The sequence below is a fragment of the Elgaria multicarinata genome, chromosome 11, assembly GCF_023053635.1.
Source record: "Elgaria multicarinata webbii isolate HBS135686 ecotype San Diego chromosome 11, rElgMul1.1.pri, whole genome shotgun sequence".
Lineage (NCBI taxonomy): Eukaryota > Metazoa > Chordata > Lepidosauria > Squamata > Anguidae > Elgaria > Elgaria multicarinata.
The window spans coordinates 38,573,373-38,636,882 of NC_086181.1; the positions used below are offsets into that span (position 1 = coordinate 38,573,373).

Below are 63,510 nucleotides of genomic sequence, written 5' to 3' on the forward strand. Positions count from 1 at the left end.
TTTTGCTTCGGATTTGGTTCTGAAGTGGTTCAGGGGAGGTCCGAACTGGCCTGAACTGAATTGGGCCCAGTTTGGAAGGTCTGAACTGCGGTCCAAACTGAATTGGGGGGTCCGTGCACAGGCCTAGTAGAAAGGATCCTTATAAAACAGATTTGATAGACATGGCAAGCCTGGCAAAAAGCAGGACGGCATTAAAGGAAGGATATGAGCAATGGGATAGGTGTCTGCTTTAGAAAGCAGAATTCTGGATTGAGGTGAGGGGCACAAGGTGAGAAAATGGAAAACCAGTGAAAATTAAAAGATGGGAAGGTTGCTACAAGACCATGAATCACTTTCTGTCACCATGAAGAGTACATACGTCTTGTGTAGAGACAGATTCAGCTATCAATTTTGGTGTCTTTTACCAAGGGGCTGTTGCAGTGTCACATATTTTTATAAGAGTGATAAATGAATGGTTGGTTCTCTGCCTAGTATATAACCATATAACAATGATTATGTCTACTCCTTCTCATAGATTATTTTTCATTGGAGTTCCAGTGGCTACTTTAAAAAAAAAAATCTAAGCCAGCAAGACTAATATAAGAATGTTCAGAGGGGCATGCTGTCAGTCTGTTGTAGAAAACAACAACAAAGAGACTGATGGTACATTAAGTGGACCATTCCATCTGAGTGGGTCCAAAGGCAGAGAGGTCATTACTAGGGCTGTGCATGGACCCCCCCAAACAGCTCCTCGGCCCGATCTGGAACTTCCAGATCAGGTTAGAACCGCTTTGGGTTGATCTGCCCATCCCCCACTCTGCGGAGCGGAGCAAGATCTGGAGGGGCGGATCGAGATTCCCCCCCTTCCCTACTTACTTGCCTCCATGGCGGATGGCGGAGGCAGGTAAGTGGGGAAGGGGGGACAAAATGGGGGCCGATAAACCAAACTCCCCCCTGCGCCCCTTACGTGTGTCTGTCACGGTCTGTTGCGGGCTTCAATTGAGGCCCCAGCTTGAAGTCAGAAGAGGAGGCCATGCCCTCTTCTGGCTTGAAGCTGGGGCCTCAATTGAAGCCCGTGATGGACCACGATGGACAGAGGTAATCTCCCCCACCCCCTTACCTTGCTCTGCCGCCATCACCTCACGGACTGCAGTGGCGGCAGAGCCAGGTAAGCAAAACTCCCCCCACCCCCTTACCTGTGTCCATTGCAGGCTTCAATAGAGGCTCCAGCTTCAAGCTGGAAAAGGAGGTCACGGCCTCTTCTGGCTTGAAGCCAGGACCTAAATTGAAGCCTGTGACAGACACAGGTAAGCCCCTTCCCCCCTGCCCCCTTACCTGGCTCCATCACCGTCACCAGGTGAGTCCCCCTCCCCCTCCCTTACCTGCATCCAGAGCTCCAGATCGAGGCGAACTGATTCGCCTTGATCCAAAGCTCCCCCAACCCGATCCGTCTCCACCTTTGTTGGAGGCGGATCAGGCCACTCCACTATTGCTTCTACAAACCGAAGCGAAGCGGAGCACAGCCCTAGTCATTACAGCCTTTTGTATACTGCAGAGTATCATAGAAACCCTTGTGCAGATGTGCTAGAAGTGTTTATTTCTGTAATGCTGCACACAACATCTAACTCCGAGTAGGCAATAATCTTCCCTCTAATTATCAAATTAACCATGATTATTACTTCTACTTGCAGTAGGTGTCTCAGTAGCCAAAAGCAAACCATGAATCAAGGTGGTAGGGTGTTATGAATATCCCCTGGACTATTCAGAGCTGAAGCTTGTTATAAACAGATTTCCATTATTCTCATCACTGATGCTTCATCCTGCTGACAGATTACCTTAACTTTTGGTGAGCTACTCAGGGACACTTGAATGACAACGCTGGAACAGGTGCACCCTTCAAATACGAATATTATTTTGCATGATGATGACATACACAGTGTTGGGATTGCTTGTACTACCTCAGACAGTGTGCAAGATTCCTACAGTTGTTGAGCCTGATCCTATTCTTCACAAGTATTATCAGTCAGGAGATCTCACCATTGCTGGCATAATTTCTCAGATCTATATTATTTATGACCTGATAACCTTCAGAAGACATCCCTATCAGAATCTGATTGATGACTTCATGTAAGGAATTTGTTATCTTAATTATAGCATACATCTTTTGGACTGTGCCCAGATCATATTCTTGGGTAGAAAAATCCTATGACTGTAGCAGAAGTAATGAATAAATAGTACTGATACAGCTGTCTGAAATCTGTATACATACTATATGTTTATTCTCTTGCAATGGGAGAGGGAAGTTCCAGAAATAAAAACACAGACACCAGAGCTTGGGGTAAAATAGGGCCTCTTTATTTATTCATGGAGATTGGCCCCTGTAAGTGAACATGCGGGAATCAAGTTCATTTAGCTACAAGCTCTGGCCTGTCCCTCAGGACAAGCCACTCAGCTGAAACAGGGGTCAGGTGTCCCAGCACCCCCTTCAAACTTCACTTGCGTGTTTGGTGAGACCAATCCGCATCATCCCCACTCTGGTTGCATAGCCAAGTAGATGAGGCAAGAAGGTCCCCAAAAGTCCCCTGATGTGAAAGCTGCAAATCCCCCGAGGAGCAGGACCAATCACCATAAAGGTGCCAGAGTGCTCACCGTCCCTATTCTGCCTTCCCAAAATTCTCACACAACCCTGCCATTTATAATTAACCTATTTATCTTCAATTTCTAAGATTAAATCCAGTATGGAGTAGGCAAAAACCTGAACATCACTAGTTGACAGGGAAAATTTCTACTCAGCCCCCCTACAAAGGGGGTGATTGGATATTCACATACTGGTTTATAGGGAGGGAGGGTGGGGCCAAAATTGAAAGAGGACAGATCCTCACAGGGGCGAGCCTTTTATAGCTGGGCTCTACCCCCTACCTCACGAGGTAGCATGTGTGCCTAACACACGTGCATGTATTTTCTTTATTTCCAGCTCCCGTCCCCTTGGAAAAGCCATCCCTCACCCAAGCTGTACTGGCTGGGCAGGGATCGAGCTTGTATGAATAGGCAGTAAAATATCCACAGCAAAATTTTGAAAACCAATCATAGTTTTGCTTATTAAGTACTGAAGAAATTATTCTTCCTGAATGGAAAAAAAAGAACATGTTGTGTTTCATACTCCTGTGAGTCTGTCATTATAGTTTGATGATAGTTTTGAACACTGCACTTATGTGCATCCATGTGCTTTGAGCTTCCAAATAGAGATGAACAAATCTGTCGATTTCAGTTCGTTTGTTTGTCATTCTTCCAATCTAAAGGTCAGTTTGTCTCAAACATTGAAAATTTCGCCAGTCTTAACGTCTTGAATTTTGAGGATTTTTAATCAAAAGTTGGGATTGAAATTCATAAGCGTTTTGTCGGCTTTTCTCCTTATACCTGTATTTTAGTAGGTGGTTTTTCCTAATATTCATGTCTGCAAACTCATTTCCAAACATAATCCTTATTTGAACAATTAGTTGCTCTCATATACGTATTTTGAACACTTTAAAAAAAATTGTAGAAGTGAGAATTCAAAGGATAACTAAGTTTTGGTTCCCATAGTACTTCAAAAGTACACAGTTAGGTAAATTTGCATTGAAATGTGAATTAAATGAATATCCCATACCCATCCCTACTTCCAAATCAATTCTTCTTTTGGTTTGTTCTTTCGAGAAGGGAAATGTCTAGATGTCCAGATAGATGACTCTTCCCCTGGACTCACATAATAGAATATAGTTAACAAACATATGTTGCACAGATATGTAGTTAATGCTGTATTTCAAAGTAGAGATATCATGATGCAAAATATAACCCACATTGCAGGTTGCTAACACAGAACTACCAGCACATCCTGGCCTTGGCATTTGCAGTGAAGGAAATCAATGAAATCCCTCAAATCTTGCCAAACATCACCTTGGGTTTTGACAGTTCTAACAACTGTTTTATTCCACGATTCACATATCAAGCCTCATTGGAATTTCTCTCCACACCGGGCAAGTTCATCCCTAACTACAAATGTGATGTCTGGAACAATCTGGTAGCAGTCATTGGGGGACCTAGTTCTGACATCAGTCTCCATATGGCAGCCATCCTAGACATCTACAAGATTCCACAGGTAAGTTGAGTACTTGGAACATGGGAGTTTGAAAAAGTGTTTCATACCTGCCTTGCCTTTCAGATGTGGTTTGTAAGTAGAAAGTGATGTGGTTGAAATAAAGACAAACACCATGTCTGAAGCTGAAATCCTGAGCAATACTCTTAAATGGGCATGAAAAATTGTGTGTGTGTGTGTGTGTGTGTGTGTGTATGTGTGTGTGTGTGTGTGTATGTGTGTGTGTGTCTATATATATATATATATATATATATATATATATATGGGGCTTATTTTATTTTATTTCTCTCTTTTTCATGTGTGTATTCTCTGATACAAAATTAGAGACAATCTCTGCTTTTTTAATCATCTGAAAGGGGTTATGGTCTTCCTGAGATTTGGTGTGGTCTAATATGCACTGGAAGCTCTTTGGTCCTAGCTCCTGGTTTGTCTTTCAATTCTTACTCAGGCCTTAGCTAGACCAGGCGAAATCCCAGGGCAAAACCCAGGATTGTCCCTGTGATGCACAGGGGATCCCAGGATCAGGGAGGGATGATCCCTCCCTTGCCCAGGGATCTCATCCTCCACTTTGGGCCCGCTTTTTCCATGGTCCTGGGCTGAGCCCGAGACTGCTGAATGTGTGGCCCACTCCTCAGTAGTGCTGCGCCCATCGGGGGTAGGGTGGGGGGAGTGGGGAAATTAAGTTTTTTTTTAACAAAAAAACTACCATTTGTCCGCTCCGTCTTCTTTAAAAAATAAAAAATGGCGGGCGCGATGCCTCTCCTCCTGAGGTCATCACGCCTTATGTATAAACGGAGGAGGGATCTCATATTTTCACAATGTGAGGTCTTCCCTCCTTCATCGTGGGATGGAAGGTAGGTCTAGCTAAGGCCGTACTCTCCATTAAGGCTGGCTTCAACCTCAACTCCAATCCTTTGGCCCAACTCCTGGCTCCTTCTGCCTCCATCTGCCTCATCTCAGACTTCTATTTCCTGACTCAGCCAAGACACTGTCACACTATCCAGAAAGCACCTGCCCATCTCTCATGATTTCCTACTCCCTCTGATGCTATAATGCTACACCCTATATGGCACAGGTTCCTCCCATCCATGAATATTGCTTCTAGGTTAGGGACCATGTCCATTTCCTCAAACATATAAAGCTGACTGGTCTCTGAAAAGGCACTTCTGTCAGTTAAGTAAAAGGTCTGCTCTGCTGTATCACAAATATTTCCATGTTAGAGAGGAGTCGTCAGCTTAGCATTATGGGCGACATGAAAAATGCCAAATATCCAGTGAGGGAGGAAGCAGCAGCCAGGTACCTCTCCACCGTGCCTGGGTCCAGCTCCAGCTGAGAGCCCCCTCCCTCCTGCTACCAACTGTCTCTGCAGAGGCCACCAGTGAGGGAGGAAGCAGCAGCCAGGCACCTCTCCACCGTGCCTGGGTCCAGCTCCAGCTGAGAGCCCCCTCCCTCCTGCTACCAACTGTCTCTGCAGAGGCCACCAGTGAGGGAGGAAGCAGCAGCCAGGCACCTCTCCACCATGCCTGGGTCCAGTTCCAGCTGAGAGCCCCCTCCCTCCTGCTACCAACTGTCTCTGCAGAGGCCACCAGTGAGGGAGGAAGCAGCAGCCAGGCACCTCTCCACCGTGCCTGGGTCCAGCTCCAGCTGAGAGCCCCCTCCCTCCTGCTACCAACTGTCTCTGCAGAGGCCACCAGTGAGGGAGGAAGCAGCAGCCAGGCACCTCTCCACCGTGCCTGGGTCCAGCTCCAGCTGAGAGCCCCCTCCCTCCTGCTACCAACTGTCTCTGCAGAGGCCACCAGTGAGGGAGGAAGCAGCAGCCAGGCACCTCTCCACCATGCCTGGGTCCAGCTCCAGCTGAGAGCCCCCTCCCTCCTGCTACCAACTGTCTCTGCAGAGGCCACCAGTGAGGGAGGAAGCAGCAGCCAGGCACCTCTCCACCATGCCTGGGTCCAGCTCCAGCTGAGAGCCCCCTCCCTCCTGCTGTCAACTGTAACTGCTGAACTTTGCAACTAAGATTGTAGTGCCTGAATTTGCTTTCCTTTTCCCCCTCCTCCTCCCTCCCAATCCCTTTTCCTTTTGTGTCATGTCTTTTAGATTGTAAGCCTGTGGGCAGGGACTGTCAAGAAATACTTTTGTAAGCTGCTGTAAGAGCCTTTTTTGGCTGAATGGTGGCATAAAAATCCTTAAATAAATAAATAAAAAAATAAATATAAGGTATGTAAGAATGCAATGGTAGCACACATTGCAGCATACATTACAATACATACGCATCCTGTTATTCTGGTGTGTTTTGTGTTTCTAGTCTCATGCATTGCATGGAGCAGGTAAAAGTTTGGCAGTGGGGGGGAAAAAGCAGAGAAATGGGTATAGAACTTGCCATTTCTAGGACCTCAAATTCCCTTTACCAGGGAAACTTTTGACATTCTTTCAATTTGGACACCCAGGGAGAACAGTTTTGGGAAACAATAAATTTGCTAAGACTGCACTGTTGTAATGCAGTCACATTCGTAAAAATGGCATAAACAATGGATCCTACTTATTCATACATATGAATTAAGAAGATCAAAAATAGAATGGGATTTTATTTGATCTTTCAGGAAAAGGTTCACAAAATTATTATTATTATTATTATTATTATTATTATTATTATTATTATTATCTCTTACTCTCCCTTGCTTTACTTCATTTTCTTTAGCTCATATATAGTTATGCTGCAGAGACAAATAAGGAAACACAAGCTGATTTCTTCCACTGGATGTTTCCAAATGGAGTCCATCAGTATACGGGCATTCTCCAGTTATTGCTACATTTCAGATGGACCTGGATTGGTGTTATATATCTTGATGTTGACAGTTCAAAGATGTTTGTACAGAATGTGCTTCCCATGTTTTCTCAGAATGGTATCTGTTTTGACTACATAGAAAACTTACCAGGTACCGTGTTTTTAAGCCAAATGACAAAAATAATAAAGAAGGCTCTTGAGACAATGAGTGTTGCAATGAAAAGTACAGCCAATGCAGTGATCTTTCATGATGAATTTCAGACCATAATAACCCTAAGAAACTTGTTTGAGCTTTCACAATTCGAGGGTGAGCCAGTAAAGACAAAAGTCTGGATTATGGCATCAGATGTGGATTTTGCATCACTCCCCTTTCAAAGAGGTTGGGATATTTATCCCATCCATGGCTCTATATCGTTGGCAATACATTCCAGAGAGGTACCAGGATTCCAGAAGTTTCTTCAGATAAGGAACCCAACTTTGGACAAAGAAGATGGCTTCCTGGGGGACTTCTGGGAACAGGCATTTAATTGCAACCTGCCCACCTCTGCCCTAGACAAGATGAGTGGGGAAATCTGCACTGGGGAGGAGAAGCTGGAGTCTCTTCCTCAGACTGTTTTTGAAATGAGCATGACAGCCCACAGCTACAGCATCTACAATGCCATCAATGCCGTCGCATACGCATTGCATGCCATGCAGTCTTCCAAATCGAAAGATAGAGCAATGATAAATAAAGGGACCTGGAAGTTTTTGAATCTGAAACCATGGCAGGTAATCTCCTCAGCACAGAAATGAGGCTTATTTATTTATTTTCGTTTTTATACCGCCTGATAGCCAAAGCTCTCTTAGGTAATAATGCTTGGCTGAATAGCTCCCTCTTACATTTGTGGGGCATTGATCCTACCGCAAAGATAGGAGGGATCATTTCTGCAACTTTTGGGGAGGAGAGAGCTTCATCACTTGGGGGTAAGGGGGTTGTGAATATATCATCAGGTGTTACTTATATTTAATTTGTGGGGGTTGTTTTGTTTTTAAAGACTTATAGGGAACATTTTTTTCCCTTCTAAAGTACCCAAGAAATTATGACACTTCATTGTGTTTTATATTTACTAGGATGGTAGGGATAAATACTAAGATATTCAAAGTATGTGTCCAGCTTGATTTGCAAAATTAACTAAAGAAACTAACTAAACAAGTCTCTGAACGTTGTATGTCCAAATGTTCAGTACATTTGAAACCCGCTAAGACGTAAAGTGAATAGAAAGCTATCTCTACCAGTGCTGGGGATTTGGCATAAAAGTTTTAAGTATATCAGAGTTTCCATGTTACACTTCAGTCCTGCTGCTGCTAAATTTATGATCCTAGTGGACTTGTTTATTTTGATCATTCGTAATAACTAGAGCTCATTCTCATGCATCCTGCATCTTCAACCTATTCACTCTTCTGGTTCTCCCTGTAACCAAAGGCTCCTGGTTGATTTAACTTCTTGCCAACTCATTCTAAAATAAAACATCTCATGAGTTAATTGTGGCTCTTAGAAGTGAAAGGGTGTTGGATCCAGGAAGTGCCTTCTGTTGATGGAAGAACTCCACTCACCGAAGGTGCCTTTACCCAAATGATGGGGAGTCCCCTCACCTTCACCATAGTTCACTTCATTCAGTAGGGTACCCAACCCTTTGTGTAACAATTACAGGGTCTGTCATGGCTGTCATGGAGGGAACAGAAGGCAGGGAAGTCCACTTCTACTTACCCAGTTATGTGTTCCTGAATCTGCATCCAACCTGTGGTATACATAATAATCACGACCTGGGTGTTGGAACAGGGAAGAGAAAGCCTCATCAGCTGTGTCCTCTTGGGTGCTCAGTGCAGCACCAACATAGACCTCAGGGCCAATGATGGAGGTTATTGTAATCTGTAGGAACTTCTACAGCAATTCCTGACTGAGCTGATGGCATTGGTACTGGAGGACTTCCAGGATTATTGTTCTTCAATGTAAATGCCAATGGTGTTGGATCCAGGATGGCTCAGGATCTAATAACTACATTGAATCTTGTCAAATTCTTTTTCACATTCTTGTTCGTATTGATGGAGAGCCCCCACAGATACAGGAGGCTTTCCAAATCAGATATTCATCCTCTAAAACAAGAGGGTAATGATGGAGGAGATGGGCAGAGGTGGAACTCTCCTTTTCCTTGTATGTTAGCTAATTTAAGAAAGGGAATGCCTGAACAGGGCTACTGACACATAGCAATGAGATTTCCAGTTGTCTGGAATTTCCCTCAACAGTTGAAAGATCATTGGCAATAGATCTCGTGTGATAATTTGGAGATGCATGTTTACATCTTTTTGTGCATCCTTTTAATTTGCCCTCTTTTTCTTCTTAGCTCCTTCACTTTCTGAAAGGTCTTTCATTTAATAATAGTGCTGGGGAAATTGTTTCCTTTGACCACAATGGGGAATTACTAGCTGGATTTGATATTATCAACTGGGTCACATTCCCAAACCAGTCCTTCAGCAGAGCCAAAGTTGGAAGGATAGAACCACAGGCAACCCCAGGGAAACAGTTCATCATTTCTGAAGATGCCTTCACATGGCCCAGAAGGTTCAACCAGGTAGGGTCCATGACCATGGCATCATGTATTTTCCCAAAGTCCAAATGGGAGTGGAAACACCTAAGTAGATCTGACTGATTTCTGCCAATTAGTCAGGGTCCATTTAAACCATTAGTCAAAATTGACGTAAATATCACCCTTAATTTTCTGCCTGGGAAAACGTTGAAGCAATATTAATTATTTTAGTGATTTGGCCTTTATAAAAACAACAACAACAACAACAACAAAAGATCTTCAAAGGAGCACTGACTACAACTAAATAGATTTAGTGATGTCAAGGCCAAAAGTCCAGGTAAAAAACAAAAAGTAAATTATATTGTAAATAATGCCAACGTGATGAAGAATGACTAAAATGCAATCATGAACATTGATACATCATGACAAAGGATAGAAAGTTGAGATATGATTTAAAGTGTCTCCATGAAGAAGATACAGGAGAAAGCTTTTACATCAGTGTTGAAGAACTTGTTATCAGAGGGTTGCTTGTAGTCCATGGTCTACTTCCATGCAGGCCACAGAAATGAGATGTCCCAAGAAGAGGGAAGGGGGGGAGTGTATGAGAGCAGGTTGCTCTCACCAACGTACCTGATTCATCCATATTTAGTGATATCTAACCTAGGCCGAGTCTGGGAGAGCACAGGAAAGTGCACAATATTCAATATGCCCAGGGCTTCACATATTTTGTATATGTTAAAACTTTTTTTCCTTTATGTGGACAGGCACTGCCCCTTTCTGTATGTAGTGACAATTGCCACTCAGGATATACAAAGAAAAAGAAGGAAGGGAAGCCATTTTGCTGCTTTGATTGCCTTCCATGTCCGGAAGGGAAGATATCAAACCAAAAGGGTAAGAGATGTTGTGTATAAAGTATATCCAGCATTTAGACATCCAACTATATCCTGGTAGAGATGCAATGGAATTAAGATTCCCTTTGTCACTAGGGCTGACTCCATTGACTTACTGTTCCTAATTCTGAGCTATGTAATTCTGAACCTTGATTACTGAAATATATAGGGCATCCAAGTATATTTTCAGGATATTCACATTTATTTATTTTCCAGATATGGATGGATGCATTCAATGCCCAGTGGGACGCTATCCAAATGGAAACAAGGCTTTATGCATTCCGAAATCTATAAGCTTCTTGTCTTATGAAGAACCACTGGGGATAAGTTTGGCCATTTCTGCCCTGTTCCTCTCTCTCGTTACAGCTTTGGTGCTAGGAACCTTCATGAAGTACCACGATACACCCATCATCAAAGCAAACAACCGAAATCTCTCCTACGTCCTTCTCATCTCCCTCCTGCTCTCCTTCCTTTGTATTTTGCTTTTCATTGGACGGCCTGATAAGCTGACATGTCTTCTTCGACAAACTGCTTTTGGCATCATGTTCTCGGTGGCCGTTTCTTGCATGTTGGCCAAAACCATCACTGTGGTTCTAGCTTTCATGGCCACCAAGCCAGGATCTATGATGAGGAAATGGATGGGGAAAAGAGTGACCACCTCCATTGTTCTTTCTTGCTCCCTAATTCAAGCCATTATTTGTACTGTGTGGCTGGCAACCTCTCCGCCATTCCCAGATTTTGATATGGATTCATTAATTTCTGAAATCATTGTGGAATGTAATGAAGGATCAATTGCAATGTTTTATAGTGTCTTGGGATTTATGGGATTCCTAGCTCTTGTCAGTTTTGCTGTGGCTTTTTCAGCCAGGAAGTTACCAGACAGTTTCCAAGAAACCAAGTCTATCACTTTCAGCATGTTGTTGTTTTGCAGTGTCTGGTTGTCCTTTGTTCCAACCTATCTTAGCACCAAAGGAAAATACATGGTGGCTGTGGAGGTCTTCTCCATCTTGGCCTCCAGTGCCGGGTTACTGAGTTTCATCTTTTTCCCCAAATGCTATATCATTTTGGTGAGGCCTGCTCTGAACAAAAGGGAGCATCTAATAAAGAGAATATATTAAATATCATGGTTTTTTCTTCATCTCTAGTCTTTGCATTAAAAGTGTTTTACGTGTTTTCATTCAGTTTTCTTCTTTGTATAGCCATACCAACAACTGGTGTGGAGCGACTACTCCCTACAATGGTTTGGCCTTGGAGATTCCCATCTTTCCCCTTTTCAAAGAAATAATGGACAGTCTTTCAGAGTTGTATGGCAGACAGAGCTTCATCTTTTCCCCCAAATGCTATATCATTTTGATTAGACCTGCTCTGAACAAAAGGAAGCATTTAATAAAAAGAATGTATTAAATACAATGTATTTAGTGGGATTTCCCAGAGAAGGAGCAGTTTCCCCATAGGTTGTGGCAGTGCTGGAGAGTAAAAGTCCCCCATAGCTGCTCTTGCAATTCCACTGAGCAAGACTAGGGCAGCATCGGATGAATATAATAAACACATTTTCTCCTGTGAAGTTGCAGAAAACCTACAACTCTGCAGAGGTGATTATCTCCCCATATAATTAACAAATTGATTATGATTAATTCTAGTTCTCTCCAAGGCCCCTGGAGTTCCACTTGCCTCTAGGAAAATGAACCAATTCTGAGAGATGCTATTAATATCCCCAGTGTCAATTGTAGAGAAAGACAAAGCTACTACACTCTGGTTGCTGACCTTGCTCTCAGTGGGTACATCAGCCATATCACTTGTTTTATGAGTCTAGATAACTCAGACAGTCAAACCGCAATGTGGAAGCAGGTGAACTGGTGGCTAGAAAGAAGAATTTTCTGGAAGATTATGACATCTGTGGTGTTGGTCTTAGTCCTGCTGCCTCAGGTGATATGCAAGGTTCCTATTGATAAATGTACCAGTGACCCTCTTCCTATTCTCCACAAGTACTATCAGTCTGGAGACTTCATCATTGCTGGCATTGTTTCTCAGATCTATCTGCTTTCTGATGAGATAGCATTCAAGAATCATCCTTCCCAGGAACTGGTTGATGAACTCATGTACTGTATATCTTGTATCTTCCAAAATACTATGTATTTATTCCAGTATAGCCAGTCCTAGAATAGACTTCCATTTCATTTTAGGTTGGCAGCTGACTAGAAACTGTATCTTTGTTTTTCCTTCTATAATGGCAGACAAGCTCACCCATACCAAAATTATTATTGTGAAGTATAACCCGCTAGAGGTCATTGAGGATTAAACTCTCAAGTATGTAGACATGTCCTTCAGAAAAGTTCTGATGAGTGTAAACAAGAATGCAGTCAGAAAGGTTTTTATTTATGGTGGAGCTTTGAATAAGTTCAGGACTTGTGACATCTTATTTTGGAGAAATGATACAATGACTCTCTACTCTAGAGGACAAAGTGATAATTTTAAAAAATAACTTAGGGATTTTTTCCCCTTTCCTGGTTGTCCAAGATCATTTGGTTTGTGTTATCAGTCACTGATAATTATTTAATGACTCATCTTGCATGATGTTTTAACCCATGATGGGTCATTTTCAAGAACAACCCACTGTGGGTTAAGTGTGTCATGTGAACCCAAACTGATTTTATCATGGTGGGTTATTTCCCCCAAAAAATCCACACTGATAACTCATGGCCTGTAGTAGGGGTTGTTTTACCCATGATGGGGTGGTGTGTCATTTGAATGCAGGCACACCAACCCATTGTGGGTGAAGGACATTGGTCAGCAAGCCTCTTGGCAAGAGCAGCAGAAAGCCCTGCTGCTCTGGCCAAGCAATTGTATCTGTAATTGCTTTTCATATTGGCAGCCATTCTGCTGCCTGTGCCCATTCCCCCTTGCCATTGACAGCCCTGCCAACTGTGCCCTAATGGCATGTTGACAGGGCTGTCACTGACATCCCCTTTGTCCCCACTAACCCCCCCCCTTGGTAACAGGGGGCTTTGCGGACAGACAAGACAGGTTTTGCTGCCAATTCTGCTGGGATGCCAGGCATAGATAGTCGGAGGACCAAGGAGGAAAGGGGACTGAACTGGCAAAGTTCTGGAAGGTGTCAGCTGACAGTAAGAAACCTAAGTCACATTTCCAGTCGCACCCTCAGGAAGGGTCATCCTCTAAGGACCTTTTTTGAGAATCCAATCTTTTAGAATGCATCATAGTTGTTTCTCCTTCCTCACCCAGCATCTGATTCTTGGGTCCATCACTCCCAACTCCCCTCCCCCTACTGTAAGATCTGGTATTCCCATGGATACCTCCCAGGTTTCTGGGTGGCTTTGATCCTCCTGTTTAGCCAGCATCTGGAAAGACTCCTCTCTGCCACTGTGGCTTTGTTGTATCTCCTACAACTTTAATAACTCTGCCATCCCTACACCCTGTTCCTCATCTGACTCTAAAACTTTTCCCATGCCTTTTTGGAGTACATCTGCAAAGAAATTGCACCCAATTCTTACACAAAGAAGAATTCAATCACTCTAACACAAAGATGCAATGGAGATTACGGTTTACAGATTTGCAAAACAAATCCAATATAAATAAAACAATAAATAAATAAATAAATAAATAAATAAATAAATAAATAAAACAATCTGCGGCTATCTTAAATACTGTGCAAGAAGTGTACAACTGTGTTAAGTGGTGGACTTTAAAGCAGTGCTGGTGTTGAACTGATGTTCAAAAATGGCAAGAATTCAACTTGTGTGCTAATGGTTCTTCATACTTCCTTAAGATGGGGTTACGCAATCCATTTTACAGCAATATATTTAGTCATGCCTAGCTTAAGTTCATTGATTTTAATAATCCTACTCTAAGTATGAGTAAATCTGGATCAAACCAAATGGCTCTACTCTAAGCATAGATAGATAGATAGATAGATAGATAGATAGATAGATAGATAGATAGATATAGTCATGCTTAGAGGAGACCCATTAGATTGAATCCAGATTTATATTTAGAGTAGGACTATTAAAATCAATATACTTAAGTTATGACTAACTTGCTCCATTGGTTTCAGGAGGTCTATAAACATGACTAAATATGGATGCAACCCATTAAATTCAATTGTCATGAATGCCAATATTCTAAAGCAAATGCATTAGGACAAATCATGTAACTCTCATTACAGTGTACTGACTCAAAATTACCAGCATATTCTGGCCTTTGTGTTTGCTGTAAAGGAAATCAATGAAAATCTCCAGATCTTACCCAACGTCACCCTGGGGTTCCACATCTCTAATAGTTATTTCAGTGCTAGTTGGACCTATCTTGCCTCAATGCAACTTCTCTCCACTAAGGACAGATTCATTCCAAACTACAAGTGTGATTTCCAGGATAATCTAGTAGCGGTCATTGCTGGACCTAATGCTAACGTATGTTTCTACATGGCAACCATATTATACAGTTACAAGATTCCACAGGTAAGATTCATGTTGTTAAGAAGCATAAGAATTAAACTAAGCACTATAAAGACTCACAAAGATGTTATTGCATAAACACTCATAGATTAAAGTCCATTTTGTCAGATTTATGAGATAAAGTAGACTCTGGTCTAAGGAAGCTTATGCCATAATAAATTTGTTAGGCTTTTTATTTTTATTGTGCTACAATATATTTATTATTTATCTATTTAAGATATTGCTGAGACCATCAAAATGGTGTGCAAAAATAATAAAAAATGGAACAGAAATTATATAATAATAATAATAATAATAATGATGATGATAATAATATAGAGCATTAAAAACATGATAATTTTTAAAGCCAAGCTTAGAAAGATGCACCTTGACTTCCTTCCTGAATGCAGACAGGGTGGGGATCAGTTCACAATCCAAAGGAAATGCAGTCCAGAGTTTGGGAGCAACAGAGGAGAAAGCCAAGAGGCAGTGAGCAGAGAAAGATCTGATCAGCTACCATTTTGTTTCAGAACCTGGCACCCTCTCCATATAAAGCATGTGCACTAGCACTGAGGTTCAGCTTCTCCTGTAATGATTCATTGATATTGATATAGCTGTTTTATACTCAGAACTTTGGTCTCCTATCCCAGTATTATCAACACTGACTGGCAGTGACTCTCAAAGGGCTCATCTACACTATGCAGGATATTGCACTATGAAAGTGGTATGAAAGTGGTATATAAAAGGCAGGAGCCACACCAAGCAAGATATAGGGGTATGAAAGTAGTATAGGGTATATGGAAGTGAGGCAGGTGGCTACCAGGAGGAGGGCCTTCTCTGCTGTGGCACCCCGGCTGTGGAATGAGCTTCCTAATGAGGTTCGCTTGGCACCTACATTATATGCTTTTAGACGCCAGGTGAAGACCTTTTTATTCTCCCAACATTTTAACAATCTATAAATACATTTTAATATGGTGTTTTAAATTTGTAATTTTGCATTGCTGCTGTTTTTATCTGGTTGAGCTTTTATATTGTATTTTATATAATGGTTTTATACTGTTGTTTTATACTATGAATGTTTTTAATTTTTGTGAACCGCCCAGAGAGCTCCGGCTATTGGGCGGTATAGAAATGTAATAAATAAATAAAATAAATAAAATAAATATATGTCAATGGGCCCCAACAGTTGTCAGTGCACTTCAATACCGCTATAAAGCTGTAGTGTGGCTGCTGCCTTCTATGTACCGCTTTCATAGTGCAATATCTTGCTTGGTGTAGATGAGGCCATAGGCTTCAAGCAGGATTCTTTCCCAGCCCTCTACTTGGATATAGCAGGAATTTCATCTTCATGCAAAGCATCTACTCTACCACTGAGTGATGGTCCTTATATTCCATTCTTTGTGTGCATAACCATATATATGAAAAAGAAAGCATATTCTGTCAAGCCATGCTAAAGTACAGCATGATGTGAAACTTGGCAATGGCATATTTATTTATTTATTTATTTATAGTTGGGAAATCCAATTTCCCTTCTCTTACATCTTTGTTTATTTTTAGCTCACATATAGTTCTGCCCCACCAATGGCTGAAAACACCGAAGGAGCTTTCTTCCACCACATGTTCCCAAGTGGGGCTCTCCAATACAGGGGGTTTCTCCAGTTACTCCTGCATTTTTCATGGACATGGATAGGGGTGATTTACGTGGATGATGACAAAGGAGAGAGTTTTGTTCAGAATGTGCTTCCCACGTTTTCCCAGACTGGTATCTGCTTTGACTTTGTTGAAAGGTTTCCCACAATCACCTTTTCCACTGGCATCAATGAAATGATGGCGGAAGGGTTACAGACATTCCGTGTGGTCCTATTAAGCACTTCCAACGTATTGATCTTACACGGTGAACCTCAGACCATGATGATTTTGAGAATGCTGCTCAACTTTGCCGGATCTGAGGATGTATTTGTGACAACCAAAGTCTGGATTATGGCAGCCCAGATGGATTTCTCATCAATTCCCCTTCAGAGAAGGTGGGATGTACAATTCCTCCATGGTGCTATATCCTTTGCAATTCACTCAAGGGATGTGTTTGGGTTCCAGAAATTCATTCAGGCAAGAAACCCCACTGTGGCAAAAGAAGATGGCTTTATCAGGGCCTTCTGGGAAGCGGTGTTTGAATGTTTGTTCCCCAACTCAGTCTCAGACAGGGAAGTTGGGACAAGCTGCACTGGAGAGGAAAAGCTAGACACTCTTCCTGTCTCTGTTTTTGAAATGAGCATGACAGGCCAAAGCTATAGTGTCTACAATGCTGTTTTTGCAGTTGCCTATGCTTTCCATGCCATGCATTCCAAATCTGATCATAGAGCAATGGCAGGTGGAAGAAGACAGAAGCATCTGAATAAGTTATCCTGGCAGGTAATATGTTGAACACACTAAGAGCTTTATCACACCAGCATTATTCTGTGCAATCACTGTGAATTGCGTGCACAGGACTCTGAAATTTTCCAGTTTACAATCTGCTTTGACTGTGAAGTACTCCCATGCATCCTGCTTTAATTGTCCTTCTTAGCCAAAAAGAACTGACCTATTTTGGAACTACTTTTGGAGCGAATCATTTGTTGTTTTCTGAGCGGCTGCTGGGGGCACAGGAGCAGGATTTGATATGTTTAAAGAAAAATTAAACAAATGCTTACATCTGCATAAGTTTTAAAGATAAAGACATCAAAATTGGCACAGTAATAGATCTTAAGAAGAGCTTTAAGCATACCAAATTTGAATTGGATTGAGTCATCTGTTGATTTTTTTACATTTCCCCCCTTAAACCCATTTCCTGGTATGCAAAGGATCCTAGGAGCACTGCCGCCTGGGGTGTGATTTAGCTAACAACAACAACAATGGTGACAGCTTAGCACTGCAGGGGATAATTTGAGGGAAACAGGTACATGGGATGAAGCTATAAGGCATGGCAGCCCGCCCACACACACACACACACACACACACACAACAGCAATGGAGGCAAAAGGCTAAACAAAACCAAAAAAAGTGTTCTGCCCATAGATCACCAAGAGGGGGCAAAGATGGTCTTCTGGGTTAAGGAGTTCCACATCCTGTCTGAAACCCTGCAGAGTCCCTGCCATCCCGCACAATGCAGAGCTAAATAGACCAGTGCTCTGACTTGATATAAGGCTGTTTCCTACATTCTCTTTGTGGGATATACGGAGATTGGAGTTGTCATGCTTGTATTTCCCTGTTCTCCCAGGGTAATATTCATGTCTTTGTGAGGTGATGGTGGGGTGGGTGGGGAGAGATCCAGAAGAAAAAGAAAATATGAATATCTCTGGGGGGAAAACCCACTGTTTTAAATTTCAAATTAACAATCAAGGCAATTAGGACATAGGAACATAAGAAGAGCCCTGCTGGATCAGACCAAGGGCCCATCTAGTCCAGCACTCTGTTCACACAGTGGCCAACTAGCCATCGGCCAGGGACCAACAAGCAGGACATGGTGCAACAGCTCCCTTGCCCATGTTCCCCTTCTGCCATTGATCCCAGAACTTATAGGAAAGGAGGGGGAGCAACATGATGAGGCATTGTGGACAATGAAGTCATGATAGTCTGCCCGTTTTGTCTGGGAGACTATTCCACAGTAGGAGAACTGACTAGATTGCAATCTGGCAGTGGCATCCTTCTCAGGGCAAGAGCCATGTAGATTATATTGCTATGTTAGAAGGGGGGCAATTATGAATAGTGTACCCTACCTCCTTGTACAGTGTATCCTACCTTCCATAATATACTCTATACTGTGTGTGGGATAGGTAGGTGGTTAAGCCATCCATTTGTTGGATGACACTAAGAACTTTGCTAAGAACAAATGTTTTGGGGCCAGCAAACTTAAGAAGATCATCTCCTCAGTTGTAAACATTTAAAAGCTATGGGGAATTACTGGACAGTATTAGAACTGAGCTGTAGCTTGTAATTACATGTGAACCCAGTGAGTGTGGGTTACTGGGGTACTTGACAAGCCACAAATAACCCACTGGCTGTTTTAGGGCTCTGGGTGGCTTGTCAAGTGCGGAATGGGGGCAGCAGCTGGAGGGAAAATAAATATGCTAGCTCCCAAGATGATGCAGCTTTCCCCCTGTTCTGGGGCCATTTTGGGGAACAAGAGAACTTTGGGTTCAGCAGACCCAAAATCTACCCCATTCAACACCTGAAACCAACCCAGAAAACACACACACACACACACACGGTTCAGTGCCCCAAACCCTAATGAGGAACCTCTCTTTCTGCCTACGAAGAGTGAGATCTGCAAAATCCTGTAGGCCATGAGATGACATTCCACAGACGGTAGGATTTGTGCTCTAAAGAAGCATTTTCTACTTCCTTTATTACAACTACTTAATTATATTGCTGCTATTAATATTAACATGAATATGTCTTGATAAATGTTTTAATGGGAGCATTCATTATATTTCTCAGATGGTACCAATTATTGTCACATTGTATATTTCCTGTATATCATGGTATGCATTCTTATGAATTGTATCTTTACTGTTTAGCTTCACCATTATCTGAGAAGTGCCTCATTCAACAACAGTGCAGGAGAAACTATTTCCTTCGACCAAAATGGAGAATTTGTGGCTGGGTTTGATACTATCAATTGGGTCACATTCCCAAACCAGTCCTTTCTTAGAGTCAAAGTTGGAAGGATAGACACACAGGGAGCTCCTGGGAATGTATTCACCATTGATGAGGAGGCCATGGTGTGGCCCAGCAGTTTTAATCAGGTATGGTCTGCAGATATTTCATGATGTGCCAATTCATTCCTCCCAAATTGGTGCCATCTTCTCTTGCTTAATACTGATCAGTGGTAGAGGAATAAATTTTGAAATTCATGACAGTACCCTTAGCCATGTCCTGAAGGAGAATCCAAAAACTCAAGGGGTTGTGTGGATGCATGTGAACAAACCCAATCTAGCAGTTTTCATCAGGGACAAGTAGTTCGAAAAGCTAATTAATCTTAAGTGCCCATTTAAGACCAAGCCACTCCAAAATACTTTGCATTACAACAGGGATAGCTCACAACTATATTACCCCCCTGCCCCTCCACCACAGATATTGTGATCATTGCAACTAAGCTCAGAGGGAACAGGGAAAATTTAGGGGGGAGGTGCTAATCAAAACATCTTGGAGCTTCTACCCTGTGAGTTCTGGGTTCACTTGGGCCTAACATACACCTAATTATCAGGAATGCCAACAGGCACACAACTGCGTAACAATTTTAACAATACAATCAAGCAGTAGTGATATACAGAGTCAAATTAATGACTTCTATTTTATAGTACTATCAAGTAGAACAATTCAAATATACAAAATTGTGACGATGACAAAACAAGGCAAATAGTTGCTTCTTATGATGCCTTGTCCATAAGATATAACAACAGACTAAATATTATTAATTATAATAGGATTCCGGTTGTTTTCCCGTTTCGTCATTTCATTTCAGACTTCCTCAGACGAATACTCTTTCAAGTTGCTGTGTGCTGTCAAGAGCTGTGGGGGTGTTGACAGGAGATAGTACTCCCTAAGTTGCTGTCAGCTGACAGATAGGGAATTTCTTTCTTATGCCCCGGCTGAAAATTCATTAGTTTCCAAGCGGCAAAGAGACGGTCATTAATAGAAGTCATTAATTTGACTCTGTATATCACTAGTGTTTGATTGTATTGTTAAAATTGTTACGCAGTTGTGTGCCTGTTGGCACACAGTGTAATATTATATATACCCTCAAATAAAAACTTTTAAACCAAAACAAACTAAACACGTTTCGACCCAATTTGGGTCTTCCTCGGTGGTATAATGGAATATACATACATATACAGTTCATATACATATTTTGGAATTGTCTTAGCCACTACTTTGTTGCTTCTTTTTTTTAAAAGGCTAAACAGGAGCCTACTTCGTTCAAGTTCTTTTGACACACTGGTAGCTTTTATATACATTCCCTCATGTTTCATCTAATGAGGTGGTTTTAAAATGGCATGGAGCTATTTTATGCAACAGGTCTGGCACTACTTGTGATCAAATCTGTATGTTCTTATACAGGCTGCTAGTGGAAGATGTCAGAAGATGGCGCTCGTCATCTTCCAGTGCCAAGTTTATGCGTGCGTTTGTGTGTGTTTTTAAAAATCTCACCTTCGTGCAGGATCGTGCCCATGCAATTGCACAGTTGGGCAAATGTCTCCTCTTTTAAAAGAAAAGAAAGAACAATCCAAAACGTCCCTCTTTACTTCCTGGACAACTCGCTGGCGTGTGGTCCCTGTTGGAATGGGATGATCCCAGAAGTGGAAAACTCTATGATCATCCCTCCCTAGACCCCAAAGGGCTGCAGGTGTAGATGAGCCCTACGCCACATTCTTCACACCACAGACTGGCACTCCGGCTGTGGAACAAGCTCCCCAGAGAGGTTCGGCTGGCGCCTACACTGCATTCCTTCCGTCGCCAGCGGAAGACCTTTTTATTTTCACAGTATTTTAACACCTATTAACTTAAATTTAAACTTTGCTGTTTTAATTCCATATTTTAACCTACATCAAATTTTGCTGTGTGGTTTTATCCTGATTGTGCTTTTTATATTGTATTTTGTATTTGTGTTTTTAGATTGTTGGGGTTTTTTTTTAATGCTCTTCATGATTTTAATTCTTGTGAACCACCCAGAGAGATTCAGCTATTGGGCAGTATAAAAATGTAATAAATAAATAATTTTAGGGATACCACAGTAGTTTGAGTGGGAGGGGTGGATTCCAGTGGACTCCTCCACCACGTGGCCTCCTAGGCTCTAGTCTGCAGACTGCTGACTTGGGCAAGTACAGAAGTCCTTGCTGCTCTGCCACACCACCATGTTGCATAAAAATGGTGGGTTGTTCTTTTACATAAAAGGCCTTTTACACAAAAGGTAGCTGTAAAGTGGCCATTTATACAAGATTACAGATGTAAATGGACCATACAGTGAGCAGGGACAGGTGGCTGGCAGGGGTCCAGTGTACAGGACCCCAAGGTGGACTACGGTGAGTCTCTACCTTATGCAAGCATAAAATGTAAGCGTGGATAAAGAGGATCATGGCCGGCCCATGCAACATCTGCAACATCTGCACATTTGCACCAACTTTCTGCAAAGGTGTCTCTTTCTATGTGCTCCATGCAATTGGATGGATCATGCACAGTTCCAAATCAAATGGCATGGCTGCATGTGGCAAATGACTCATATACTGACAGACCTTTGAAAACGTTTGAGGCAAATACATGGATTTCAAGAGTAGGGGCACCCATGGGTTCCCTATCGACACCTGGATCCGCATTCACATCTAGCTTTTATGCATGCATAACTCATGAAAGAGGCTTCTGTTAATTAGATGAGGCTTAGGCAAGCCCTGATGTTCAACCTTGAATTTTCGTCTGGCAAAATTTTACCTTTATTGTTTTGAAATACTTTGGGCTCTGCATAGCCATGATTCAAAGTCAATCTTCACAAGCAGACCACTGCCAACAATTATGTTTAGCAAGTTGCAAAGCCAAAGATGACAGCACAAATATAAATGGTAAAACATAGCAAAATTAGAAAGATAAAGTAAAATATGATTAGACAAGATGGACAGATGGCTTCAACAATGAAAAAAAATGGAGAAAATGCACAATACCAGCTTAAGGATAAAAATACTGGACAAAGTCTTGAGCTGGTTAACATATTTACTTGAGATCTTTCTTGCCTGAGCAAAAAACTCCAGTAATAGAGGAGAATTCAATAGCCAGCTGCACAACAGATAGACACCAAAAGTAATGCCATTATATTATATCATAGCAGTAGGAGTCGATTTTTTAACTGTGAGAGATGAAAACTCCCCAAACATATTTTCTGAATGTTAAAACATTATCCTTTTTGACTTATATACAGGTGCAACCTCTTTCGATGTGTAATGAAAAATGCCGGACAGGATATGCTAAGGCCAAAAAGGAAGGGAAGCCATTTTGCTGCTATGATTGCCTTCCATGTCCAGAAGGGAAGATTTCAAACCAGAAGGGTAAAAGATTTCAGTAACTACACTGTTTACCAATATCATTGGCTGGAATTCACCTTGTGAACATTAGGGTGTAGACTAAGGCCTAAGCTAGACCTAAGGTTTATCCCGGGATCATCTCGGGGTCGTCCCTGCCTGCTCCCAGGATCCCCTGTGTGTCATTAACATGAAAAGGGATGACCCCGGGATGATCGCAAGATAAACCTTAGGTGTAGCTACGGCCTAAGGATGGGAGAATCAGTGGCTAGGGTGACCCCATGAAAATGAGGACATGGCTCCTCTGTCTTTAACAGGTGTTTAGAAAAGGGAATTTCTGCAGGTGTCATTGGTATGCATGCAGCACCTGGTGAAGTTCCCTCTTCATCGCCACATTTAAAGCTGCAGGAGCCCTGCCTTCCTTTGTATCTGGTCACTCTAGGGCAAGTATACATTTTGCAAGTGAGAATGTTGGCTGCAATATGAGTTCATGTTCACATTTAAGGTGTATGATAAGAGGAAGCTGTGCCTTAAATGAACAGAAACAAAATTCTCCTATATCCCTAGTGTGCAAACACTAATTTCCCTGATGTTTTTAATATTGGCAATTCAGTGAAAGTGGTGGTTGCTGATAAGAAAATACCGTTTGCTATAATAACCACTGATGTATTTGGTCTTATGTTTAGCACCTAACTTGAGTGGAACAAATTAGTATTACAGTAAGGTGGAACAGCAAACAAGTATTACTAGTGGAATCCTGTAGTGATGATACTTTGGATTGTGAAATTCAAGGAGAGAAGACAAGGCAAGAGGTTGAGATTTGATGGCTACCTGGGGGTGGGGGTGGGTCATGGGATTCTCCTAGAACATCACTTCATATAGTTTCTGCAAGTTTCTGGTTGCTCCCAAAGCACTAAACTGCCATTGTGAAATTGGGGGGGGGGGCAGTTGTGCATCAGAATTGGTGGATCTTAACAGAATCAGCAGGGGTGTATATGCTGCATTGGATAGCTTTGATTCCTGCAATGAGCTGTACCTAGAAATCCCATATATCGAAAACCATGCATTTTATTTTTTTAGACATGGATGACTGTTTTCAATGCCTGGAAGATCATTATCCAAACAAGGACCAGAATTTCTGCATTCTAAAAGTGTTAAATTTCTTGTCTTATGAAGAACTGTTGGGGATCATTTTGGCCATTTTGGCTCTTTTCTTTTCTTTCATCACAGCTTTGGTCTTAGGAACCTTTATAAAGTGCCACAGCACACCCATTGTCAAAGCCAACAACCGGAACCTCTCCTATACTCTTCTGGTCTGCCTCCTTCTGTCCTTCCTTTGTGCTTTCTTATTCATTGGCCGACCTGAGAAACTCATCTGTCTCCTCCGCCAAACTGCTTTTGGTATGGTTTTCTCTGTGTCTCTTTCTTGCTTACTGGCTAAAACCATCTTGGTACTTCTAGCTTTCATGGCCACAAAGCCAGATTCCCAGGTGAGAAAATGGGTGGGGAAAAGACTGGCCACCTCCATTGTTCTTTTTTGCTCCTTTATTCAAGCCAGTATTTGTACCATGTGGCTGACAACCTCTGCCCCATTCCCAGATTTTGACATGCACTCGCTGAATGATGAAATAGTACTGGAATGTAATGAAGGGTCAGCTGTCATGTTTCATTGTGTCCTGGGTTATATGGGCTTCCTGGCCATTGTCTGCTTTGTTGTTGCGTTCTTATCCAGGAATTTACCAGATACTTTCAATGAAGCCAAGCATATCGCTTTCAGCACATTATTGTTTTGCAATGTTTGGTTGGCCTTTGTGCCAGCCTACTTGAGCACCAAGGGCAAATACACGGTGGCTGTTGAACTCTTTGCCATCTTGGTTTCCGGCACTGGGTTACTGGGGTGTATCTTTGCCCCCAAATGTTATATCATTTTACTGAGGCCAGGTCTGAATAAAAGGGAGCAACTAATAAAAAGAAAAATGTGAAGAAGAAGAAGAAGAAGAAGAAGAAGAAGAAGAAGAAGAAGAAGAAGAAGAAGAAGAAGAAGAAGAAGTTTTCTGCGCTATTGGTTGTGATTGAATATTTTGCCTGTATACACAGGGATTTTTCTGAAATTCCCTCACACCAGATCCAAGATTAATATTATAAAAGAGTGTTTTGATATTCCACAGATGGCAGAATTTGAGTTTAAACTACAATTCCAAATTATGATGTATAATAGGCATGGCAGACGGGGGGAGGACGGGCAAGCGAGCGGGCAGGGGGGCATCAGGCATTGTGTGTGTGGGGGGAATCAGGGGCAGGGGGAGCGGGGACCCTATATTTATTTTTTAAAAAACCTACCTTCTCCGGCGGTGCGCTCCTGCACACATGGCCCTTTAAGGTTAAAAAAAAATGGCAGACGTGACGGGGCTTTCCCTTGCCCCGTCATGTGTTACGCCTGGAAAAGGGCGATGGCGCACGCTAGCTGTAGCACGCCGTCGCCCCAACTCCTGGCCGGATTATCTGGTAGGTCTAGCAAGGCCCTATGTTAAGGCCATGAGCATTACTAGTTACAACTACAGAATATACAATGCTGTTTTTGGCTGTTCATACAAATCCAGACAAAACCATGCTGAATGTACAGAGAGAAAACAGGAGGGGGGAGGAGGAGGGGGAGGAGGAGGAGGAGGAGGAGGAGGAGGAGGAGGAGGAGGAGGAGGAGGAAGAAGAAAAGTAGTAGTAGTAGTAGTAGTAGTAGAAGAAGAAGAAGAAGAAGAAGAAGAAGAAGAAGAAGAAGAAGAAGAAGAAGAAGAAGAAGAAGAAGACATCAGAGTTTACAATAGCTTGGGTACAAGAATAGGTCTTAGAATAATTAGAAGACCATCTTATTACCAAGACTGGAGATCCAACAACCAAGTTTTTGTTGTTGTTGTTGTTGTTTTATACCCAATAAAGTCAGGGTACACAACAAAAACACACAAAGTACAAGGAACCTCACAGAACTGCAGTTAAATAAAAGGAAGTGAGTTTATAATAATTTAAAGACATAGATAGAAACAAATCTGTCACAATTCAGTAAACACCAAATTAAAGAGGAAGTCAATAGTTCCATATACAATGTATATGCATCATTTCAAACATATCAGTCAATGGAAACCTGGTGTATTGTCGTTTTTACTAAGAATAGTCTTCCTTAGAAACTATATGGACCACTTTTCTTTATTTTATATATGACACACTATGTTCCGACAACCAAGTACTTTTGCAGATACAACAATTAATCCTCGTGAGCATTCAAAACACCAAGAAAACAAACACACACACACACCATAGGATTATCTCCATGTTTTATTTAATAGTTCTGCTGCACCTGATGCCCCTTAGAACACAATACCTTTGGGTGGTGCTTGCTCACACTATAATTATATATAATTACAGCAGAGCATGTTTCTTCAGCTTTCTTACTTCCACAGCTCACAAGGAGGAGTTTTCCCCTTTTCATTAAGACTTATAAAATATACCTCCATGCTGGTCATTTCTAAGGACGAAAGGCTGTAAACAAGAAAAGCTGTATCAGTGTGGCTTTTATTGGTTTCTAATGGATGTTTTGGAGCCTATTCTCAGAACAGTTTAGCAGGAGAACATTGCAACATGGCTCATTTCAGATAATAATGATGAAGGCAGAAAAAGGAGATCCTCTATGTCGAGGAGAAGGTTTTGCATTCTCAATGACAGTCCCCATATTCATACTGTTCCTTTTTCTGCCACAAACTGAAAGCAAGACTGAGCTTGCAATGTGCACAATGGAAGATTCACTCCAGATCCACTACCAGTTATATCAGCCAGGAGATGTTATCGTTGGTGGGGTCACTTCTCAACTCTTTTCCCTTTCTGACACTGTGTCCTTCAAGGAACATCCTAAATTGAAGCTCATTGATGAAGTTGTGTAAGAAAATTGTGTGTGTGTATTCCATAACATGCAATTGATTTTTTTTTATAAGTACAAGTAGGAAAAAATGCAGTCCCGAGATTTGTTAATATTTATGAAAAATGGCTTTACCTTGCTTTGTCCTACAGGTAGTACTGCTAGAGCATTTAATTTCTTCACTGTTGTTGGTTCTATGTCTCATCAATGTCTATCATAGCCATGGGTTCTGAGAGACTTAGGCCTCATCTACACCAAGCAGGATATTTCAGTATGAAAGTGTTATATAAAAGGCAGGAGCCACACCAAGCAGGATATAGAGGTATGAAAGCGGTATATGGTATATGTCAATGGGCCCCAACAGTTGTCAGTGCACTTCAATACCACTATAAAGCAGTAGTGTGGCTCCTGCCTTTTATATACCACGTTCATACCACTTTCACAGTGGGTGCCACTACAAAGTAGACTTGTCATTGAGGTTCTTCATAGTGACATTTTGTTGACTTCGTACACCACCATAACATTGGTATGTCTAGCTTTGATACGACACAAGATACAATGTGCTGTGCAGGTAGTTGTGAAGCAGATGATCTCAGAGGAACAGGAACAAATATGAAGGGATACTTGCAGTCTGGAACAGCCATCCCAAACATTGTGTGTCTCTTGTTTTAGAGCAGTGCCAAAAAATTACCAGCAAGTCCTTTCCTTGGTGTTTGCTGTGAAGGAGATCAATGGGAATCCCAAGATCTTACCCAATGTTACTCTGGGCTTACACATCTATGACAGCCACTTTGATGCAAAGATGACTTATCAGAATAGCTTGAATCTTCTCTTTAATCAGAACAGGACGATACTAAACTACCACTGTGTGATCCAAAAGAATTTAGTTGCTGTCATTGGGGGCCTTGACTCTGACATCTCATTTCATATGGCCACTATCTTAGGCATCTACAAGATTCCACAGGTAAGGTGAAATATGCTCCAACTCTTCCTTTGGAAATGAGAGGGTTCTTAATTTGGGGTATTTATCTTTAGCAGTGCAGGAAACTGCCTTATAATCAATCAGGACATTGGCCCATCCTGCTCACTACCTACCTGGAGATGTTGTGGTTGAATCTTGGATGTATTATGTACAAAGCATGTCTTCTACCTAGGTATGGTTTAGGAATTCAATCTTTGCAAATTCCCATATGAACTGACCTGATTTTCACATCTTGGACCATCATGTACACATATTCTAGTCCTCTGAATTTTGTGATGCATTTCACAGCTGGAAAAAAAATGTTTTGAATGCATATTTACCAAAGGAAAGAGCAGGTTATGCCTGCATATAATTTGGAATGTGTGTGCAAATATGTAGTATTTAGTTCTTCAAATATCACCTCCGCTCCTGGAACTCTAGATATGAAAGGCATTCATGTTAACTCTAGTGCATATACATGCCAAAACACAATAACAGGTAGAAAAATGCCAACTCACTGCTCCCATTCCATCTGTTCAACTGCTGCCTATCCAAATAACAAATGATTTTGAATTAGTTCTGGTTGTAGATATTTCTCCTTGTTTGTACTTAATATCTTATTAAAATGTAGTTCAATAAAATTCACTCTTTCAATCTGTAAGCCCAAATTTTCTATTTTCTCAAATTAATGAAATAATCACCATTTATCCATTACAATAATAAAATAAATGCATCACCCTACAGAATGTCCTTGGATTTCAATAAAGACAGACTAGTTTTCTCCATAATTCTTGCATCTTTTACCTTTACATAGGGTTGGGGGATTTGGGGCCATAGTGACATATTCATATATTTTATTTTCCCATACCGAGGAAGGTGGTACTCTCCTAACACTTTGCACAAACATGTTATATTTATCCGTGTTTTATTTACTAGAAACGTTGCCATCCAAACTTTCCCAAAAGTTCAACAAACAAAAACAAATAAATGCAAAGGGTTGGATCCAGGATTGGTCATGATTAGAAAAGATCCACCAAAATTAATGCAACTTCAGTTAGTCAACATGAGATCACCTTAACTTCAGTCTTAAAACATCAGGGGTTGGGGGTTTAATCATTGAATTTGAATATGAACCCTGAATTCATTGGAAGATGGTTGTGTTAGAAATGTGATAGATTGAATTAATATTGCATCTTTGCAACAACGTAACAACCCTAATCCAAAATAATCCACACTCCAGTAAAAACAACAACACTTTTTTTTTCTTGTTAGGTCACATACTGCTTATTTGATCCAGTGATAAGTGAAATAAATGATCTCTCCTTATACCGAATGGTCCCTCGTGAAACACATCAGTACACTGGAATTGTCAAGCTGCTTCTTCACTTCCATTGGAAGTGGGTTGGGATCATTGCCATGAGTGATGATAAAGGAGAAAAGTTTGTGCAGACTTTGATTCAGATGTTTTCCCAGAGAGGCATCTGTGCTGCTTTCACTCAAAAAATACCCACTCATAGTAATATATTCGACATGTTAAACTGGCTAGATCCCCTTACGAATATGACAAATTTTCTTTTCCAGACAAGAGTAAATATATGTATTGTAAGTGCAGACACACATAGTATGTTGACTCTGCAACTGGCACTGAATCTGTTTGAATCAGGCACTATGACACCCATGTACAAGGTGTGGGTTATGACAGCCGATTGGAATTTCTCATCAGAGACATTTCACAGATCTCTGGACATACAAGTCTTTTATGGTGCCTTATCCTTTGCAATTCAATCCAATGAGGTGCCAGGGTTCCATGATTTCCTTCAGATTCTGGATCCCTATTCCGCTGAAGATGGCTTCATCAGGGTCTTCTGGGAACAGGCATTTGACTGTATATTTCCAGATACAAATGAGTGTGAAGCGACTGGGAAATGCTGCACTGGAGAAGAGAAGCTGGAGAGCCTTCCTGGACCTTTTTTTGAGATGAGTTTGATCGGCCAAAGTTACAGCATATACACTGCTGTCTATGCTGTGGCACATGCTCTACATGCAATGTATTCACTCAGAACCAAACACAGACCAGTGTCAGGTCTATACAGAGCAGAGGTTGTTAAACCACAACATTTTCAGGTAATTGTTCACATCAGTAGCATTTTTATTATTTATTAAACGACTTGTGTGTGAATGTTCGTTATATCTATTACTAAGCATACACTTTGGAATAGAGACATTACTAGCATGACTGTTATGGTTAAGGGGCTGGAGCATCTCCCCTATGAGGGAAGGTTACATCAACTGGGATTTGTTAGCTTGGAAAAGAGGAGGCTAAGGGGTGACATGACAGAGGTACTTTGGCCACATAATGAGAAGACAGGATACCCTGGAGAAGAGGCTGATGCTAGGCAAAGTGGAAGGCAAAAGGAAGAGGGGCCGACCAAGGGCAAGATGGATGGATGATATTCTGGAGGTGACAGGCTTGACCTTGGGGGAGCTAGGGGTGGTGACAGCCGACAGAAAGCTCTGGCGTGGGCTGGTCCATGAAGTCACGAAGAGTCAGAAGTGACTGAACGAATAAACAACAAGAAACATGGAGAATGTGGATAGGGAGACATTTTTCTCCCTCTCTCAACATACTAGAACCCAGGGTCATCCCATGAAACTGGTGGGGGATCCAAGACAAATAAAAGGAAATACGTCTTCACACAGTGCATAGTTAAATTATGGAACTCACTACCACAAGATGTAGTGATGGCCACCAATCTGGATGGCTTTAAAAGGGGGTTGGATAAATTCCTGGAGGCAAAGGCTATGAATGGCTACTACCCCTGATGGTTGAGTGCTATCTCCATTATTCGAGGCAATAAGCCTGTGTGCGCCACTTTCTGGGGAACATGGCAGGAGGGTGCTCACGTTGCACCATGTCCTGCTTGTTCATCCCTGACCGATGGCTGGTTGGCCACTGTGCAAACAGAGTGTTGGACAAGATGGACCCTTGGTCTGATCCAGCATGGCATTCCTTATGTTTTTATGTTCTAATGTTCCTTCAAGGAGAAGAAAACCAATAAGTACAAGCAGTGGCATGAATTGATCACAGTTACCAACCTAATATTTATTGTAATACAGCAACTTGACATTGTACAAAATTCAGCCATATCTCAAAGGAGAATTACAGATATAAACTCAGCTTCTTCTAGGTATATCTTTAATTAGAACTTCTCATTGTGCAAGGGGTAAAATGTTCAATCAGGTTTTAAGAAAGCCATTTCTAATTTAACATAGACTAGATTCCTTCCATAATTTTGATGTAATATAAGTAGGAGGAGTCATACATATAAAGAGAATTGATTTGATTTGCATTCCTTTATCTACTCTACTTGTGTCTGTTTCTCAAAATCTTTTAGTTGTTTCAGGATAGTAGACCTGGCCCCACCATAGTCTACTCAGTAAAAAAAAAAAAAAAAAAGGTTGACAGTGCCATATGTTAGCAGAACAGCAAGAACCTGTTGAGGCTGAGCTGTGAAATCCTGGCTGCAGTAGCATACTTTACAGAGGATAAATCACACTGGAGACTCTGGGTCAAAGGAAGAAGAAAGCTTGCATTTATTGCAGAAAATACATGCTGGATAGGAGGGTCCCAAACCCAGGGTGGAGGTAAACCCAAAAGGACATCTCCTCTCTGGGAGAAGAGCATGAAGAATTAGGAAGTAGGAACTGAGATCAGCAATCCTAAGAGTATCAGTTTAAAAACAGAAGGAAGGTCAGTAGTGCATGTCAGAGAACAGTCTAGGAAGTTTGGAAGTCTTCTCTCTATTCTCTTTTTTTTCCTTTCAAACAATATCAGCAAAAGTTAAAGAGCTCACTCTGAAAATCGCTAACAGGTGGTATATCACCCCTGTTAGACTGCACCATATTAGTGGTAATATATCCCCGCTCTGTTGGCGTGGTTGCTCAGTTCCTGGCACTTATATTCATCTTTAGTGGGAATGTCAACAGGTCAAAACTTTTTGGTCAAGGGTTTTCCAAACCATTACAAACATTATTCATGTTGAAGTAGAAACTGATCCAGCACTGGCTCTACTTTCTATTTTTAGGAATGCCAATAGAAACATTATTCCCAAAGCCTTGGTCACCCATTTGCTGGTTGCAGCCAGGTGGGAAATTGCCCAATTCTGGAAAAGTGACAGACCTTTTGACCATCAACGCTGGTTTAATAAGATTTGGAAACTAGCTTTAAATGATAAATTGACACAACATAGCAGGTTAGCAAGAGGAGAAATAACATCAGACACATTTGTGGAAAACTGGTTGGACGTTTTCACATTTATTAATATGAATACTGGCAAACCTAGACCCCCAATGACTCAGGAATCCTTTTAGTCAGAGGTTCTAACTTAACCTGCATCTTTTTCTGTACCAAGTGCTTACTGAAGGAATGAACACTCATGCTTTTTTATAGTGGTGCTGTGGGAACATTTATATTGTTGTTGAGTGTTTTCTTTTATTCTGTGTATTTATTGTATTTGTCCTTACTTGAAAATCAATAAAAATAGTATTAAAAAAAAAGCTAGCTGAGTTGCACCCACATTTGAGAGTCAGTGTGGTGTAGTGGCTAAAGTACATGACTGGGAGTTAGGAAATCCGGGTTCTAGTCCCCACTCGGCCATGGAAACCCACTGGGTGACTTTGGGCCAGTCACAAACTCTCAGCCCAACCTACCTCACAGGGTTGTTGTTGTGAGGATAAAATGGAGTTGAGGAGGAGGATTATGTATGCTGCCTTGGGTTCCATGGAGGAAAAAAGGCAGGATATAAATGCAATAGTTAATAATAATAAATTTACAACCCCTTCTTTAAAATGTTTTTCACTGTTAACATAACTGGATGTCATCTTGCTTATAATAAAAACTTGTTGGGTTGTTCTAAAGTAAAAAAGAAGAACTGCAACCCACCCTGACAAGAATTTCACTGAAATCTTCCTCTCCTCTGTTTTCCCCTCCCTGAAAACAATTTCTTTTCCATCAAATAAAATGAGAAGGAAAACAGCAAAGCACTAGCCAAGGACCAGAAAATACAAACTGTTCTTTTCCCCATTGTTTTTCTGGAATCTACTTTTATTTTCTTTCATTTCAGCTTCATTCTTTTCTGCAGAGTATCTTATTCAACACCAGTGCTGGGGACACTGTATCTTTGAATGAAAAAGGTGTACTTGCAGCTGGATTTGATATTATTAACTGGATTACTTTTCCAAACAAATCATTCTTAAGAGTGAAAGTAGGGGAAATTGATCCTCAAGCTCCATGGGACAGAGAATTTTTCATAAATGATACCATCATTACTTGGCACAAAATATTTAACCAGGTAGGACCTGACTGGTGTACATAGGTAACATATCTAAATGGGGGTAACCAGTATAAACCGTCGCACACTGCACTGAATTCCACTCATCACAGTTGACTGCTTTCCTATTTAAGGCTCTATGTAAGACATGGAGAAATCCCACTTATTGCTTTTTTCTCCAGCCCCTGAAAATTGTGCAAATATGATTGTTCTTGTTGGTCTTTCACCAGTGTGCAAGTGCGCACTTACGGCTGTTCAACAGGTGCAGCCTTGCCTTGTCAATGCCCTTGTATGTTTCAGCTCTCAAAGGAAGTGAGGAAACATACAAGGAAATTAACAAGGCAAGACTGCATAGTGTGCACTGTTGACAGGGACCAGGAGAAGTAGGTACATCAAAAGCAAGGAGGCTTGATGATCCTCTGGGTTTTCAGTGTTTAATTGACACTTCTCAGTGTCCTTCTCCCAGTCAACTCTTTGCTGAGCATTCAGAAAGTCCAGATAGGGGAGATTCCCTCCACACACAAACACATACACTTTCATAGTAACTATAGCGGTAGATATGCCAAGATTCCCTTATCTGGATTTCCTGGAGACTTGGGGAAGTGTTGAATGGAAGTAGGACACCAACAAGTGCTAGTTCAACACATAAAACCCAGCCAATCCTCATGCCAAAGAGAAAATATCCCCCCTTTTGGTACACCTACTTCTCCCAGTCTTTCCCACTTTTCTCAGAGATGTCACTGACAAGTCTGTGCAAACTAGTCTAAATGCAGCCTTGCCTTGTATGTTCCCTACTGCACTATGCTCTCTTTGGCAGCTGAAAGTTACAAGTCAAGGACATTGACAGGGCAAAGCTACGCTTATCAGACAACCATAAGTGTATACTTGCGTATTTGGGGAAGACCCACACAATATATATATATATATATATATATATATATATATATATATATATATATAATCATGTTGTGCACATTTCTGGAGCCAAATGATAATAATAATAATAATAATAATAATAATAATAATAATAATAATAATAATAATAATAATAATGGCATTCTCTCCAATGTGATGTTTTGGCATAATTGGAGGGGCATTCACTGGTGAGGGAGGCTTTAGGAGGCATGGGTGAGAGTGATCATATAAAATGGCAGGGGTTTGTGTTTTTTTGCCACTCTTACCAACAGATGACGTACCTGATCATCACAACCAATGGTGAAATGTGCTCCTGGGTTCAGATGACATGACAACCCATTGAGGGTATTGCAAACCCTAGAACAAGCAATGGTGGCTTCTCCAGGTGGCTTGATGCCCCAAATTAAGCCACTCTGCAGAAAGTGGTGTGAATTCAGACAACATGATAACCAACATGGCTAGTTAGTTACCTATTACGGGTTGTCATCAAGCAAACCCAGTCATTGGATTTCCTCAAAGTTTTGTAAAAGTTTGCTAGTAATGCTCATGGGACACAATTGCGTTTCGGAGAAACAAATCCCTGAACCCATTGTACTCACCCATCCCTGGTGATGATGCCACGATACCAAAGACTTGATGTAATAGGGGACAAATTGCGCTGATTTAGAGTGAACGCAAATATTCCTGCAATGAATAGGGTAGTCAAGCTGGACTCACTGAGGAAAAATGAAGCCTATCACAAGCGCTAGCAATTCTTTTAAAAAAACAAGGTGTAGGTATTCATGGGCTTGCTCAGTAATTAGGAGGAAAAATGAAACCAAGGGCATGTCTACACCAGCTCTTTATCCCAGGATCATCCCTGTACATCCAAATGCCACATGGGAGATCCTAGGAGCAGGCAGGGACGATCCCTGCATTTTCCTGGGATAACCCTTAGGTGTAGAAAGGGCCCAAGAAACTGAACATATTTGAAAAAAGATGACTTCAATCCTCATATTAAAAGCATCCAGGAAATAAAATATATGGAATGCATAATTTGTCTCCTTTTCTTAAGTACAGGATGTGCCCCTTGCGTTGTGCAATGACCATTGCTATCCAGGTTATAGCAGACAAAAGAAGGAAGGAAAGCTGTTCTGTTGTTATGATTGCACTCTATGTCCAAAAGGGAAGATTTCAAACCAAACAGGTAGGAGACTATACTCATTAAGAACATCCATGCATATAATCATATACCTTTTCCTGAGAAACAGAGAGAGAGAGAGATCTGCCCTTAAGAGACTATTGATATAAATATTTAGCAGTCTTAAATAAGATTTAAATGCAATAATAATAATAAATTAAATTTAATAATAAAAATAATAATAATAATAATAATAATAATAATAATATATGTTCCTCCCATGCCTCCATACATATACATGTGTGTAAAGGACTCCCATCCAAAGGAAATCCTTCTTCTAATCCCACATACACTATTAAATGTTAGAAATCAAATTCTGAGTGTTTCACAGCATCCATTTGCCCTTATGTAATCCATAGAGTCCTATAGAGTCCAATGATAAATGGTTGCAATACAAATCATCTCTGTAGAAATCATTAACTCTCAAAAGACTACAGTATATGACAGCAGAATGTCTGAGACTGTAATATATTTATTTAAGATATGGATGACTGTTTCAAATGTGCAGAAGATCAATATCCTAATATGGAGAGAAATGGCTGCCTTGTCAAGGAGCTCAACTTCCTTTCTTATGATGAACCTCTGGGAATCACATTGGTTGTTTTGACTCTCTTTCTTTCTTTGACAACAACATTGGTACTTGGGATCTTCTTTAAGAATCGGAACACTCCCATTGTCAAAGCCAACAACCGGGACCTCACCTACTTTCTGCTTATTTCCCTTCTGCTCTGCTTCTTGTGCTCCTTGCTATTCATTGGCCATCCTCAGTCCATCACTTGCCACATACAACAAATTGCTTTTGGTATCATCTTCTCAATGGCAGTTTCTTCTGTTCTGGCAAAAACTATCACAGTATTCCTGGCTTTCGTGGTCACCAAGCCAGGATCCAAGTTGAGGAAATGGGTGGGGAAAAGACTTTCAAACTCAATTGTTCTCTGCTGCTCATTTATTCAAGCAAGCATGTGCATGGTATGGTTATATATTGGCCCTCCATTCCCAGACATGGACAAGCACTCTCTGCCTGAAGAAATCATAGTGGAATGCAATGAAGGATCAGCCAACATGTTCTACTACATTCTTGGGTACATGGGGTTTCTGTCTCTTGTCAGCTTCATTGTAGCTTTCTTTGCCCGCAAGTTGCCAAGCACTTTTAATGAAGCCAAGTTTATCACTTTCAGCATGTTGGTGTTTTGCAGTGTGTGGGTGTCTTTTGTTCCAACATATCTAAGCACCAAAGGCAAATACATGGTGGCCGTGGAGATCTTCTCCATCTTGGCCTCCAGTGCTGCATTATTGGGTTTTATCTTTTCCCCTAAATGTTATATTATTGTCTTGAGGCCTGAACTGAACAGCAAAGAGCAGTTAAAAAGGAGAAATACTTCAACCCAACTAAATGCTACTCTTTCCTCTTAATAAAGTTGCTTTAGTGTCTTGAGGCTTGGTTAAACTATTCAAACAATAGTGAAGAGGTCTGGGTAGTGTGTTGGAATGCAAAGCTCATATGCAATAATGTGCACCATGATCATTGATGATATTGTGCAATGTCACAAATTGTACTTGCTTACAACTCACACTACCTGCATCCAATTATTAGGTAGATCATGAATGAGACTTATCAGGTAAATCATGCATGCCAAGCCACAAGTACCATTTTTATGAGCAATAGCATTTTAATGGTTATATTGGTGGAACAACCCTTCTTTTTGTGATTTGCCTTAAATAAAAAAGCACCGCACTGCCCCTTATTTTGGGTAATTAATGTTGCATTTACTTGGGTTTAGATGTAGTGGCAGAAAATTTGAGGAAAGATGGTTGGTGGGAGGGAGAGGGAGGATATTGGTACTCCCTGGGTGTTGGAGCTCAGGCGAAAAGATATAAATGAACTGGATAGATCTATCTCTTTTCAGGAGTTTTGTGGTGAACTGTCTATCCTAGAATATGCATCTCCTATAATGCTGAGTGATGTCACATATACCAGACATATTCAGGAGCATCTTCTCCACGCCCTGGGCTCATCTACACCAACCAGGATATTGCACTATGAAAGCGATATATAAAAGGCAGGATCTACACTGCTGTTTTATAGTGGTACTGAAGTGCACTGACAATTGTTGGGGCCCATGACACATCCACACCAAGCAGGAAATAACACTATGGAAGTAGTATGAAAGCGGAATATAGTATGTGTCAATGGGCCCCAGCAGCTGTCAGTGCACTTCAATACCACCATAAAGCAGTCGTGTGGCTCCTGCCTTTTATATACCACTTTCATACTGCTTTCATGATGGAATATCCTGATTGGTGTAGATGAGCCCCCAGTCTGTGAGGGCTGGATGCAGGGTGGGGTCCACTGCCCTTGCAGACCCAGTCAGATGCTTATGACGTCCCTAACTACAAACACCCCTTAAAGTTGGGTGTGTGAGTATAAGTAAGCAAAGACATGAGATATGGGTACTTGCTTCCTTTCTAGAGAGACCTTGTGTTTGTTTGCAGAGGCAGGTGGAGAAAAAGGAAGGAGGAGGAGGAGGAAGGGGAGGGAACAAGGAAAAGGAACCGATCAGACAACAAGGGGATGAATAAGCCAAGTGGCTATTGATGCAATATGTTCTCTATTGCCCTCTAGTGTGTAGAAGCATGTGGTTCCTTTTCTCCAACAGTCAGCAAGCTTTTTGTGAACCACCCAGGGAGCTTTGGCTATTCGGCGGTATAAAAATGCAATAAAGAAATAAGCTTGCTCTTTTTCTGCCCTACTCAGAACACCACCCAAGAAGGACACAATGCCAGCCCAACTCCCACTCATCCGCTTTAGAATGGGGGGAGGTGTAACCAGCTAAATGCTTCCTGCTAACTTTTATTTTATCGAACAAAAAGAAAATGTGCTGGAACAGCCACAGATTAAAGGAACAAACTCTGGGCATCATCAGATGAGTGTCTTATTGCACACTCGTTGCTGGGAAGTCACGGATTTTTGCTGGTCCCTCTCACAACATTGTCTATGTCCTGTGTACCTCCTGCCTCTTCTAGCCTTCTTCATGTGACATGAAACACCCCAGTAAGTCTGAGTTATTTTTAAAGACAGAAGTTGCTGCTATCTCCTGCTGTGTGCAAGAGAAGCAGCGGGATCAAAACGGCCCACTGAATGGGCCATGTGCACTTGGTTTATTTCCTTTTTCAAAAAAGCCAGCAATGAGGGACAAACACACAGGCGGAGATGTGACAGTAAGGAAACGTGATTTTCCGCTGTGTGGTGACACTCTCTGTGGACAGGTAAAAAAATGTGTGAGAGGAAGATAGGGGTTTTTTGAAACAATTTTGTACAGGGGTTATTTATGTATAATGCTTTTATACCACTTAATATGCTAAATTCCCTAATGTGTTTCACATTAAAATGACTAAGCCTTTCTCAGAAGATCTCAGAGATTGACTGTGTATATGTATATGAGTACAATTCAGGTATATATACACAGTATTTTTCTGGGGAAAAAATCACTCCAATATAATGCAGAACATTTTAAAAAGTATTGAAATTAGTCTCAGTGCAAAACTCAGTGGTTTGGAGGTGGATTTATCAGACTTTGATTGGAGACTTTGCAATAAAGGTTAATCATGAGCTGAATGTAGAGAAGGTTCCTCTGATCAAGGAAGGGCTCTATCAGAGGAATCTTCTCTGAATCCAACCAAAAAGAATCTGAAAGTACTTAACTTTGACTGCAAGGGTGTCAGTCTGCTCCGGCTAGACTTAAAGAACCATTAAATTCAAGAAACAGCAACGGGACCATGATAGATGACAACAATATTGAAAAAATCCCAGATCTGTGCAATCCACTTGTATTTATGGACCATATTTCCTTTCATTATTCAACTGCACGAGATGCTCCCCACTGAATACAATACTTTGGAGAGCTAATTGTTCATCCTGTAATTACTTCGGATGAATGTTTGAGCACCACCACCCTGGCTAGAGCTGTCATGAAAGTGCTTAAAATGCCTATATAAATAGCCCTGTACTAGTCAGAGCAGGAGTGGAGGGTTTAAACAACTCTAGCTATGTTATTCTGTTCTTGGGATGTTTCCCCCACATATTTAAAGGCCTGCTGGAAGATCAGTTTAGCACCATGTTCTGGGGCCATTTTAAGCAAGCTGAGGCTGGATGCTGGGTTATAAAGATCAAGTGGATTCAAGTCAAAGGAATGAGCTTGCCTGTTGACTTCCTTTATTACCAGGGAGTCCTGAAAGGAGGCAAAGCTGACCAGAAACAGCTGCTCATCCACAATGCCAGCACCTTCGCAGGGAGAGGCCTGCTGAGTCAATCTAGGGTGACCATATGAAAAGGAGGACAGGGCTTCTGTATCTTTAACAGTTGTATTGAAAAGGGAATTTCAACAGGTGTGATTTGTATATATGGAGAACCTGGTGAAATTCCCTCCTCAGCACAACAGTTAAAGCTGCAGGAGCTATACTAGAGTGACCAGATTTAAAAGAGTGCTGGGTACCTGTAGCTTTAACTGTTGTGATGAAGAGGAAATTTCACTAGGTTTCCTATATATACAAATGACACCTGCTGAAATTTCCTTTTCAATACAAATGTTAAAGATACAGGAGCCCTATCCTCCTTTTCATATGGTCACCCTAAGTCAATCTGCACTCTGATGGGCTTGTTGGGAGTGGCCAAAGGGGTGGACTGACCACAGTGAGGTCCCTCGCCTTTGCTCTCACTCCGCTTCAACCTGAGGCCCCTAAAAGCAAAGCTCCGTTATGGTTACAGCAATGCAGTCGGTGACTTCCTCACCCACCCACTCCGGGCAGAAGTAGTTGTCACTTAATGGGGTTGGGAAGAAATTTTACCTGCATAAAAATTGAGGAAGATTTTGCTGGGTTATTTTGCTTTCCCCACTGCAAGATTATTTTAGTTGTAAATTAGTTCATTTGGACCGTCAGGCAATTTGTTGGGGATGGTTCATTGTATAACATTCGTCACAACTATATGTGATGGGCATTGGGCTGGATCCATTGGAGAGGCTGATCAGGATTGGGTTCCCTGTTCACCCACGGTGAGGATTCCCATAAGGAATCTGGGGGACATGGCACCAGGGCCTGCATTGGCCACTTCCAGGGGTGGTGGTGGAAAGTGGTTCACATTAGTGGTCTGTGCCATGGTGAACTCCTGGCCCTGCCATTCACCACCAGTGTTTCTGGGATGTGGCCCAGGATGGTGGAATCAGACAGCAGGTGGCTGGCCAATGATAGGATGCACACCCTGTGCCACAATCAATGCTACTCAAGCAAAGGTCAATAGGGCTGTGGCCAGTTTACTGTGTTTAATTGTTCCCTTTCCTTCACCACCCAGGTCCAACTAAGAAATGCCCATACAATGCACTTCTTGACACTGCTCTTCCTTCTATTGCTGCTTTTGCTTTTTCGAACAGAGGGCAAGACACACCCTGTGATGTGTATCTTGAATGATACCCTCCAGGTACCGTTCAAATACAATCAGCCAGGGAATCTCATAATTAGTGGGATCACTTCTCAGCTCTTCTCCTTTTGTGAAAGTGTATCATTCAATGAACACCCCAAAAGAATGCTTCTTGATGAAAAACTGTAAGAAAACCATGCGTTGTTTTGTGTAACATAACCTAGGTTGATACAAGCAGTAAGAATAGAAACTTCTGAAAATGACCTATATTGGTGGTGGTGGGGATGATATTCCAAGATGCATTTTGGCTTCTCCTTCCTTTAAATGTACAGTCCCCCCCTTCTCCTTACCTCTCCAAATATTTTAATTTTTCTCTTCTTTTTTTCTAAACTTCAGCAATTCCTATGGTACTACATCTCTTTCCCTTCTGTACACACTCTCTCTCTCTTGCCAGGATTCGACCATTTTTGTCTGTCTCTACTGCCAAGACTCTCGTTCACGCACTGGTTATCTCTCGGTTGGACTACTGCAACCTTCTTCTCTCTGGCCTTCCTTCGTCTCACATCAGTCCGCTGGTCTCTGTCCACCACTCTGCCGCTAAGATCATCTTCTTGGCCCGCCGCTCTGACCATGTCACTCCACTTCTGAAATCTCTTCATTGGCTTCCAACTCACTCCAGAATCCAATATAAACTTCTCCTGCTGACCTTCAAAGCTCTTCACGGTCTAGCTCCTGCCTATCTCTCCTCTCTCATCTCACACTATCGCCCCGCTCGTGCTCTCCGCTCCTCTGATGCCATGCTTCTCGCCTGCCCAAGGACCTCCACTTCCCTTACTCGGCTTCCTCCTTTTTCTTCTGCTGCCCCTTACGCCTGGAATGCTCTTCCAGAACACTTGAGAACTACAAACTCAATCACTGCTTTTAAAACTCAGCTAAAAACTTTTCTTTTCCCTATAGCCTTCAAATATTGAGTTTGTTCTGACTCTATACTGTTTAGCTTCACCCTACCCGGTGCCTGTTTACACTTCCCTGTGCCTGTTCGCATTCTCCTTCCCTCTTTATTGTTTACTACAACTTATTAGATTGTAAGCCTACGCGGCAGGGTCATGCTATTTACTGTGTTATCTGTACAGCACCATGTACATTGATGGTGCTATATAAATAAATAAATAATAATAATAATAATAAATAATAATCTCTCTCTCTCTCTCTCTCTCTCTCACACACACACACACCTTTTCTTTTATGTACAGCTGCATTACAGAGCTTAAAGAGATGCCACAAGGGCCAGATCTACACCAAACAGGATAAAACAGTTTGAAAACAGTTTGAAAACAGTATATGGAGTGTGAATAATAATAATAATAATAATAATAATAATAATAATAATAATAATAATAATAATAGAGCAAATCCAGTGGCAGTGCTAATAAAAGAGCACACAGGAGTATAGTCCAAACTCTTCACACTGCCTCTTCACAGTTCCCTCCATTGCACTGATATGGCTGCCAGTGCACTTCCTTAATGGATGATGTTGCCTTTTCTTCCTTCCAGGCTCTGACTTTGGTTCTGCTTACAGCTGCGGTCTGCTGAGTGCACACTCACAGTTTGTATGGTACAATAATGGCTGCTTACCTGGGGGGGGGGTGCACCTTGGAGGAACTACCCCTCACATAGAATCAAAGAGAATGGCCAAGGTGCTCTTTCTGCAAAGTGGAACAAGGCCCCACTTCTAGGGCTTTCTGGTGCTAGGCACCCTGTGCTTTGGCTGCATAACTGCCACCCGATCAGGTGACCTATACTGAGCCCAAAAAATGGGGAGGGAATGCCTGGATCTCCTAGCCCAATAGAACACCTCATCTTTCTCCTATGGTATCGTACACACAGAGATGGTGCTAAGTTGTTGTTGTTGTTGTTGTTGTTGTTGTTACATTTATATCCCACCTTTTTCCACCAAGGAACCCAAGGCAGCATACTTAATCCTTCTCCTCTTCATTTTATCCTCACAACAGCAACCCTGTGAGGTGGGTTGGTCTGAGAGTTTGTGACTGGCCCAAAGTCACCCAGTGAGCTTTCCATGGCTGAGTGGAGACTAGAACCCAGATCTCCCGACTCTCCTGACACTTTAGCCACTACACCACCCTGGCTCTCAAGTACTTTTGTTCCCAAAATGCTTTTGAAAAAGAATTTGTAGTTTAGTAGCAGTGGTAGTGGTGGTAGTAGTAGTACTATGTTGGGATGAATTTTCTCCACAGAGGAAAGAAAGGACTTTATAGAGTTAAAGTGCTTGGCTCTCCTCTCTCATCTCACACTATTGCCCCGCTCGTGCTCTTCGCTCCTCTGATGCCATGTTTCTCGCCTGCCCAAGGGCCTCTACTTCCCTTGCTCGGCTTCGTCCATTTTCGTCTGCTGCCCCTTACGCCTGGAACGCTCTTCCAGAACATTTGAGAACTACAAGTTCAACCACAGCTTTTAAAGCTCAACTAAAAACTTTTCTTTTTCCTAAAGCTTTTAAAACTTGATGTTGTGCAGACTTCTACTGTTACTTTCTACTGTTAGTTTTTCCCTACCCTGTGCCTGCTTACCCTTCCCTGTACCTGTTGGCATTCTCTTCCCCTCCTTATTGTTTTACTATGATTTTATTAGATTGTAAGCCTATGCGGCAGAGTCTTGCTATTTACTGTTTTACTCTGTACAGCACCATGTACATTGATGGTGCTATATAAATAAATAATAATAATAATAATAATAATTTGTCTCTGGACTGCAGCAGGTGTTCAAACCGGAGCCTGGCAATTTGGCCTATGTGCAAGACCTGGAGTAGAGACAATTGGTTAATTGAACCAAAGGGGGAAAGTATTTAAGATGTCCCTGTTTAAAGGCATCTTGTTGTCAACATTGTCAATTATTATTATTATTATTATTTATTTATTTATTTATTTATTTATATAGCACCATCAATGTACATGGTGCTGTACAGATAACACAGTAAATAGCAAGACCCTGCCGCATAGGCTTACAATCTAATAAAGTGGTTGTCATTGTCGTTGTCATTGTTGGTGAAGTATGCTGACCATATGTAAAGGAAAGTTTGTTTCAGTAAAGTTTCTTAATGACAAAAAGCTAAGTGAGTATTGATTTCTTCCTCAAGTAAGACTCTCTAGCCAGTAACTGTGTGTTTCCAGCTATTCGCGGTTGCTACCCGCTCTGCAAATTATTCAAATACCACGACATAGTAACCAAAAGAGTCAACACAACATGCTGGTTTTAACAACAATGGTACTATTAAAAATCGATGCTTATAAAACTATACATGGCACACACTCTCCAAAAGAACTAAGGGGTACCACAAGAAGGCTATCACAATGTGATGAATCAAAAACTACCTAATTCTGACTCTTTCCATCTTATACTTCTCTAAATGGCCTCATTTTCTTTCATTCCAGCTCCATCCTTTCCTCAGGAGTGTCTCATTTAACAACACTGCTGGGGACCAGGTGATGTTTGATGAGAAAGGTGGATTCACAACTGGATTGGATATTATCAACTGGATTACCTTCCCAAACAAATCCTTCTTAAGAGTGAAAGTAGGGAAAATGGATCCACAATCACCACTCGGTAGTATGTTTTTCATAAATGAGACAGCCATTACATGGCACAGCAGATTTAACCAGGTACAGTCTGATGGGAGTGTCTAGGATGACTTTTTTGTCCTTCATATGCGGCATGACACTTTCTACTCTGCAACGTTGTTGAATCTTATCTTCCCGGTTAGGGATGTTGCAGCAGCACTACTGTGTCCAGGAGTCTCACAGACTCCTCAGCATCTGCCCTCTGGACCTAGTCAGGTGCCCACGGCACAATCATGGATCTGTGCTCATCTGCTGCCATCCAGAGTCTCCATTGTGTGTCACAATGGAGGCTCCAGAAATTACACATTTCCCCCCATCAAGTAAATGGGGGGCCATAAAGGTTCCCATTTACATAATAATAATAATAATAATAATAATAATAATAATAATAATAATAATAATAATAATAATAATTTCTTACCCACCTCTCCATTTTGATCAAGGCGGGGAACAACAATAAGCGATAAAATACATAAAACTGAATTAAAACATAATATACATTGTTTAAAACATCCTAAAAAAATCCTAAAACATTCTAAAAACATCTTAAAATTCCACTGGATAGGCCTGCTGGAAGAGATCAGTCTTTATAGTTTTCTTGAATGCTAGTAGACTATATAGTTGACGAGTTTCTTCCGGCAGGCCATTCCACAGTCTGGGAGCAGCAGAAGAGAAGGTCCTCTGGGTGACAGTTGTTAATCTAGTTTTTGCTAGCTGAAGTAGATTTTTCCCAGAGGACCTGAGTGTGCGTGGCAGATTGTACAGGAGAAGCCGATCCCACAGGTAGCCTGGACCCAAACCATGTAGGGCTTTAAAGAGCGAATGAAGCATTCCTGCCTTTACTCTTGCTTAAATGGGACCTTGACAACCACCATTTACACAATGAGGGAAATGAACAATTTCCCCTGTTGCATAAATGGTGGTGAGAGCAGATGGTTCCCAAGGGCTGAATGACATCACAGACCCGCAAAGGAATCATGTGTGGCCCGATGAGCGGTGGCTGGTGGCAGTGGGGCAAGCCTCTGATGGATCGGACACAGGTGACTTCGCCCATCCCTCATGGCTGTGCATTTGTCCTGTATGAAGAAATTCTACCCATTGTGATTTTGAATATGGCTGGTCTTTCTGAGCTTTTGGGGGAGATTTTAGAGAAGGTTCTAATTTCTTCTGAGCCCATTCTCCTGTTCTGTCCCCAGCTTGCTGTGTTGTAGATCCTCTCTAAATGAGTGATTTATTGCATGCTCATGACTGGCCACCCAAGAAGGTTTGTAGGTCCATTACATGATGTCATCAAAATCCAGGGTGTCTCCCACACTATCCCTGGGAAGTCTCGCTTAAAAAGAGAGAGAGAGAGAGAGAGAGAGAGAGAGAGAGAGAGAGAGAGAGAGAGAGAGAGAAGGTGGTCCTATATGGAATATTGTGGGAACTCTCCATTACTAGAGGACACTATCCGTGATAGTGGGAAGACTGCAAAGATGAAAGCCCTGATAAGGCTGTGGGATTTTTCCCTGTGTGTAAAGGAGCTAAGAGGGGTAATAAAGGAGGAGGGATGCCCACTCATCTGGTGCTGGTGGGAGCTCTTGAAAGCATCAGATGATTGTGCATTCCAGCTTCTCTTGTTCTTCAATTTTCTTTTGATGGGAAAGCAAAGGACAAGTGAAGCCCACTTGCATGATGCTTCCAAGAGCAAATGCTGGATGAGTACAGAGTCATCAGTTCCCTAGGGGAATCCTCTTGTTATCTCTGATCTGTGATCAGAGTTAACAAAGGTCCCCTGCATAATGCCCTCCATTCCACAGGGGAATCCCCTTTTCATCTTTGAACACAAATCAGAAATAACAAGGGGATTCCTTTCCATAAATCCTTCCAAACTTCCTGGTAGCCTCCTTGAGTTCCTTGGAGGAAAAAAGTTGGGAAATAAATGCAATAATAAATGAATGAATAAAGGAAGGAAGGAATGAGCTCTCTCTTTTTCTACTTGATAGGTTGTGCCCCTTGCCTTATGCAATGACTACTGCCATCCAGGTTACAGAAGACAACGGAAGGAGGATAAACCATTTTGTTGCTATGATTGTGCTCCATGTCCAGAGGGGATGATTTCTAGCCAGAAAGGTTTGCAGCATCATACAAGCTATGTAAATTACATACATTTTAAGCAAAATTCATATTGACCACCACCACCCCTATGACGTATGGTCAGTTAGGACCATAGCTTGGGGGATTGAGGACATTTAATTTCTGGCTCCCCACCATGGCCATTATGATGATTCAGGACCGCCATGTCCACAATTTATATTACAACTGGATCACTTTTTGGTAACATGAATATTAGCTGTGGTGGTAGGCAGGACTGGGATTACAGTGGGGGCAAAACATTGGATCTGCCTACTTACCCACATTAGAATCCCAGCCCATGTGCACTTTGAGGCTGTGAGATCACATTACACAACTAAAGGAATATTGAACTCTGAATCCACTAGCTGACCTCTCCTGTATGGCATCTCTCTAAATACACTGGAATACTGGCAGCATTCTAAATTCAGAATGAAACTGAGAATCCACTCCAAAAGTTTCTGCCACAGCTTTTGATAGGGTAGGAAAACTTCAATAGCCTTTGAACCTCTGCTCAGAATTTCCACAAGCCAAGGATTGCATTACTCAACTAGACCAAATGAAGTACATTAGTAATTTTCACTCAAATTGGCAACAAATATAAGACATGTCTGGGAATAAATAGGGTAAATGTGTAATTTCCCAGTACATTTTAAACTTTTTTTGGCCATTTCTTAACATGCCTTTTCCCCAGGATCATCCCAGGATCGTTCCTGTGCAACCAAATGACACACAGGGGATCCCGGGAGCAGGCAGGGACGATCCCTCCATTTTCCTGGGATAACTCTTAGGTGTAGAAATGGCCCGTGTCTGTAGTGTGGTGGGTTTTAAAAATCAAATTGGACTGGACTTTGGCGCAACTGTATAAATTATCAAGTAGATCATGGACACCCATTTTTAAGATATAAGCTTAAGAGTTCTCTTTCTTATAAGAAATACAATTTACAATGTAGAAACTGCTTGCCTTAACTAAATGGGAAATGGGCACTCTCATACCCCTTTACTTCAAGCACCTACAATTGTATCTTAATAGTTTTCAATTTAATTCCCCTCTGCTGCCCCTCAATGTTCCAAATACAGTGTTAGGAGCTTCAATAGGCTTTTATTAATAGAGTAGAAAGGGAATACAGAAATGGCAACAGTTAATACATGGCATCTTTTGCTGGCCACCAGACCCAGGCAAAAATGGTTGCCAATACTTTTTCAGAAACACTTTTGCGTGACCAAGGTAGGGTCCTTTTTTCTTCTTTTTTCTGTTAACTGCCTTTCTCCCTCAATCTTTAACCAGACTTCTAGAAAGTTTCATGTTATATAAAACCAACACTTCTTTCTGGAACTTGTAAATTTCAGGAAAATTGGTGAAATTTTTTCAATTTTATGAATGTTAGAATGACCAACCCCCTAATTACCCCTTTGTAATTATAGGTTTGTTTGTTTTTCCTGTTGAACCTTAACTAAGGATGCATGGCTCTGTGTGTGTGTGTTTCCACCACAGAGAGAACTTCAATTATAGAGTTTCTAAAAGCGTTTTAAAAAATAAAAAGATGAATAAAAAATAAATATCAAAATTGTTTGGGTAGGTAGCATAAAACTGATATGGGATATGAAATACTTTTTCTTTTCTTTTCTTTTCTTTTCTGTATTGTACCCATGTTTACTTTACAGTTCTGCTACACCTGCTGCCTTCTAGAACACAGCACTCTGGGGAATGTGATGGCTTAAGCTGTAATTATCTAAGATCACAGTTTTTCAGCTTCTTTACCATCACAACCGAACTGGATTTACATTGCATATATAAAATAAACCCCCAGCACCTGCATAGTGAGGTTTGATAAGCAACCAGGGCTGTAACACCCTCAATGGTGGCATTTTCACCTTTATGATTAGAGGCAAACTGTCAGATAAATTTAGCCGCAGGCTCCAGAGCCATGGAGACCCGGACTTTGTAACCAGGCTGATGCTGGAAGATAATGAGCAAGATCAAAACAGGAGGTTTTGTCTTGAGGGAAGACAGAGTTTCCTTCTGTTTGACAGGGTATTTCTTGTCTCTGCAACTGCAGCTGCTGCTGCTGCTGCTGCTGCTGCTGCTGCCTCAAACAGATTGTAAGATATATCCTGCTCTGTGTTCCATGAATGATCCTCTCCAGGTGAAGTACCAGTATTATCAGCCAGGGGACCTCATCATTGGTGGAATCACTTCTCAGCTCTTCTCCTTTGCTGAGGGTGTAGAATTCAAAGTACACCCCACACCAAAGTATGATGTTGAACCTGTGTAAGAAATCCACGTATTATTGTTTTCTATAACATATACTCAACTGCGTTATAATAAACACCAAGTATTTTCTAGGAGCAATGTGCAGAAATGAAACCATTTGTTTTTATTTATGGCAGTGGTGGTTTTTAAAAAAGTCCACATCTGGTTTCCTTGATGGATTTGTTTGAACAATATTCACGTATGAACAACAGGTGCTCACCTTAACCAAAAGTTAAACAATGAGTGGCTACGAAGTTAAGGAAATAATGAAACAATAAACTTATAACAAAAGCAATCTTTTATATAGAGAGAAAAAAGAATAAAACGTGGAACACTTTTTAGAGGCATACACACAAAAATAATAAGCATACAGACAACAGTAATACAATAATAAAGCTGCTCCACAATATCTGTGAGTGAAGGCTATTGCAGTAAAACTTTTTATCTACACTGCCAGATAAACACAGCTAATAGAATGCAGTGGATTAGATTATTATTATTATTTTTAAAATAGGGATAACTATAGCCATTTCCCTACTCAGCACTGGATTAGATTTGGGTTGGAAAACCTGTGGCCTACCAGATGTTCTTGGGCTCCAATTTCCTATTTTCAGGGTTGAGGGTGGTTTGTTAACCATGCTGACAACCCATCTTCACTGTGTTCAAATGACACAACAACCTATAAGTGGGAGTTGGGTAACAGAACAGGCACCAATTGGTGGATCTCAGGGTCCTATTTTTATAAAAGTATCTCCCACAAGCCAGATATCTGCACATTTCTGGATCATCCAGTTTTTCAGTCCAACAGTCTCCAACCATAAACATAGGTTATTTTGATGTGATCATGTATACAATGCACAGTACAAGAGACTCAGAAACAGATACTACTGCAGGAGTAATAAAGTGTGCAAATGAGTTTATGAGGTCGAACTTTTCATATATCATTTGTCTTTTACTTTAGGGTGATGCTGAAAAAATACCAGCATGTCCTGTCCTTGGTATTTGCTGTGAAAGAGATCAATGAAAAGCACCAGATCCTACCCAATGCCACCTTGGGAGTTCATGTCTATGACAGCCACTTTGATGCACAGATAACTTATCAGAACACCTTGAACCTTCTCTTTAATCAGAAGAGGACCGTCCCCAACTACAACTGTTACTTACAGAAGACTCCAGTAGCTGTTATTGGGGGCCTTGATTCTGAAACCTCCCTCCACATAGCCACTATCTTAGGGCTCTACAAGATTCCTCAGGTAAGCTGGCATGTACTTCTAGTTTTCTCCAGGAAAGGTGGGGAGCTTGAAGTTTTTCACATGTTAATGTGTGTGTGCATGTGTGACTGTGTGTATATGCCTCAAGGGATATGTCAGTATTAGTCCCTTTTCCTGGAAAATTATATGAGGAATATCTGAATATGAAGACTGAGGAGATGCATCCTGACATCTACCCTTTAGTGCACAGTCATGTAAATATAGACATATGATTGCAATTTTTGCTTTATTTCCATACTTCAATAATAATAATAATAATAATAATAATAATAATAATAATAATAATAAGCAACAGCAGCAATATTTCTATACTGCCTCATAAGTAAGGCACTCCGGGTGGTTTGCAAAAAATTAAAACATTAAAATATAAAATACAAAGTTTAAAACCCTTTACATAAGACACACAAACAATATATGCAACATATATCTAAAACCTAATTTGAACTGTCAGCCAACTGCTTATTCTCATCGTAATTATTGCTAAATATATTTGAAATACTGCTCTTTTACAGTAAGACTAACCAGGCCTTTTGTAAGCATTTGTTTTCATTATTACCATCATAATAGAAATTGTTATTAATTTGTATAACAACACAGGCTCATATATGAAGCAGGCAAAGAAAGAGGGAGATCAGACAGTGATTTTTGGCTCATAGGTGCATAATGATGGAAGTTATAATTTAAAAGAAAAACCTATAACTTCTATATACAAAAAGTGAAAAGGGGCATTGTCCAATGGTAGTCATATGTAAAGTAGTTTCATTGATTTAAATGGGTCTACTCTGTGTAGGAGTACCATTGGATGCTATCCAAGGTGTTTGCTAGTTTTCACTCACACACGAAAGGTATGGAAGCAATGTTTTACCTGTATAAGCTCCTTTACTTCTCCTAAAAAGAGCATATGCTTCAAAGTGTCTCATATTGTGTAACTCATATCAAATGCCCATTAAGATGCCTGATTTATCCTCTACACCTTAGGAACGGAAAACCAATGGAATGTATTATGCTTACATTTGTTAGGACTTTCAACCCCATTCAGAGAAAGCAAGAAGCCAATTTGCTACTAGATAGCTATGGATGCCATGGTACCTTAAGGCCAATGTTCTCCCAACCTGTACATTCCCAAGCTTGTGATATGATTCACAGAACAAAGGAAATGTGTTTGAAAAATGTGGACGTTTGAAAAAAATGTACATTTATTTGTCTGAAAAAATCATACTTTTCAAAAATGAATGCAGACATGTTTAAATCAATATGAGAAAGAATGCATGTATTGCCAAATTATTCATAATTAATGCATACATTTTGAAACAATGCACAGGAAAATATGCAGTCTTCCCCCCTTTTTTCTTTACTTTGCAAAAATAAAATAAAATTCACACTCTGAGGCAGACCTAAGTCGGGATGAGATTCAATCACTTTGGCAAACTTGCATTTTGTTGATTTGCAGAGTTATAGTACTAGTACTCCTATACCTTTGTAACATGCAAATGTTCATATTTTCCTTGTTTGCTTTACACACACACACACACACACACACACACACAAACATGCAAACAAACAAAAAAAATTGACATTACAAAACAAAACCAAGGTAAAACCAGCATTGAAGAATGAAATCATTATAGCACTTAAAAACCTATTAAAACAAGCAGCAGAATAAAGTACGAAAAACAATATTTATTTATTTATTTCATTTCATTTCATTTCTATACCACTCAATAGACATAGCTCTCTGGACAGTTCACACAAATTAAAACACAAGGTACAGCATGAAATATAGATTATGGAAGCTTAAAGACACAATATAAAAGTACAGCCAGACTAAAGCCTAGCAGTAATGGAGAGATTTAAAATATAGATTTAAAACAGCAGAACAAAAAGACTAGGGTGCTAAAATGCTAAAACACTGGGGAAATAAAATGTTCTTCCCCTGGTGCCAGAAGGAGTATAACGTAGGTGCCAGGTGAACCTCTATAGGGAGCTCATTCCACAGCAAGGTTGCCACAGTCGAAAAGGCCCTGTTCCTGGTAGCCATCACCTCATTTCCTTTGGCAGGGGCTCACAGAGAAAGACTCCTGAAAATGATCTTAGGGCCCAGACAGTTACACATGAGAGGAGGCGATCCTTCAGAAAACTTGGTCCCAAGCCATTTGGGGCTTTGCATGTAAATACCAGCACTTAGAATTGGGCCAGAATTAGGACTGGCAGCTAAAAACAATGATTAAAATGCAGTCTTATACTTCCCAGTTTTATTCGTTTTTGTTTTGTCCTGCTTAGGTCACCTATTGTTTATATGCGCCAGCAGTGAGTGATGTCACTCAGCGCTCTTCCTTATACCGTATTGTCCCCAATGAAGCACATCAGTACAATGGAATTGTCAAGCTGCTTCTCCACTTCCAATGGAAATGGGTCGGGATCATGTCCATGGGCGATGATAAAGGAGAAAAGTTTTTGCAAATCTTGGAACACAGGTTTTCTCAGAATGGTATCTGCACAGCCTTCATTGGAAGAATGCCAATTCAGAGCAACATGCTTGACGTTATTAACTTTTATGACCGCTTCATGAATATGACAATTACTCTAAGCAAAACTACTTTTAATGTTTGTGTCATAAGCGCTGATGCTCATATGATGCTAGATTTGCAGGTGGTGCTCAATCTGATTGAATCAGATGTTATGATGCCAATAAATAAGGTGTGGGTGATGACCGCCCACTGGGATTTTTCACTGGAACCATTTTTTGGAAATCTGGATATGCAGGTCTTTCATGGTACCTTGTCCTTTGCAACCCACTCCAGTGATGTGTATGGGTTCCAAAATTTCCTTCACATCCAGAACCCTCGTGCTACTGGTGATGGCTTTATCAGGGTCTTTTGGGAGCAAGCATTCAGTTGCTTATTTCCAGACTCTGCCATGGATAAAGAGAAGAAGAGAAGTTGTACAGGCGAGGAGAAGCTGGAGAGCCTTCATGGACCTGCCTTTGAAATGAGTATGACCAGCCAAAGCTACAGCATCTACAATGCAGTCTATGCTGTGGCACATGCTTTACATGCTCTGCATTCATCCAATAACAAACATAGAGTAGTGGTGGGTAGAGACCACTTGGAGTCTTTTAAGTCCCAACATTTTCAGGTAATGTCTCACATGGAAGGCAGATCTGTGTTGTTGTTTTTAACAGATTAAGTGCATTGGTAAAGTGTATTTGTTTATATGCATTAATGCTATCGATAATGATTATTAATTTATAGGCATTGCTGTGCAATGAGCTTTACAATGTACAAACTGGCAGGTTCTTCTCAAAAGAGGCCTTTGAATGAAAGTCCATAGAGGCATGGATAAACAGGGGCCCTGTATGCATGTCTTTTAATTTCCTTTATCTAGGCTGTCTTGCAAAAGAATATGGCAGACTCTGGGCTCATTATTTTGCTGTGTGGTTTTATCCTGGTTGTGCTTTTTATACTGTATTTTGTATTTGTGCTTTTAACCTGTTGGTTGTTTTATTATGGTTTTAATTTTTGTGAACCGCCCAGAGAGCTTCAGCTATTGGGTGTTATAAAAACGTAATAAATAAATAAATAAATCTACGCCAAGCAGGATATTCCACTGTGAAAGTTGTATGAAAGCGGTATATAAAAGGCAGGAGCCACACTATTACTTTATAGCAGTATTGAAGTGCACTGCAGGATCTACACTACTGCTTTATAGTGGTAATGAAGTGCACTGACAACTGTTGGGGCCCATTGACACATCGACACCAAGCAGGAGCTTTATAATGAGCTTTACAGTGTACGAACTGGCAGGTTCCAATAAAAAAAAAAAGCAGTATGAAAGCAGTATATGGTATGTGTCAATGGGCCCCAACAGTTGTTAGTGCACTTCAATACCACTATAAAGCAGCAGTGTGGCGCCTACATTTTATATACTGCTTTCATACCGCTTTCATAGTGGAATATCTGCTTGGTGTAGATGAGCCCTAAGGGTTTCTGTCACAGGATTTACTTAAAAGGGTTTTGAGGATGGAAAACTCCCCTCCCCATTCTTTACAGATGCCCCAACATCAGTGTACTAATTCTAATAGCTGCATATTGTATTTGCCATTACATCTTCTCATGTTTCCTCAGTTAACACTGCCTTTAGGTAACATGAGCTGGTTAAGGCACGGTTGACTCGCGTCTTTCCTGTTTTTGCGTGTTAGTTTTTAAGAATCCCACCCTTTTTTGTCCTCTTGATTCTAACATGACTTTTCATCCATACGTTTGCTTTAAAAAGCTCCCCAGGATGTGTCCTCACATGTTTCTGCAAACCGTATTTTGACATTTAAAACTAACGCCATCTGAGATTAAGCAAGGAGAGGTGATCATGACAGCACAACCAGATGAAATTCTCCTTGGTGAACATCAATTTCAAACACACATCTTAGATCCTTAAGTTTGGGGCTCGTGTTCTTGGGAACTTGGTTCTCCACCAGTAATGTGTGTTTTCTGGAAAATTTGGAATTGAGATCTGCATTAGCATGTGTAATTTATTTCATAGACAAAGGTTTTAAAAAGTAACCTACACTAAATGCACATTCTGTATAAATATCTCCACAGTTCAACCAATGGCCATACAGAATTAAACTGAAATATTTGCTGCTGGGGGTAGGATAACTAAAGGGCACTTACATTGCAATCCTATGCATGTCTATCCAGAAGTAAGTCCCATTGATATCAAGATGCGTCCATGCCTGGTGGGTCCACAGCCTCTCCTAGCCCACCCTAGAATACCTCATTTTCATGTTCCTCAACAATGGAGTCTTGATATCAAAGAAGCACTGTCTACAGATTCATGGAGGGGGGGGCGGTCTTGAAAAGTTAATTATCACTCTGATTTTATACGTAGCTTATATTGTACCCATTCCTAGTTTGACTTGTAGTGTGTTCCTTCATTCTATTACTAATTAGGTTTATAAAACAATGCATTTCTAAACATTGAAATATGTGGAAAATATAGCAGAGGTATTTCCCGCCCCCCCCCCCAGTAAATATTAATTTCTGCACATCATTGCTCTCTACTGAACATCTAAAAAGCAATGTAAGAAGTTGCAACTTATGAGAGCTATGGTTCCCAGGACTGGGCTCAATTACACCAAGCAGGATATTCCACTATGAAAGAGGTACGAAAGTGGTATAAAAAAGCCAAGAGCCACACTACTGCTTTATAGCAGTATTGAAGTGCACTGCAGGATCTACACTACTGCTTTATAGTGGTACTGAAGTGCACTGGTGATCATTGGGGCTCATGACACCTCTACACCAAGCAGGATATTCCACTATGAAAGTGGTATGAAAGCAGTCTATAGTATGTGTCATGAGCCCCAACTGTTGAGAGTGCATTTCAATACCACTATAAAGCAGTAGTATGGCTCCTGCCTTTTATAGATTGCTTTCATAGTGGAATATCCTGCTTGGTGTAGATGAGCCCTGTCTTTCCCATGAATTTGGGGAAAGCAAGTGCAAAGTCCAAAGCAAGTGTAAACCACCCAGAGAGCTTTGGCTATTGGGCGGTATAGGAAAGAAAGAAAGAAAGAAAGAAAGAAAGAAAGAAAGAAAGAAAGAAAGAAAGAAAGACAGAAGATGAGGTGGGCAGAGGAAGGCTCAGCCACCCACCCATCCATCCACACACACTCACCACTTCTTCCTTCCACATCGTGGCTTTCCCTGGGCTTCAGTCAAAGGAAATTCGACCTTCTACGTGAGTCAACACAGTTCCAAAATTGGCATTGCCACATTGATAGCATAACTTTGCATTCAGGCAAAGGGACAACCCATACTGTCACAGAATTGCCCAATTCTATCCCCCTGTAAAGCATCAGAAGCTAAATATTGTTGTCGTTTCCTACCACTTCTGTAAAACATGTCTGCACTTCCTTCATTCCTAGCTTTACCCTTTTCTCAGGAGCATCTCATTTAACAACAGTGCTGGAGACAAAGTCTCTTTGGATGAGAAGGGTGAATTTTTAGCTGGATTTGATATTATCAATTGGGTGACTTTCCCCAATAAATCCTTCGTAAAAGTGAAAGTAGGAAAAATGGATCCCCAACAACCTGCAGGTGGAGAATTCTACATTAATGAGAGACTAATTACATGGCGAAGTCTATTTAGCCAGGTAGGATCAGACTGGAGTTTCTAGTGTAGAGTTTGCAGTATCTTCCTTCCACTGTTTACTCAGTGGGCCAGGAAATAGAAGTGAAGCCAAGTAGATGAATTCATTGAAATGCAGCAACAACAGGTGATGCTCGATTTGCCTCTCCTTACATGTTTCTGATAGGGATGTCATTACTGGGAGCCAAATTTGCAAATTATTTGGAAGGTTCTGCGATTTACAAAAACTTCTGAGCCATTTCATAGACTCATAAAACCATAGAATAGTTGAGTTGGAAAAGGCCTATAAGGCTATTATCCCCCTGCTCAATGCCGGAATCCACCCTAAAGCATCCCTGACAGATGGTTGTCCAGCTGCATCTTAAATGCCTCTAGCGTGGGAGAGCTCACTACCTCCCTAGGAAATTGGTTCCATTGTCGTAATGCTCTAACAGTCAGGATGTTTTTCCTGATATTCTGCTGGAATCTGGCTTCCTGTAACTTGTGCCCATTATTCCGTGTCCTTTGCACAAATTGCAGATGAATTTGCACAATTTATGCATATTTGACTTTAATTTGCTTAATATTCCTCTTAGCTATTTACTTCCTGAAATTCCCCCTCCCCAGATTGGGAGATTTAAAAAACAAATAAGCTCCTTTTGCATTAATGCAGGAATTTTCTTGCTTAAAAACAAAACAAATTAAAAACAATACCACCACCTTGCACTAGGAGGGGTAATTTTGGGAAGTGAACATCTGGCCACCCCCTTCCCTCTTGGTACCAAGTGACTCTGATCCAAATATAAATTGTGTATATTTATTCTGAAATAAAAAGAAGAGAAGGCTCACCTACATGCTAAGTAACTCACATAATATTTAGTTTGAGACATGGAATGAAGGCAATGGGTTAGTCTCATGAGTAAAGACAGTAAATTAAGGCTGAGGACAAGCAAAGTATATTCGGAGTGAGGGCAAAGATTCCTGAATAACTGGAAACATATATCTGATTTGGTATAAACAAACACACAAAAACACTATGGAAAAAGAAGGGGCATTTGTATACATTGCTGGCACACACACACCAATGGCCCTTCATATCAGCCCTAGCTTTAACAGCATGCTGTATATGAAACCCTTTCAGAAAGCCTTTATTGACTTCAGTGAATTGGTGATTTTAAGAGAAGCAAATATCTAAATACTGAATCTCTTTTTTAATAAACAGGGTGTGCCTCTTTCATTGTGCAATGATTACTGTCATCCTGGTTACAGCAAACAACGGAAGGAAGGGGAGCCATTTTGTTGCTATGATTGTGTCCCATGTCCAGGAGGGAAAATTTCACACCGAAGAGGTAAGAGACACTATACTATAAAGCCTATTTTTTTTAAAAAAAAATCACATATATAATCATTAGAGAGAGAGAGAGAGAAAGTGAGAGAGGATCCCTAGAAATCATGCATGGTACAAATTATGCTTAAGAGCATATGGAATTCCTGCATGCATCCACTTCATCCAGATTCCTGGAAACTGGTTTGGATTCTAAGAGAAATCTTACAAAGAGAGAGAGAGAGGGAGAGAGAGAGAGAGCTCCAATGAATGCATACCTATGAATAGACCACAATATAGTATATATGAGAGACTGAATTGCTGTTTCATTTTTTTCCATTATGTTCAAAGACACGGATGATTGCTTCAAATGTCCAGAAGATCAGTATCCAAACCAAGAGAGAAGCCGGTGCCTTCCCAAGGAATTCAACTTCCTGTCTTACATTGAACCATTGGGCATTACGTTGGCTGTTCTGGCTCTGGCTCTTTCCGTAACCACAGCATTGGTCCTTGGAATCTTTATTAAGCATCGGAATACTCCCATTGTCAAAGCCAACAACCGGAACCTCACTTACTCACTGCTCATCTCCCTCCTATTGTGCTTCCTCTGTTCCTTGCTATTTATTGGACAGCCCCAGTTAGTTACTTGCCATCTACGTCAAACAGCTTTTGGTATCATCTTCTCAGTGGCTGTATCTTCTGTCTTGGCAAAAACAATCATGGTAGTTCTGGTTTTCATGGCAACTAAGCCAGGATCCAAGATGAGGAAATGGGTGGGGAAAAACTTTGCAAATAATGTTGTCCTCTGCTGCTCATTTATTCAGGCAAGTATTTGCATGGTATGGCTATGCTGTGATCCCCCATTTCCAAATCTGGACATGAACTCTCTGTCTGAAGAAATCATAGTGGAATGCAATGAGGGATCAGCCAACATGTTCTACTACACTCTTGGTTACATGGGATTTCTGGCTCTCGTTAGCTTCATTGTGGCTTTCTTTGCTCGGAAGCTACCAGACTCTTTTAATGAAGCCAAGTTTATCACTTTCAGCATGTTGGTGTTTTGTAGTGTGTGGGTGTCTTTTGTTCCAACGTATCTAAGCACCAAAGGCAAATATATGGTTGCTGTGGAGATCTTCTCTATTTTGGCCTCTGGTGCTGGAATACTGGGTTTTATATTTTCCCCTAAGTGCTATATAATTGTCCTGAGGCCAGAACTGAACAATAAAGGACAATTAAGAAGGAGAAATGACTAAGAATGGAACAACCCACTCCATGTGCCTTAGAAAGAAACACTATTTATTGCAATGGCTTTTACTTTCATTTAAGTCTGCAGATGAAATATGTCAACTTTCTCCAGCTGTATTCAGTAGCGAAGATTTTCCATGCGTCCCCTTCTGACTAGCTGTTTACAAACTCTTTTTCAGGCTTCTTTTAAACCTTTTCATACCCTCATTAGCTTGAAGGTAATATTCAGATGATCTCTGATGAATAATATTACGCTCTGCTACAAAAGTTTAAAATACCACTAAGGTGAACTGAACACAATTATCCAAAATCCATTCTGATTTTTACATTATCTTTATCTTGAATCACAAATGATCAAATGCTACCTTGTCTTCCAAATAAAGACGGCTTAGTTTCTTGTGGTTTGGTCAGTTACTCATTACAGTTGAATGGTTGGGTTGTTGCTCTAGTTGCTTCCTATTCTAAAGAATATACCTCTACTACCATTGTTACAGGATCGAAATTAAAAATACCTCAACAGTGGATCTATGTGTTCTATCTGTCATATGTAGCTGGTTATCCCTCCCTTGCATATCCTTAAAATCCTAGTTGGCAAATCCTTTTGGATGATTTCAACTCTAAGGCTTGTAAATCTTTATGAACTGTAACAAATAGTAAAAAAGAGTCCTGTGTAGTATTTCGGTATATCCTTCCTCAACTGTGAACCTTGATACACATGTTTCATGTGCACAGTGAATGTAGGACCAAAAATGGACCCATGTGGCAACTGAGCCAAATAGTCAAATGGGGAATAGTTGAGTCTATGTTTGTGGAACTTCACGCAAGCACACTAACTTTGGGGAAATTTGCTTAAAAATTTCATTAGAACCTAAAACAAAACAAGATTTATTTTTACAAAGATTATCCTGCAACTATTACAGCAGAGACAACTATTACAGCAGAACCCTCCACCCTTGAACACAAGGAGGTAGATTTATTCCCAACAGATGTCATAAATAGATAGGGGGAAAACCATGCAATTTGGGGTGATCAGCATTTGTTGAAATTTATATACCGCCCCACAGCCAAAGCTCTCTGGGCAGTTTACAACAGCTAACAAATGGTAAACAGAACCCTTTGTCAGTTGTTTGAATTTAAAGTTCAGCTTCAATTCAGTTCAGTGGCTGAAAGGCCAATGTCTTGCAGGAATAATTTCTAGTAGAAAACTGAATGTATGATGTCACAAAAAAATAATTGATCCTGATTTCAAGGGTGTCTTAGGGACATAGGAAGCTGACTGATACTGAATCAGACCCTTGGTCCATCTAGCTCAGTATTGTCAACATTGACTGGCAGTGGCACTCCAGGGTTTCAGACAGGAATTATTCCAGCCTAGGGTGACCAACTGTCAGGATTTCCCCAGATTTGTCCTGGTTTTTGTTCTTTCCATGGTGTCAGGGGGATTTTCTATAATTTTCAATAATGTCCTGGAATGACACACCTTCCCCTTTAAGGCTCCCATTAGCATGGCAGGAGGGAATGACATGCGTTCTTGAGGCACGTCATTCCCCCACCCCGAGCTCCAATTGAGGTCTTAAAGGTGAAAGTGGGTCATTCGTGGACATTATAGAAAAGGCCCCATTGGAGTGGATGGTGGTGGTGCAGAATGAAATCCTTTCCCCTCCTCCACTCCAATCGGGTTCTTTAAGGTGGCGGGGGAATAACGTACTTTCTGCAGGACTCTGAAAGCTGCTTCCCCACACACACACTAGGTGTCCTCTTTTTTGGTTTCCCAAATATGGTCACCCTATTCCAGCCCTACCTGGAGATGCCAGGCCACAAACCTGGGACCTTCTGCATGCAAAGCAGATGATCTACTACTGAGCCATTGGCCCCTCCCTGAAAAAAAAGCTATTTGCCAAACAGGCATTCTACGGTTTCATTGCTCTCCAATACACCTACTCTTACCTAATGAGTTGTAGAACAGCTTCCCTGTCTATAAGCTTACTATTGGGCCTATTCAGACAACACAGTAAGCCATGGTTAGGCTGTTAACCTTTTTGCAGCAAATGGTTAGTGAGTGTATAAACCATGGTTATGTAGCCACCATGGTTAGGAATGGTTCACATGATACACTAAGGCCTCATCTACACCAAGCAGGATATTGCACCATGAAAGTGGTATGAAAGTGGTATATAAAAGGCAGAAGTCACACCAAGAAGTTTGTAGTGGTAAAGAAGTAGTATATGGTATGTGTCAATGGGCCCCAACAGTTGTCAGTGCACTTCAATACTGTTATAGAGGAGTAGTGTGGCTTCTGCCTTTTATATACTGCTTTCATACCAATTTCATAGTGCAATATCCTGCTTGGTGTAGATGAGGCCTAAGTTATGGTTCACACAACACGATAAACCATAATGTTCAGCTCAAAATGCTTAACCGCAATGGCTTAGTGTCATCTGAACAGGCTCATTGTTTAAGCCAAAGCTGGAGAGGTTGTGGCCCTCTACTTTATGTTGGACAAAAGCTCCCATCATCCCATCATCCCTGACCAGTGAACATGCTGGAGGATGGGAAATGGAGTTTAGCAACATCTGGTGGGCTGAACGCCATTTGCCTACAACCCTGAATTAAATTACAACTCCTTTAACCACTTCATACATGCTTTAATTGTGCGAGATCATCCAAGGATTCCTCATTTCCTCTATGTTGCACTGTGGAAATGTAATGCTGTTTTCTCCTGTCCTCAGATTTATCAAGTAACACAATGTCTGCAGGTGCTGGTTTGTATTCATCCTCCACTACCGAAGAGGTAGATGATGGAATGGCCCCAAGAGTCTTGACACATCATACAACCCCTGGCACCTTCAGGCATAGGAAGTTTCCAGGATGGTATTTTGTTGTTATTATTTGGCCATATGAGCAACTGGATTTCTGGACATCCTGAACACATAGGGCATTACTAGATGAGGCTGTAGCGCGCGTTACCTTCGGCAGTCGCGTCGAGGCTTCCAGATGACGTTCACAACGATCCGTCGTTATCCTGGGGTGAAGCCTCTTTATCCCGACTTTAAAAAAGTGAGTTCAAGTGCGCCTTTTCCTGCCGGGCCGCGGTAATTCAGAGTACGTGTGGGAGGATGTGAGGTCACTGCGGTCCGCACTGGTCAGGAAAAGGCGTGCTAAGGGGAGTGGCCAGCGGCTTCGGTCAAGCCGCCTCCGCCATTTGCGCCCAGCCCGCCAGCTGGGGCAGCGCGGCGGAGCGGCTTTTTTTAATTATTTCCACAGTGACAGTTAGCGCAGGAACGGAGGACCGGAAAAGTGGCTGGTGCGCTGCTGGGGCATGTGTGCCTGTTTTTTCTACTGCAACCTCTGCGTGGGTCAGTTTTCGGAAAGCCAGGCATCCCACAGTCCGCCTTCATGGGGAGCTGGTGACTCCTCGCGGTGGGCAGCCACCGTGGCTGCATAATGGGGTTGCTGTACGCTGCCTGTTGGTGTGGGTACCAGGCTGGCAGAGGGCAGAGCTGTTTGTGGGCTGCTGCCATGGCTACGGCCAGATGTGGGTTGGCTCCTTGGGATGGGGCAGAGGGCACAGAGGCGGTCATCGGCGGCGACACCTCAGAGGCATGATGGGAGATGTAGGCACAGAGTGCCCATGCAGACAATTGACCTCGGGTCATATTACACCCGCCACGACCCCCATCAGGAAGTGACCGCATCACTGTTGACCCTCAACAGCACCAGCAGCACTTCAGCTGGCACTGGCACTGCCGCCGCTGCCGCCGCCGCTGCCGCCGGCATCGCTGACAGCTGCGCAAGTTTGCAGTCTTTCGGACTTGCGCAAACCATGAGCCGAGCGAAAAAAAAAGCCGCGGCAATCAGGCCGGTGTGGCTGCGCAACCGTGCTTGCGGCGGCAGCAGCACAACCTGCGCAAACTTCCACCACAAATCAAAGGCAGGTGTGGATGATGAGGCGTCACAGCTGAACGGGAAAAGCTGCTTTCACCGCTCCTCAACGACGGAACACCCGGTAGGTCTAGCAAAGCCCATACTCTTGCTTAATGTGGATAATTCTAATCATCCATATTAATACTTATTGAAATGGAGGGAAATGTATTGGAGGAAATTTGGAGTGCATTTTGATGGTATTCTGTTGAGTAGGAGTGAAAGTGAGAACTGACTCAGTATAGGTGCGGATCCAGTGCAGTAGGGATCAATTGGGGAGATGCAAATTTATCTCAGATGACACTCATCTCTTTCCCAATATTTTGTGAAATAGGGCTCACCTACACCAAGCAGGATATTCCACTATGAAAGTGGTATGAAAGTAGTATATAAAAGGCAAGAGCCACACAACTGCTTTATAGTGGTATTGAAGTGCTCTGCAGGATTTACGCCACTGCTTTATAGTGACGCTGAAGTGTACTGACAACTGTTGGGGCCCATTGACATGTCTACACCAAGCAGGATATAGCACTATGAAAGTGGCATGAAAGTGGTCTATGGTATGTGACAATGGGCCCCAACGATTGTCTGTGCGCTTCAATAAAGCAGTTGTGTGGCTCCTACCTTTCATACAGCGCTTTCATGCTGATTTCATAGTGGAATATCTTCTTGGTGTAGATGAGCCCATAGTTTAACTTAATCCAAAACAATCTGTTTTAGGCTTGTGGGAATTTGTTTGTTGCTTCCTTAAGGATTTTCTGAGATTGGACAAAGTCATAAGTGGGGTCTCTCTTAGCCCTCTCTACTGAAGTGTCTTTAAATAGAGATGTGAGTGGTTGGACTTGTGCCCTTCTGAATGCAAAGGGGGTTCTTTAACGTGGATCTAGAGCTCATATTCATCTCTAGCATAGTGGAACCTAGTTACTTCCTCTTCATCTCTCTCTTCAGCTCTCTGACTGCTCCCCCCTCCATGTTCATGTGGTCTTCCTGTCCCACAAAGGAGCAGAGAAGAACTTGGGCATGAAAAGATAAACATGTTTTCTTCAGTGCCTCCACTGCACATGGTGCCACATAGATTGCAA

At 41.5% G+C, this 63,510-nt stretch overlaps 4 protein-coding genes across 4 annotated transcripts; all 4 read left to right on the forward strand.

Annotated features, from left to right (window-relative positions):
* Nucleotides 1-1,903: 1,903 nt before the first annotated feature.
* LOC134405791 (vomeronasal type-2 receptor 26-like) lies at nucleotides 1,904-11,465 on the forward strand. The gene is made up of 6 exons (XM_063137046.1): nucleotides 1,904-2,106; nucleotides 3,823-4,114; nucleotides 6,807-7,661; nucleotides 9,275-9,502; nucleotides 10,222-10,348; nucleotides 10,564-11,465. The coding sequence occupies exons 1-6, from the start codon at nucleotides 1,904-1,906 to the stop codon at nucleotides 11,463-11,465; spliced, it is 2,607 nt and encodes an 868-aa protein (XP_062993116.1).
* A 718-nt stretch (nucleotides 11,466-12,183) lies between these two features.
* LOC134405792 (vomeronasal type-2 receptor 26-like) lies at nucleotides 12,184-24,822 on the forward strand. The gene is made up of 6 exons (XM_063137047.1): nucleotides 12,184-12,446; nucleotides 14,645-14,822; nucleotides 16,356-17,207; nucleotides 19,352-19,579; nucleotides 22,741-22,867; nucleotides 23,921-24,822. The coding sequence occupies exons 1-6, from the start codon at nucleotides 12,184-12,186 to the stop codon at nucleotides 24,820-24,822; spliced, it is 2,550 nt and encodes an 849-aa protein (XP_062993117.1).
* A 1,800-nt stretch (nucleotides 24,823-26,622) lies between these two features.
* LOC134405793 (vomeronasal type-2 receptor 26-like) lies at nucleotides 26,623-36,543 on the forward strand. Its single transcript, XM_063137048.1, has 6 exons — nucleotides 26,623-26,765; nucleotides 27,417-27,708; nucleotides 28,978-29,829; nucleotides 32,829-33,056; nucleotides 35,010-35,136; nucleotides 35,612-36,543. The coding sequence occupies exons 1-6, from the start codon at nucleotides 26,623-26,625 to the stop codon at nucleotides 36,541-36,543; spliced, it is 2,574 nt and encodes an 857-aa protein (XP_062993118.1).
* Nucleotides 36,544-36,731: 188 nt separating this feature from the next.
* Nucleotides 36,732-58,515, forward strand: LOC134405796 (vomeronasal type-2 receptor 26-like). Its single transcript, XM_063137049.1, has 8 exons — nucleotides 36,732-36,749; nucleotides 43,990-44,161; nucleotides 48,322-48,559; nucleotides 49,503-49,794; nucleotides 52,093-52,947; nucleotides 55,736-55,963; nucleotides 57,161-57,287; nucleotides 57,614-58,515. Exons 1-8 carry the CDS (start codon nucleotides 36,732-36,734, stop codon nucleotides 58,513-58,515), a joined length of 2,832 nt encoding a protein of 943 aa, XP_062993119.1.
* The last annotated feature ends 4,995 nt before the right edge of the window (nucleotides 58,516-63,510 follow it).

Bases quoted from the DNA above. Each gene is read 5' to 3' on its own strand.
- LOC134405793 (XM_063137048.1), top strand. From the start codon at position 26,623: ATGGAAGATTCACTCCAGATCCACTACCAGTTATATCAGCCAGGAGAT. The intron at 26,766-27,416 runs GTAAGAAAATTG...CTCTTGTTTTAG, and splicing joins AAGCTCATTGATGAAGTTGT to AGCAGTGCCAAAAAATTACC. The intron at 29,830-32,828 runs GTAATTGTTCAC...CTTTCATTTCAG, and splicing joins TTAAACCACAACATTTTCAG to CTTCATTCTTTTCTGCAGAG.
- LOC134405796 (XM_063137049.1), top strand. The intron at 44,162-48,321 runs GTAGTATGTTTT...TCTGTTTGACAG, and splicing joins GGATCCACAATCACCACTCG to GGTATTTCTTGTCTCTGCAA. The intron at 49,795-52,092 runs GTAAGCTGGCAT...TGTCCTGCTTAG, and splicing joins GGCTCTACAAGATTCCTCAG to GTCACCTATTGTTTATATGC.
- LOC134405791 (XM_063137046.1), top strand. From the start codon at position 1,904: ATGACATACACAGTGTTGGGATTGCTTGTACTACCTCAGACAGTGTGC. The intron at 2,107-3,822 runs GTAAGGAATTTG...CCCACATTGCAG, and splicing joins AATCTGATTGATGACTTCAT to GTTGCTAACACAGAACTACC. The intron at 9,503-10,221 runs GTAGGGTCCATG...TTATGTGGACAG, and splicing joins GGCCCAGAAGGTTCAACCAG to GCACTGCCCCTTTCTGTATG.
- LOC134405792 (XM_063137047.1), top strand. From the start codon at position 12,184: ATGTGGAAGCAGGTGAACTGGTGGCTAGAAAGAAGAATTTTCTGGAAG. The intron at 14,823-16,355 runs GTAAGATTCATG...GTTTATTTTTAG, and splicing joins ACAGTTACAAGATTCCACAG to CTCACATATAGTTCTGCCCC. The intron at 17,208-19,351 runs GTAATATGTTGA...TTTACTGTTTAG, and splicing joins TGAATAAGTTATCCTGGCAG to CTTCACCATTATCTGAGAAG.